This window comes from Lagopus leucura, unplaced genomic scaffold (assembly GCF_019238085.1).
Source record: "Lagopus leucura isolate 7727_CA_CO unplaced genomic scaffold, USGS_WTPT01 Super-Scaffold_100026, whole genome shotgun sequence".
NCBI lineage: Eukaryota > Metazoa > Chordata > Aves > Galliformes > Phasianidae > Lagopus > Lagopus leucura.
The window spans coordinates 2,214,293-2,285,909 of NW_024962277.1; the positions used below are offsets into that span (position 1 = coordinate 2,214,293).

General features: G+C 45.9%; 1 long non-coding RNA gene across 1 annotated transcript; it reads left to right on the forward strand.

Moving 5' to 3' along the window:
- The first annotated feature begins 21,778 nt into the window (after positions 1-21,778).
- On the forward strand, positions 21,779-37,081 carry LOC122184976. The gene is made up of 4 exons (XR_006180684.1): positions 21,779-21,817; positions 30,824-30,897; positions 35,519-35,809; positions 36,903-37,081. It is a non-coding gene; the product is annotated as an uncharacterized LOC122184976 (long non-coding RNA).
- Positions 37,082-71,617: the final 34,536 nt, after the last annotated feature.

Sequence of the window (71,617 nt, forward strand, 5' to 3'; positions counted from 1 at the left end):
GTGGGTCCTGCAGGTAGAAAGGCCCCGGAGCTGAGGAGCCATCCTGTCCCCACGCACCATGGATGGAGCTCGGGGCCATGCAGCATGTGCCAGAGGCATGGCTGGAGCCGGCCCGCCTTGGCCTCAGAGCCCATCTTGTCATACGCAAATAAAGCCCTGGCAATCTCTTGCTGCAAGAGCCTCGCTGCTTCCAGGGGGAAAGAGAGCGAAGTAATTTGATGCCTTCATTATCTTCATAACACGAACCAATTTGTCAGCAAACTACTGTGCGGCCTGATTCCTGATTGCAGGGAATAGCAGGCTGGGGAAGAGCACTATTATTTGCAACTAGTTTAAGCGTTGTTCTTTTCAGAGCAATATAAACATACAGCATAGAGCTGGCTCATTAGACACTTATCCGTTTGTATTTATGGTTTAATTAAATAACTGCACAGAACGACCTTGGTTTCTAATCATAATAACGGTAACAATTTCGCCCTCTTCACGGCAGTTTCTGGGGAAGGCTTTGTAAGCACGAGTGCGTTGAATCTGCCAGCTCCCATCCTGGAGGGAAGGAAGGCAGGAGGTGGAATAGCTCAGCCCCATTGTACAGAAGGGCTCTGAAGGGTGCTGATGGGAGTGCTGGATTCCTGCCTGAATCGTGGGTTAGGGTGTTAGTGTGAATAGCCGATTGCTCTTTGCTGCTGGAAAGATGGGTGCCCACATTGCTTCATTACAGCCTCTTTGCCCTCCCTCCTTGTTTTGTCACAAATTCCAGGCTGAATGTAGCTTTCCAGCCATCCTGAGTCTTGGTTTTGGCTAAATTCTGTCTGAGCTGCAGATATGGAGATGATTTGCTTGTTATGGCTCCAAGCCAGGGTGGAAAGGGTGCCATGTTCTGGGCATGATCCCCCCACAGAGGGGCTTGAGCTGCTGCTCTGTCCTGGAGCAGAAGCCCCAAAGCCCATCACAGCCGAGGCCATGCAGGACAGGAGCAGGAGCTGCCTGCTGCTGGGGGTAACACAGTGTGAGACTGCTTTAGCTCTTCTGGAGGCTTGTAACCCAAGCTAAGCACCCCTCTGCCTGTCCCTGAAAAGATGGTCTGCAGACTGGTATCACTGGTGCTGCCTTTGGACCTACTAAACCCTGTAGGCTTCTTGCCATCCCAAATTTCCCATAAAAACAATTCCATGGGTGATTGACTTGCAGTTTTTGATGTGAGTGAGTCAGTCTCAGATCAGGGCAGAGGGGTGAATGTCAGCTTACTTCTAGGCAAAGGTGGACTTTGTGTCCACCTTCTCCATGTCTTCTTGCTATATCTTTCCTGTGTTGTGTGATCTTGAGCTGGGACAGAGGATGAGAAGGTGGTGAGATCTGGTCAGCCACGTGTCTTCAAGCAGTGCTTTGACTTTAAGGCTGAATTTTCTCTTTGAAAGTCAGGGGAAATCTAAAGGAGCTGCCTGTTGCTTAGGGAATAGAGAGAAGAATGCTTTGACATCATATTTTGTTGTTCCTAATCGTTGCACTAGCTGATGTTTTTATTTTTTTAACTCTTCTGTGTTTAATGTGGTCCCTTAAATTGCCTAAGCTGCTTTTTCTTTTCTTCGGCTCAGTTAAATCAGATTCCCCAGTACCCTGAAATATACATGGAGGTTTTCTCTAAAGCATAGTTTATGCAAATAATTCCCTCTCTGCATTCCTGTGCTAGAGTCAAGCACTGCATATCTGATGGGGCTCTTAATGACTTTTGGGAATCATTTAAATATCTAGCTGACTAGCCCAGTTAATAATCAAAGCTGCAGCTCCTTGACGCAGGAGTGACTCATGGAAGGAGAAGGAAGCTTCTGGTTATTTCTAAGCCCTGCTCCTGCCCCTTCACCGACGTGCAAACTCTGAAGGGCACGGCGTTATCAGATGTTCCCAGGCAACGTGCATCCTTTCTCTCTTGCTCCCAATCACACATTCAGGTGATGCAAACTGCCAGCTCTGTTTCTGAACATCTGTTGCCTGTGCATCCTGTTGCAGGCAGATCACTGGAGCTTGCAGATTAAGCAGTTCGGGGCAAATTTAGTGTTTGAATTGCAGATTTTTCTAAGGGGGAAGTCCATAGATGCTGTAGTGGAGATAATGCTTGGGATGTGCCAGTCTTTACTCCTGCATGCTTAAGTGTGCCCTGGTGCTGCTAGTGCTATCTGTGAATGAACCAACAAACAGGAGTACTGGAATTTGCCTTTGGAATTACTAATCTAGTTCAGGGTGTTCTTTTCTAAATAAAATGTTACTGTATCCTGTTTGTCCCAATTTTATAGTATTTCCAGACCATCTCACCTAATGCTTCCTGAAGTTTCACTGAATTCCTGGAACAATCGCTGTTTTTATCTTCTGCTCTAGAGCATTGTTGTTCTGTGGTGTCACTGCTGGTGGCTTGGCACCCAGACAAAGCTACTCTTTGGTCAAAAATAATAACTGCTGTAAGCTTTCCCCTTCTCCTGCCCCCCAGAGTTTCTCTCCCAGGCTCAAATGTGAATGTTAGAAGTACCTTTTTGGCATCTCTGTGTCTTCATTTGTGTCCTCAGTGGCAGTATGCACTGAGTGCTGCTGCTCTGATTTATGAATCGAGATATATTCCACTAGAGAGAATGAGAGCCTGGGGGAGGAGAGCAAGGCTTTGATCTTGCTATGCTTTTGAAATATGACTGTAAAATCTGAATTAGATTGTAATCTCTTTGGGGCAGGGACATCTTTGTTTGCCCTGTACAGTGCCTAGCATGCTTTGGGTGCCACGTTATCAACAACAGCAGTTGAGTAATGAACGATGCTCACAAACTGTATCTACTGACCCTGCAGAGAGCAAGGAGCTGTTCTTTCCTTGTCCTATAATTAATAGCGTGTTTTGATTTCTTTCCTCTGCTTCCCATCTCCATAGCAGCTGGACTTTTCTGAGCTCTCTAACCGTAAGTGCATTGGGATGCCACTGCCTAGGGTTTGGTGCTCTGCTGTGTAGTTCTGGCCTCACGTGTCAGTGGGGAAGAAGAGGGCAGGGAATGCTGAGTGCTGGGCACTGCCTCTCGCGTGCATCGTCTGGTGTTATATTGCAAAACACTTCTAAGATAGCTGGTGACAGGCACTGTGAAACAGCTGGTGGTGCTGCACCCTGCACTGGGGTGGCCACGCTCAAAAGTTTGGGGACCAGGCACAGAGTTTCCCCTCCAGAAGTGTGAGCACAGAAGTGGCAGTGCAATACATGCAGGGCTGGTAGAAATGTCTTTGTATTGGGTGTTCACCTATTGGCAGCTGCTCTTTGAAGAGGGAGAGCAGGACGGGCTCTGGGATTCTTTGAGCTGACCTGGCTGGGAAATACAACCCTTGTGGAAGCTGTTTCAAAGAGGGCTGTTTCCCAGTCTGCTGTGATAAGATGTAGGAGCACTTCTTAGGTTTTTGCTCATTCCTTAATGAGTAGATTGTGATTCAGAGAGGAGAGAAAAGACGCCTTTCTGGAGACCTACCAAGCTGCCAGAGTTAAAGCTGATACACTTAGGTGATGTCTCCAGTTCAGTTGCCTGCAAGTACTTTGTAATGAAATGGCATGTGTTGTATCTCATTTCACATGGGCTGCCCCGCTGTGTCCTTAAACACTCACCTAGCTGTCTTAGTTCTTCAGCTACAAAGATTCCTTAACAAAGGCTGAAATTCCTTGCATCCCCAGCCAGGAACAAAAAGGCAAAGGACTTGTGAAAGACGAGGGGAGAGCTCCAAAGGAGGCTTTGCTGGCAGATGACTACAGCGCATCTCACGGCCCCATTTAGCCCATCGGTCTCTCCAGACCAGCTGATGGCACATGCAAAATGCAGTGAGTCCTTGGGCTATTGTGTAACTGGGGGGATGCATGCAGCCACTGTTCATAATTAATCATTTAAGCAGCAGTAAAATCAAGTGACTTTACTGACAGTACCCAAACTGCTGACCTCAATGCATTTTAAAAGTTCGCTGGATACTGAACCTTGAATGACCCATGGATGGATCTCGAATAATAATTTTCATAATCCTCAAGTCATTATCTTAAGAGGGAACGTATTGTTCTCCTAATTAAGTTCGTCCACACGCTGTGCATCTTCCCATGCAAATGCACTGTGCATAAACTAATTAAAAGAAATATACAGTCACAAGGACTTAAACTGTCTTTTATGCAATCTCTTTAAATTATACGAAGTCTTCCCACCTCCCCCTCCACACACAATCTAACAAGGGATTCGGCACCATATTCAGCAGGGAAAACCACTGAGCCCTTTTGGATCAGAATGTGGAATTCCCCACAATTTATTAGAAAGCTTTTGTTTTATGACATTTTTGTGAGGGCCCTGAATGTGTAGAAGACCTTAATTAAGAGAGAGTTACGATCGCTTAATGGGATACAGTCCCTGCCCTGAAGAGCTTACAGTCTAAACAGACAAGACAGCCAAAAGCTGGAGGAACCTCATTCTGCAGTTAACAGCCCAGCCATTGAAGAGTTGAATGACTTTTTCAAGGTCATATGTACAGAGCTGGAAGCTGCAGTCAGTTCGGCTTCAGCACTGCAAGTACATTCTTTTACCTTTAGCAGTAGACCTGAAAGGTGCAATGCATAGAAACCTATTTGATGCATCAGCAGCAGAAAGCCCTTTCATGGTGAAACTTGCTTGCAGGTTAATTGAGAAGTGGCTGTTTGTGCTTGGTTGTAGCAGGAGCATGAGTGAAGCAGGTTGAAGGATACTGCCTGGGTGAGCCTTTTTGCTGCAGTCTCCCCGGGGGCTGCCGCTGACATTGCCTTTGGCTGCTGCTTTGCAGCAGGAGCAGTGGAAGCTCTGGATGTATCCTGTATGATATTTTCACTCCTCTCATCGGTGTGTCAGTGGCTGGTGGCCACACATCTGCTGGAGCACTGTGACACCACTACTTGCTCTTCTTCTGTAATAAATCAACAGCAGCTAAGTACTTTGTCCAACATATCATCACAGGCTCCATGAGCATGGGAAGGGTGTCTGTGTACTAACATTGAATTGCAGGTAGCTTGAAACACTGAGTGTCCCAGCAAAATAACCTGGTTTTTTTCTTGCTGAGTTTCTCCTGCAAACTCTTTCCTTAACTTCAGGAGTTATGAGATATCCCAGATCATATCCGGGGCCATTGGGTTGGAGTAGCTATCTTGTGAACTGAGTCTGGGTATAATGTTGGAGCATCAGTGTTTTCGCTGACCTGAATGCTGATGGAAGCTTTGGCATTTGCAAATATCATGTGGATACTTCTGAACCAGCTCTGCACAAAGGCAGCGAGAGCCAGGTCATGGCAAATGGGCAGTCAGCAAAGGAATGGCTTGGCAGTCAGGCTGGCAGAGCCCAAGCTTGGTTGCTAGCTGGGGAGAGATGTGTTCTCCCTTGTAGAGGAAGTCTGTTGTTTGCAGAAATGGGTATGAGCTGGATTTATGTTATCTTCTGAGACGTTCAGCTTTGCGCGCTGTCAGAGAGTGGCTATCAGGCAGACCTTTAACTTGTTTTGGATGGCAATTTGCACGTACATTTTGAGAAAACAGAATTCCTTGGTTTTTTTACTACCTTTAAATTTTTTTTTTTTATTATTATTATTTTTTTTTTTAGCGAGTGTTTGGAACTGCAAAGTGGAAGACGAAGTTTCCTTCGGCTGGTCTCGGTCCCCGTCTGATTCTTTGGAAGCAGCAGGTTTTCTGGCAGCATCCCTAGCAGTGCAGCAGCCATTGAAGCAGCAGCTGAGAAAGGAGGGTGAGGAAGAGCCTGGCTCTGCCAGCGGGAGGTCCCTGCAGAGCAGTTTCAGAACTGGAACGAGCAGTTCTTATCTGATGCAGCCCTCGGAGCAGACAGGACTACAGCAGTCAGTATGATGGGAATGTGGTGGGTGGACTCTACCAAGAGAAAAGAAACCCTCCCCTTTATGGATGAGCCTTCATCCCTCCAAGATGCTTCCCCCCTCTCCAGTCCTCATTCCGGCAAGAGGGAGGAGGATCTTTTTCCCCATCCAGCGATGAGATGAAAGAGTGCCCCCCACTTGACACTTCATGAGTTGGCTGAACCCTACAAAATGATCTTCATAAAATCCTGATTCCAAAGCATCAAAGCCTTTTCCTGACTGGTAAAAACCCTAAAAATTCCTGGAAGAATTGCCAAAGGGCAGTGGGGCTGATTCTGTCAACTGCCTCTGGTTAGAGCTGGGCTTGGTTATTTACGGGGGCCGAGGGAGGCAAGAACTTTCCAGATGGGCTGTTGAACCAAATATAACAATGATAACAATCAATGCAGTTATGTGAAGGGAAAAGAATGCCTGTGGTGAAGGCCTGCGTGAGGCACACTTCTGTGTGCTGGAACATCCCCCAGTGCCGTGCTCTCTGTGGCATCCCAGCCCAAGTCCTGCATATTGCATGGGAATCTCCTGTGTCTGCTGGCATGTGGCTTTTCTGGAGAGAGATCCTCGCTAACACTAATGGTACCTGACAAGGCTGTGCACTGCTTGAAGAGTAAACTCAGCAGATCTGTTCTGAGCTCACATAAGAAGCCCACAACTGATTAGCAGCATCATTTTGGCTTCTTCAGTAATTAGTTTGGCATCCAGATCACACTGGGACATCAAGGAAACTGCATCTTGCTGAAACCCTGTGGCATTCCCTGTAGCAGACGTGTCTCTCGTCAAATTGTATCTCAGACAGAACTGGGGAATGAGGGATTGAGGCTGGTACGTAAGGTATCAAGTGGGTTGCATGGAAACCTTTGGATGAGAGTAGAAGGTGGAAAGGTGAACAGCTCCTGTCTGGAGAAATTTGCTATTGTGATATGACAGTTTGCAAAAACTGAGCAAACGGGGACAGCCTTCAAAGTCATTTGGGTTCTTAAGTCTTCCTGAAGTATTAATTCCAATCACTTGGAGCACTGCTGGTGTGTGAGGCAGTCAGGGCAAAACGCTGTCTCTTCTCCAAATGCTTTGCACAAGGGAAGAGAAAACTTAAGAAAAGGAAAAACATGTGGAACTAAGACTGATCATTAGGTCTTTGTATGCATCCCAAAATAGAGGATGAAGATTTATTAATTCATTCAAGGAGGAGGCTTGCTTGCCATCTACTTGGAGAGGAAACATGCTGAATATCTGGTGTAAATGGGGAGATGGCTTGGAGTCAGGACAGAGTGGGCGAAATTAAATATCTGGCAAGATGGATGTTTGCTGGAGGGAGTGGGAGTTGGTGACTGCAAACTGCCTTGGGCTGAGCATAGCCTCAGGTTTCCTGTATGGGTTTGTGTGCAGAATGGTGGTTAATGGCAACACAAATAGCCAGTCCAGCCTTCCTAGTGTTGGTCTTTATTTTTGGAGGCATCCTTCAGTGGAAAGCCTTTGATGCTCTCATGGAGAAGTATGCAAAGTCTAAATTCTCCCTTGGGTGACTGCATTTTTCTTTTGGCCACATATTTGCCGTTCTTGACCTCATCTGTTGAGCAATGTGTGGACATTGCTGATGGGGTGGTGAGGCTCAGCGTGCTAAGGTTGCTGTGACTCCAGCTCCAGGTAGGTCTAATAAAATTGAGGAACCACTTACCCAACAGGCAGCCTTAGCTAGCTGATTATTTCTCGCTCTTGTTTAGGTCAGGTTCTCCATCTGCATTCGTGCTCCTGCCCTCGGGTCTCCCCAGCCTGCTGCCCTGTGCAGCCACAGCCATCAGTCAGCAAAGTTGCCAGCTCCATTCCTTGCTCCTCACCAATGGGCAATTCAGCAGAGGGGAGGCCAGGATGAGGTGAGTGGTTGTTCACCAGTGAGATGGCAGGACCCTCGGTTCCTGTTCAAGGCACGGAAGATCGGAGATGCTGCTGATGTTCTTGTCGTAGACCTTAGGCTGAGATGACGCTCTTTATCCACGCTTTCTCTCCAGTTTGACAGAAATTTAGCAGTTTCTCCCACTGTCTCCAGGCTCTGGAAAGCCCCTAGACAAAAGAAATTTTTCAAACACATCGTTTCCTTTTGTGAATCAAATTCTAACCCCTTAATGTTCAGCAAATAATTTGTTCCAAAGGGACCTTGTTGTATGTGATCGTAATTACATTTGGTTTTTAATAATCATAAACACTCTTGTTTTCTAAGAACCAGCAAAACTGATTTCCAAATCATTTAATTTGAATGGCATGTTTTGTGTTTGTGTAGCATCTTCTCCCCCCATACACACTTCTAAAGAAAAACAAACAATGTATTAAAAAAAGAAAGGCAAGTGTGTTGGGAGGGAACCTTGGAGAACTTTAAAAGACTAAACCTGAAAAGGGAGGGTGGGATCAGCTAATTTGTCCCTCTTTTGTGTGGTTTATTAAGCCTTTTGTTCTGGAACGCATGGGTTCAGTGGGAAAGCGGTTTTTGATATATAATGTATTTACTTTTGCTAATTAATTAAAGCAGTATTCATATGAAAATGCCGACTGATAATGGCTTTCACAGCAACAACTGTGTTTTTTAAAGTAGCAACTTTTAATTACAAATTGACTGGCAGAAATATATAAACCCAAATATTGTTCCACTGATTTCCTTTTAACTGTGTTACTCTTGCTTGATTTATCGGATTAGGGCTTTTCACACATAGTGCGTACAAGATATTGTTTTTAATGAGAAATTAAAAGATTACCAACAATACCCATAAACCATTAAAAACACAAACTCTAGATGAATGGTAATTAGACAGAATGATTTGAGGCTGATAAATTGAAAGCAATTAATGTATTTGTTTGGGATTCTGGAGATAGCTGTGTGTTCCAGAAAGCACTGAAGGGCTCAGATTTGGTGTCGGATTGTGTGCAGAGATACCTGCACTGCTTCAGTGTCCGGGTCCCAGGAAAACACCAGTGGAGAAGATGCTGAAAGGGCTCCTGGGGCTTTGAGAGAGGGGGAGACGTGAGAGGTGGTGAGGGGCTTTGTGGGGAGGTCACAGCAGGTCGTCCTTGAATCAAGCCTTTCCTGTGGTCTGATGTGAAGGGATATGTGAGGTAAGGAGGGGGGAAAGTGCTGAGACAGGAAAATGTTTCTCATCTGTGCTGTGCTTTATTCGTATTGAGTCTTCTGCTTAACCCGAGCAGTCCTCAGTTGGTGAGCAAGTGTGAGATGCTCCTCTGTGGGACAGGAGGGGGATGTGGCTTGTTACTCCAGCAAGATCATTGCTGCTCATGCTCTTGGCAGGACAACTGTTCCAAGACGCTGTGTCTGGAAAGGGAGCACTGTTGGATGTTCCTTGTGCTTGCTTCCAGACCAATGTAAATTCCTCAGATATCAAAATGAGGACTCACAGCAAACAAAAACCTGAAACCTTTTCCCTGTTTTCCCCCAAGTCATCAGAATCAATCCCTTCTCACACAATGTTTTGTTTGTGATAATTTGGCGTTTCTGGTGGGGAGGGTCTAATAAAAGAAATTCTAGACATGGAATTGTGCAAGTAGAACTCCCTTCTTCTCTACCATCAGCTTATCTCTCTATTCCAATCCCTCCTTTAGATGTATTTCTTCCATGAGGCTTTTCAGTGCTTATCCGCTGTGGAAGGAAATGTGTTATTTAACAAGGCAAGAGCAAGAAAACAGTGCATGCCCTTCACGTTTAACCATCAGCTGCTGGTATCTTGTTCAAGGAATCAGGTTTTCAAAGGAGCACAAGCTCTTGAGAGGCCTTAGAGGAGCAGATGCTGGTGGGAGATCAGCTCTTTTGAGAACCTGGCCACCAGGTTCCCAGTGGGAGCTGTTGAACTGAACCAGACTCTTTTGAAGTTTTGCCCTGAAAAATAAAAATGATGTTCTCTATGGAAACTCCGTGGCTTGTCAAATTTAGGGCACAATTCTTTCAGTTGCTGATTACCTTGTTGCAGGTGCTCTGAAGCTTACACCTGCAGGAGCCCCTGTGTTCAGCTCCACGTGATGCTCACACGGTGATGTTTCTTATGGCTCACCTCCGTCCCACTGGAATCAAAGCAGGTAGGTCAGCAAGGAACATCCTGCTTCTGGGGGTGAGGGAGACAATGCATGGCTTAACCCAGAGGGCTTTACTCTAGGGAACATTTGTTGGGTTGCTGCCACTGCTGTAAAGTAGCATCCTGGGCATTTCATTAACTATTTTTCATTCCTTGTTGCACGAATTCAGTCATCAAATTAACAAATAAGGATCCAGGAGGAGCCACCTGGGGCCTATTGCGAAAGCTGGATGCCAGTAAAATCCAGTTGCATATTGCAAAGGGGAAAAGACCAATAAGGAAACAATAACAGAAAAGCTCTATTAAAAAGGCATATGGATACAATGTTGCTGGCCCAGTTAATGAACCTGTTATATTCAGTAGTGCAATAAAATCCAAAGTAATTGCAAATGAAACTTAATGCCTTGTAAAAGAGTCCAGCTCCTTTTTGAAATGAAGGCCTGATCCAGCAGGAGGTGTATGTGTGCTGCACAGCTTAACTCTTGTTTTAGGAAGCATCTGAATAGCTGTGGATGATGCTGAGGTTGTTTGAAACGTGCCTGCTTTCTTAGGCCAGCCTTCTGCAGGAGGATGTGGAACTGGGCAGCGCATGGAGAATGTGACCTCGACCCCGTGCGTGTGGGATCCTGCATACCCTGCTCTTCCCTGCAGGCTCAGGAGTCACTTCAGACTGGTGCAACCAGAAAGCTGTTGAGGTGATGGTAAACTTTTCTTCCCTTCTCTCAAATTCCTTTGTTTCACCATCGTTCTGACTAGACTGGAGGCCTCAAAGCCCTGCAAAAGCAGGCAGAGGAGTCCTTCCAGCCTTCCCTGTACACATGGCCATTCTTCCTTACTTTTTTACTACCAGTCCGCTTCAAACAAACTCCGTTTGTAGACAGAAGATAGATTAAGAACCCATGATTTTGCTATCTATTGAAGACTTTGGATAGTAACAGTTTCTGTAAGTAGTAGGGATGAATCCTGATAGTCTTCATTCAATTCTCAAGCTTACTTTGTGTGAATAAGAAATAGATGAAAGGGAGAGGATGTACAGCGCCACCATTTTCTGGTGAGGCTGGTGATCGTTTCTTTGGTGATTTAGTACCTGGTCTCTGGGATTTAAAGAGCTGCATGAGAGTTTCAGTTTTGTTTTAAAAGCACATTTATAGTCCTCATGTTTGTGTAAACTCCATCCCCCCACCTAATTCAACTTTGTTATGCCTAAAAGACTTGGGATCCAGAAAGCAGAGAAAAATAACCCAAAGCTGGTTGTTATTAGAAACAAACACTACCACCCATTCCCCAAACTGATGGTATTTGAATTCCTGAGTTTGCATTGCTGATTTTGGGCCAAGGGAGCTGAAGGCAGGTAGAGCCTGACCCGCATCAGATTACAAGGTGGAACCTGGTTGTTTTTCTTGACAACAAACTGAGCCTGGTGAAGAACCCACTGCAAAATAATGGGGTGAGCAAGGGCAGAGGGCAATAGGAGCTCTAAGAAAATCCTTCCCACTTCCACCCGTAAAACTTCATTTTTCAGGAGAGATGTCACAGTCCTGCAAAGGATGCCACCCCCCCTCCTCCTTACTAATCAGGTTTTCATTTAATTTGCAATGCTTCATTTCCCCATGTGAATTGACTATAGCTGGTAGATAAAGCTGTGAATGGCTCTTTTAAGTTCAAATGATGGTTCTAGCTGCACATTCCTCGGTTAAAAATGTGCAGCATCCTTCTTTCCTGGCATGCGCTAGCAGAAGTCATGGGGGGCAGTCAGAGGAATAGCCTGTGCTTGCTTTATTGTTGTTCTTTCCTTCCTCTGATGGCATGAGTCAGGGATACTGCTGGTCTCTGAAATGGCAGTGTCTCCAATCCAGCAGTTACTCTGCCCATTCCATTGTTTTACTGAGCTCTGGCAGGCTATAAAGTTTATCTTGAGCCTGTGTAGTTGACAATAAGGGGACAAATTTCTAAAATTCTAGTGGGAATTCTAGGGAAAGCTCCTTCTCGCTTTCCCTCTTTGAAAGGAAGCAATCTCCTCCAGCCCAGTTCTTTCCTTACGGGGCTGGGACTGGATTCTTTTATTGGTTTCCTCTGTTTAGCTGGGTTTCACTTGGCTTCTGCCAAGGTTCTTGCTGAAACTGTTCCAACGCTTTATCCTCACAGCCGCACACACTCATGAATTCCTCTGTGTCATATGTTGGTTTAAATCCCTGCAAGTCATGGCACCTCTCAGTCTTCACCCCTGTGAAGTTGTGCAGCATCGAAATGGAGGTAAGTGCAAATAGATTCAAGGTGGGGAGCTTTCGTTCTCCAGAAATAAGAGATGGAGGCAGAGGAGTCCTGTGCAAAGTGTTTGGGCTTCTCAGTAGTTAGATACATAACTGTCCCTTAAAGTTGGATACAAAATCTGCTGAAGTCAATGGAGAGAGCTCTGCTGATGTCAGTGAACCCCGGATCAGTCCCTTCCAAAGCTGCAAGGAATATGGTCCTAATCAGATGATGCAATTGTGGCTAATTACTCATATATTGGCAGCTGGATGCTATAGGGGCTAAAAATAGGTCTGAGCATCTATGCAGGACTCTAAATACGACTTCAGGTCTTTTAGAAGAGCTCGTTAGGAGAGGGACAGATCCTGTACTCAGGAGGGTATGGCAGCAGTGGATATCATGTGTTTTGGAAACTCAGCCCCTTTGTTTGGTTAAATGAGAACACGGGGTATTTTTGGATCTGGCTCCAGCTGGAGGTGTTGAAAGCTTGAAAGCCTATTTCTGAACAAATTTTAAAGAATGCCTCCCTTTCCATTTCAGAGCTGAATTTTGCAAGGTGTTATGTTCCTTCAGCTGCTTTTGATAGCACTGAAATGGCATGAAATATTTTAGGGCCATATGTAGAGATAGTCGAAGGCCTGAGGACCACTGTTGGATTTGGTTATTTAGATGAAGGATACGAACATTTGAGATCACTTTAGAAACAGCAGGCCAGCCAGCAATTTCACATCTAGATCTTGATTTGAACTGCGAAACCCCAGCAAAGTTGGGATATATGATCCCAAGACTGGGGTTGTCTAAACATGGAAATCGCTCAGAATTCAAGTCAGAAAAAAACAAATGTGAAAACACTGACTAAATGCAGTGGTCCTGGGTAGCTAATGTTTCCACCCAAGAGCTCTGGTTTGTTCAGGACACAACCATTATCAGCTGAAATGCTACCTGTCCTGTTGCAGCCTGGATTTGGTCTCCTTGCCTGTGGATTAGACGTAAGGAATATAAAACAAAATACATGCACAAAACCCTTGTGTTTCCTTTGCAAAATCAGGCTGTGCACATAGCTAGTTCTTTTCATGTTAATCTACACTTACAACCCGATAGCAAGTTAGAGCTTTCTTCTAACCAGGCTTGATTAAATTTGGAAGATTTCTTCCCAACAGGAGAACCCTTTCTGCTTTCATGCAGTAAACATGATTTTGTGCTTTCTGTATTTCTCCCCCCCCCCCCTTTTTTTTTAATTTTTATTTCAGGAATTCTTTTATTATTATTATTATTATGAATAAGCTAGTTTTAAATCAATTTCAACAGCTGGAATTAATTTTCCTGTTACTGACTCTTCACTTGGGCCTGTCACAGAGCGGGAGGCTTTCTATTAGCATAAACATAACTGAAAGCTCTGGAATTTGCATTAATGTACTTTTAACAAGTTGACAGTCTTTTGGCACGCGCTCCTGAGATCTGAGAAGCAAGGGAAAAAAAAGACTGCATTATACCTTACACTGGCTGGATTGTAAGAAGCTGTCAGGTAAAACCTGAGGTTTTTTTGCCTACTGCAAAAATATGGGACAAAGTATCCACTCGTATCCACTCATAAGCAGGTGCATATATCTGACAATTCTGAAAAGTCCTTGCTGCTGACTCCTGGCCTCTGACAGAGCATGCTCATGGCTCGAGCAAGCAGTTTTGTTGTTATTTAGTGGACGTGGAACTCGCAGAAGGACTGCGGAGGTGCTGAGGTGCGAAATATTTCTACAAAGTTTTTAAAGGGTCTCAGGAAATGTTCAGCTCAGTGAAAAGGGCTGTGGATCCTTTGAAAACTGGTCCAAACCCTGCTAGAGACATTGGAAAGTGTTAAGTGAGCTAGCCCTGCAAGCCCCTTCTTGCCTTGAGGCAGGCAAGGGGCTCAGCATGGCCATTCTGCTCACCTGTGACAATGATTTTATGCATTTGTTTAAAACAAATCATTTCAGTGAATGACTGAATCATAAGGTTGGAAAAGACCTCCAAGATCTAGTCCAACCATCTATGCATCAGCACCATACCCACTAAAGCATGTCCCTAAGTACCACATCTATTTTCTTGTCGTCTTCTACAAGGGAAGGCCTTTCCTCAATGTCTTTTCTTTCCATTTTTCCAGGTGAGGGTCTTTCCATCTATTTCTGTCTCCTAAGTGGCAGTGAATGGTGTTTTGAACCTCTCCCACGTTAGCCACAGGACCAGCACTCAATTTCTACATAAATAGAGGCTGACATATTTGTCATTAGGAAAGAAATACCTTTCAGCTATTGCTTAAGTTGAAGGTGTTACAGTGTTTGTGAAAAATGTACAAGTCTGCATCAAATTTGTGTATGTGTTTCTAGTTATAATAGAAAAGTAGGCAGAAAAAAGTATTTGGACTGAAGATCAGACTTGTATCAGTTGCCATGGGAATAAAAGGAACACAGAAAATTGAGGGAATCCTTTAAACTACAGGGTATTCTAGATTGAGTTCTTATTTGACTGTTTATTTAGGCCCAACATTAAGACAAAAATGTGCGTATAGCCAGCTCCTCCTGCTGGATCCAGAGCAACTATTGGAGCTTTAGAGATATGGCCTCAGAACAAAGGAGAGGAGGCTGGGGAGTGCTTGTGATGGTGCTTGGCTGGCTCCCCCCAGCTCCCCTGGCTTCATGCTCACACGGCAAGGCCAGAGATTTGGAAGGGCTGCGGTATTTGTCTGCTTCAGGCTCTGTTCTTTGGGCTTGCCTCTTGAGTTTGGAATGACCAAAATGGTACCCATTAGGTATGGAAACGATGAACTGATCTGGCTGACACTGGAGCGATGTGACGCTGCTTACAGGCAGCCATATGGTAATGGTTGTGCTGTTGGGAAGAGTCTGCTAAGAGCAAAGTGTTTTGTGAATTCCTCTGTCGGCTCAGAACGGAATCCTTCTGCCACTCCTCTTCCTGCCTCTTCGCTCTTGAACCACAGTTAATTATTCTGGTGAGAATGTCTCCATGCTCACCAAACCGTGTCCCTCAGTGTCACATCTGCATGTCTCCCTTCCCTCTCCCAGGCATTACAAGTTCTTACCTGGCCCCAAGGCCACTTGCTCAGATGCTGTTCTCTGTTGCTTCAACTCACGAAAGGCACTGGAGGTGCACCTGCTCAACTGTGCAGCCACATGCACTTTCCAAAGCTAGCTTGAAATCTAGGTCTATGTGTTCCTCTGGCTCACAGAGCTTAATTGGAGAATCACAAGTTGCAGTCGTTGATTAGCGCACAAGGATTGATCCTTGGAGAAGGGCAATGGGCCACTTCTCTCTATCCTCCAGACCAAAAAGTCTTCTAGGAGGTTTATCTCCAATGAGCTGTTAGAGGAAACCTGTTCTGTTGGTATAAGTCGTTCACAAAGCAGAGAATGGGCTGCAAACGCATGAGAGCTTTACCCACCTGACTGCTTTGTGTCCTCCTTTGATTTAAAAAGCAGGCTTTTCTCTTTCACGAAAAATGAGATTTCTCCCTACCTGCCAACCCAAGCCATGCAGCCTTGAATCCCCAAATGCAAGGGAAGGGACAACTGCCATGTCAGTGACCCAGCAATGAGGGCTGGTACCTCTGCCAGCAGCGACTTCACCAGCGTCAGTGGAAGGTGTTGATGAGTCAATGTCAGACCCCAAGCAGGCGACGTGTGGGAGCCGTGGGCAGGGGAGCTGAGGGCTGGGAGAGCTCTGCAGTGATGGGAAGAGGAGTGTGAGAAAGGGAAAGGGAAGGGTGTTTTGGTTTAGAGATACTGTTTGCAGCGCTGATTCACCAGGCTAATCGGATCTTGGTGGCATTTCTCCTCCGGTATCTGCTTGGAGAGTCTGTCACTGTTTTTGAGAATTTATCTTTCTCATCAGAGCTTGGGTTGTGTTGTTTTTTGTGTTTTTTTTGGCGTTGGTTGGTTTGTTGGTTTTTTTTTTGCTTTGGTTTTTTTTTCTTCATTCAATGCCTGTAAGAAGAAGGCATCTGAAAACAAAATGTCCTTTTCTCATAGCTCTGCTCAGGCCTGAGCTATGATAGTTTCCCCTTGTGCTGAGGAACAGGGAGCGATGACCAGTGCTGAACCTTCAACCTCTGCAGCATGGAAAGAGGATTCAGGGATTAGTTATGCCAGCTAAAACATCTGTTTGTTGTATCTGTTGAGTATCTGTGAGAGGGGGACTGATGGAGGAGCATCTGATTAAAGAATATTGGCTATGCAGGGCTCCTTCAGTGAGACTTCTCCATAAATAGCACTTGTTGCTAACTTAGCCTTGCTTGTTTACAGACAATGGTGTTGACTGAAATATGCAAATGAATTGAGGTATTTGAACGACCAGTGACTATCTATTTCATATTACTGTTGAATGTATGTATTAGGGACCTTACATTACAATAGATGAAGGTTACAGCCATCACAACTTACATCCCAAAGTTGGCTGATGTGGGATCCAGCCCCAGCCTGTTTCTTGTAGACAGATTCCAATGTAGAGATCTGTTATTTCCAGATGCCTGACAACTTGCATTTCTACATTTTTTGAGTGTCCCACTGTCATGGAGTGCCTTGTGACACCTCTGATCTTGCTGAGTTAACACCGTAGCCTAAGAAGACTCATACTGGTCTCTAGCACCTACTCTTTGAGTAAAGCATGGTTCGTTCTCAATGTCTTGTCCTGTCTAAGCTATTGATCTCATCCTCCCTACTCACTGGTAGCTTTGACCTGATCTCTCATGTTCCAGAATTGAGTACGTCTATGCTTTACTCATTTTGTTACTTTAGTGAAGTATTTTCAGCAGCATTCAGGATTAATCAGACTCTCCTGAAACCAAAAGGTGTTTTCCCACTGTTTTCAGGGGGAGCTGTTAGAGCAGGGCTTGGTGCTGTTGGGAGTCCTATGCTGACTGACTGCAGATGGAGGAGGCAGGGGAAGGGCTTAAAGGATCTGGTATGTTTCATGGCAAAAGCAGTTTTGGAGGACTTCAGATAGAGAATCCCAAACTGAGCCTGGAGTGCATGAGGAGAACACAGAGAGGAAGACAAGGTAAACGTGACTTCAAGGAATCCTGTTCACATCCCTGGTGATGGCAATGAATGAATGAAAGATTCAGAACCTCCCTGTGATATTGGGATGGCCGTTTTTTGCCGTTATCGTAATTGCCATGAGTAAAAAAAAAAACAACAACAAAACATCCTGCTGTCCAGAAATATAAGACAACAGCATTGGTGAAGAGGGCCCATCCTCCGCAGCCCTTCCCCTCATGACTCCTCCACACTCAGGAAGTGGCAAGGCTGTTCTGTGTGGCCAAAAACAAGGCAGCAAAACTCTGGTGAAAAAGGGAGTTAGAGCTGATCGGTAAGCCATGGGCGCTGAACATCTCTCAAGAGATAAGTCTCTGATGCTTGATTCTTTTTAGTCCTTTTGGAGACCGTGATAAGGAGGCGGCAGTTGCTTTGTCAGGGTTGCTCACGCTTTTTTGCACACTGTGTTCAGTTGCTGAACTTGTTCAGATAAGACAAACATCTAAACTCCATTTCCGGAGACACATACCAGTCTTTACACTCAGGCGATGGTTGTACCAGGGGTGGGCTTCTGGAGACAAAACTGATGTCAAAAGCCTGTGGAAGGATTCTCTATAGCAGCTGGTGCTTTTGCATCTCTTCTGCTCCAAAACTGGAGTCCAGACTTTCCAAAGGCATTTGGGTGTTTGGGAAAATGGGCTGCCAGCATCTCACTGGGAGCAGTGGGGAGGATTAGTTTAGGCACCAGGGCTCCAGTTACTGCACAGTGCCAAATTGGTGCTGACTTGTCCTAAGCAAGGTGTCCAATTTTGCTGTTTTTCTGCACTGAAAATTGAGGTACTTCAAATGCTGTCTAGAAATCCTGCAAGGAAAAGGGCTGCTGAAAATTAGATTCAGTGCCTTCTTTTCTTGCCTCCAACAGATTTTACCTGAAATACATCAAGAGAGCCCTCAAAATATTTGATCCCTAGGATGTGCAGAAAGCGCTGTCACCTCTGTGTCCCTCAGAGATGTTCCTCCCCATAACCCTGCAGAGTGCTCAGCTTAACCCTGGTGAGCAGCAATTGCATCACTTATGCATCTCATCATCTAATCCCATTTATAGCCCAAGATGCCAGTACATTTTAAAAACCTGCAATGGAAAGGCCTATTACTACGTCATCTAGGCTACAGTTCTGTCAGTGTAGGGTTATTCAATTAGCTGGAATGCAAGTCATTAATGTGGCCTTTTTTTTTTTTTTAATTGCTACTAACAGAACAGTGATTTAAGGCATTTCTGAATTCCATTGACATTTCCTTTCCCTGCCAGTTGCACAGGGTCAAATGCTGGGCCTAAGGCATGTGACAGCGTCCTCCTGCTGTCTGCAGCAACATCAAATCCTGTCCTGAGACCGGCTCTGGGAGGAATGGATGCACAGACCCCTCCTTTCACGTCCTGCATTGAATTCTCTGATACTGGTAGCTCAGAAGTGCTGTCTAATGGTGTGGATTTCCCAGCTTTTCTGCAGTGGTTTTCCCACTGCATGGGGGCTGTTTTGGAAAGCAGTGACCTAATCACGGTGCCAAGGCCTCGGTGTACTTGTGACCTCGTGCTTCACAGTTTCTTCCTGTGTTCTGCTGATGTGCTGTAGAAATTGGAATAATGTGTTTTGCCTGCAGGCAAAACCTCCCAGCCCTGAAGTCTTACAGCAGTGTTTCCCACATGGAAACATTTCTCCTGCTTTATCTGTATACACCTGCCAATGTGTAAGTATTCCCCCCTGTGCCCATCTATTCTGGTGCCTTTATTCCCCCAGGCTTTTGTTTTGCTCTTCCCATTCCAGGCTGGCCGCTTGACCTTTGGAAAAGCTGTGTCTCCCTTCCTATGGAAAGCAGCTCCCAGAGATGCCTGAGCCCTGAGCAGCAAAACTTTGCTGTTTCAAAGTCACATTGACCTGAGTGCTGCAGCAAATGTGTACAGCGTCTGCTGCCGTTGTTTCGCATGAGGGAGCTGCAGTCAAATATTAAAAAGGCAGCAAGAGCATTAAATTATTCGACAACAGAACATTGTCATTCCTCCATAAAACTATTTTGACCTGTAGTTTTCTATGGAGTCCATTGCTCTTAAATGTGCAATGAGAAAGGAAATTAAAAATTAATCTTTATTTCCATCTCAGAAGAAAACCTTAATTCTCTGCATTGAAATTATACTCGTAATCCAGGGTAATAAATTATAGTTTTTAATTGCAGCCAGTCACAGCCAATCAAATGTGGATGTCTCTCTTTCTCTCGCTTGCTTTAACTTTGCTATGCAGAAAAACTCGTGGAGTGCTGGAAAAAATTCATGCACGTTGACCAAGGCTCTTATCATGTAGCATAAGCTCACAACAACTGGGCTCTGCTCTTTTCTGGCATCCTAGAGCTGATGACCTGAGAGTACCTTGTAGGGCAATGATTGCACCATACTCTCAGCCACAGGCAAACGGGTCTATTCAACCATTTCAACGTGGAAAAGGTGGTGCAGCATCTTGTTCAAGGTTACGTGCTGTCAGTCAGTGAGCTAGGAACAAAATCTAGATTTTGTTCAACTGGTTCAACTGCTTTTGACTATCAAACAGTGCGCCCCCAAGCACTGGGAGCCAGGACGTGCTGCTCTGGCCCACTGGCTGACTTGGCTGGCTTTAAGTACCCAAGCTCTGATGTTGTGTCTCTTCTTGCAAAAAATAAAAAAATTTTAAAAAAAGGACAGTTGAGTAATGCAGAGGTTTATGCTCAGGGCCTAATGAAGGGACCTTTGTGTTCATTTAAGTAGCTTTGTTTTGTGTTTTACTTGTGTTGTAGGCGAATGAAACGTCTATTGGTGTTTGACACTGTTGTATTACACATGATGAAAGCTACCTTGGAGTTGGAGTAGCTGACCTTTATGGGTCCCTTCCAAGTCAAACGGTTCTATAAATTGAGTTTGCTAAGATATGGCATGCTTTTAAACCATAAAGGGAGGTGTTTCTGTTCCCAAATAACTGATGTTTGCATTTGTCAGCTTCTTCCAGTGCTGTCTCACAATGTCTGAGTACTTTCACACCTTCTGCTAGATGATCCTGGCTGGCTGTCATCTCACCACTTGCATGGTGGCACTAAGCCAGGGGTTGTTGTCTCTGAGAGCAGCCCATAAAACTCAAATACCTGGGCAGTGCATCTGAGTTCTTTCTTAGCACCTTTGTCCGAGCAGTTCAGCCTTGACATATTTTTTATATCTTTTTTGCTATGGCATGTCCAAACGATATACAAGCTAGACTTGTATAGAACAGGGAGGATTTTAAAGATGTCTTAGCATTTCCAAGCTCAGCTAGGAGAAGGGAGAGCCAATGGATGGATTGGATTCTTTGGCTGGAGGCAGTAATAGTGGGGGTAGAAGTCTATAGTTTTGATAACAGTCCCTAGGTCTGTTTCCTAGCTTTTTCTTAATGTACTGATATGTGGAAGAGTGGGCACGACAGAAAGGGCAACAAAGTGACTAAACATCACAGCAGCTGCTGTGGGAATAGGATATGGTCCACCTGACATTAAAAAGCCTTCTCCAGTTGCACAGTGTTATCAGTATATATTCACAGTGAAGGTTACTAATCAGGATTAACCTGGCACATCTATAGTCTTTGATTTGTAGAAGGCTGTAAGATTTCTGCAGTGTGTGGCCGTTTCTCCTCATGTGCTCAATGTGACTGGTAGCAATGAGGAGAGTGGTGAAATCCGTACTTCAGGACGCATTAAAAAGAACAGACTGTAAATCTAGCAATGTTTTTGACCAAGAGCACTTATGTTCTTGATGAGTAGTCCCCAGATTCCAGATATGAGTTTTATGGAGTCTTATTCTCCACTGGCAATTTAACAGAGAGCTTCAGCTGGGCTAAAAGAAACATTAGCCTTGGCAAAGCATCCCTTGGCCATGGCTGATGTGGAGGCCACTGGGAGTTCTGCTGCCCACCCCTTATCACCGATGGCGAGCTGTCTGTGGGGGAGCTCTGAGTCCTGCCCAGAAACAACAGCAGTGTGCATCAGCCGCGGCTGCTTCTGTCTGCAGTCGTGGGGATGTGGCTGAGCAGCTTGCCCTGGTGTATTTTTATGTTATGCTGCTAACAGTATGCCTAGATTAAAGGTACCTTATGTACACTTACAAATGCTAATCACACCTGATTTGTTTTATCTGAGCTGCTTTTCCATGCGAATTCTAACCCTTTTCTAGGCAGGATTCACCGTGCCATAACGAATTGAATTGCTTGGAGGCTTTTTCTGGTGGTCTAGTTGAATTTTGCAGTTAACTTCCTTTCCCTCTGTTTCTACCAATTAGATTTACTTCTTAATGCTTTGTGTTTTATGTTTTTTAAAAATTTTTAATGAGCATTTAATCATGAGTCAAGTCTGGATAGCGTTTTCTCTCCACAATTTTCCCTCCTGAAGCGGTTCCTGCCAGCTTTTGGTGGTTTTTATTTTGCTTTTATTCCCCACTTTCTCTCTTAGGTATCTTCTGATAATACAGTGTAAAAAAATTTTGGGCCTGTCCTCCTAGCTGCTGAAACTGCAGAACAGCGTGCTTGGCGTGCTGAGGTAAGTGAATATATCCTCTTATTGACCACTGAAGAGATCCTTCAGTTTTGAATGAGGCGACTTTGTGTGCCAGGAACATGCTCAGCCCAAACGTCTGCTTCCCAACACGGAGCAATCAGAGAGCACCCAGCAGACAATAACTCGTGTCTCCATACAAACAAGGCTCCTTCTGGAAATTAAATGGTTTATCTCAAGTTATGAGACTGCTGACTACTCTTTGAGAGGTACTTTGAGAGGCTGGGGAAATAACTGCAGTCCTGTTTGTCATGTCCAAAGGAAGAGTGATCCTGGAATTTATTGTCCTGTGTGCGTAATTTTTGTATCTAGCAAAATACTGAAAGTAGGATTTATGAACTAAACAAACATGTTTCCGGAAGATGCTGGCAGCTGTGTGCCTTAAGCAGTAGTGGCGGCATGGTGAATATATCTCCTCTGAAAATCTTCTTGTTTTATAGGACAATAAAATTAGTGAATGAAAGCAGAGAGGGAGATATAATGGATCTGGGTTTTAACTAGCATATGAATCAATATCTCATGAGATCTTGCCTGAAAAAAAAAACCACGTACTTCAGGAGCAAGGGCATGAAGAGAATAGGGGAAAAGAATGGGAGGGGTGGTCTAGTGACTGCAGCTGGAGGTCTGAGCAGGACAGGGCCTCAGCCAGGGGGTGTAATTCTGTGCTCTGCCAAAGGCTTCCCAAGGGCACATTGCTGCTTTTCTCTGCACCTTGGTTTGCCATTGTTAAGTGAAGACAGTACCATTACAGCAATGGTTGCTTGGCTTGTGGGCAAGGTGGCATTTCAAGGTGAGAGGTTCTCTGATCCGTGGGACTGGAGACCATGCAACATTGTCAGATTTTCCACCCCACTGTATCAGCAATTATAAGGTATTACTGATTTCTCACCATTGCATGCTTCGTGCATGAAGGGGAAGATTTTGGTGCCTATTAGGATAGCAATATTTCATACACATTTTCCATTGGTTGGGCAAAAGTTCTTTATGGTTATGAGCTAACCCCATTCTCACAAACAGCCATAACTCATCTGTTACAAGTTGCTGATTCTTTCCTTTGACTCGGAAGAGGAAAAAGATTTATTTGGCATTTAGAAACTTCCCATAGCAACAACAGGAGAGAATAAACATCTTTGCTTTTCTCCTCTGCCCTGGAGACAGGTCAGAAGAGGTCCTTGATGGGGCTGCAGAGTGGTTCTTCAGGCTTGCAGCCGCATCGCTTGGTGCTGCCTTGGCTGCCTGATGGTGGGGGCAATGGGGATTGCCTGCAGGGAGGATGCTGCTTTCCTGGGCCCAGGAGCATTTGCTCAGCCTCCAAACACGTGTGCTATCCAGAGAGATTGTCTGCAATGAATGCTGAGCGACTCTTCTGTATCAAACACTTCCCACCTTGAAAACTTCCTTGGTTAACTGCTCATTTCTAAATCATTATTAATGTATTTGCACAGGGATTTTAGAATTTAATTAGCCTCTTTTGAACTGCTCTTAGCGTGTTTGTCTAGAGAAACAGAAAATCCCTCCATGACTTGTTTGCTTTCTTCCTTCGCTGGTTTTCACTGGAAGGGGAAGATACCTCTGGGCTTTACAGGGTTGCAGCCTCCTGCGTTGCAGGATCCATGCAGGCACTCAGGTTTCATTTGGAGCCTTCCTTGGAGTGTTTTCCTTTGCAAAGTGAGGCTGGGCAGAGCGGAGCAGGGCTCCTGGTGCTCACACACACACGCACTTTCCCTCTGGCAAACCACAGTGGTTCTGACCGCCGCCTCTGGTACTGTTGTGTTGGTCCCAAATTGAGGAAGGATGACTAACTTAATCACTGGATAGTTTTGATTTCTAAAATTAAACGGCCTGCCACATGTGCAACGCTGTTGCTGTATTTATGCCAGCAGTTAGCAGGCAGCACCAGGGAGCAAGAGGGGCTTCACAGCTGCAGCTTGTGCCTGCACTGATGTGTGCAAGCAGATGTTCCTTCCTACTTCTCCCAGCCTTGTGGATTTGTCTCCCTGTAAAAACAACAGCACTTGTGCTCAGAGAGCTTTCTGGCCAAGCTCTCAGCCATCACTTTGTAAATGTATGCTGATGAGCTGTGGTGCAACTCAGCTGCGGAGGTGGAAAGGCCGAGGGGCTGAGAAAAGCCGGAGTGCAGCAAGCCCCAACCCAGTGCTGAAGCAGCTGTGGGCTGCAGAATGGCTTCCCTGCGAAGCTGGGGGGCTCTGCCCCCCAACATCACCCAGGTGGCTCTGCCCAGAGCTCTTAGGTCAATAGGAATGAGATGCCTTTCTCTCACTGTTTGCTTTATAGCTAGCCCCACACAGTTTTATGTGGGTTATAGGAGAGAGGAAATAAGAGCAATAAGCTGCAGATAAAAGCCAAGGTGAAATGCACAGAGGTGGAAGGGCTTCATTCTTTGGAGGAGGACAGACTGAGGGATGAGCTGTTAGTTACTCTTTTGGTTCATGCAGTAGTCCTCTGGTCTTAGACGTGTTACTGAGCTTCGCTTTCTCGCAAAAGGCCTGGCAGGAGAATGAAGAGATGAAACAAATTTTTAGCACTAACCAATGAGAAGTGTTCGGGTGAAGCTGAAATATTTTGACGTACTGGATTGGATTTTACCGACTCTGTGACTTAGACGTGCTTTTGTTTGGTGTTAAGCAGGTGTTACTCAAAGCATCAGTGAGGCATGTTTTGGTAGAGCTTTGTGTGCGTGTTAAAGAGGTGGCAGGAGAAGGTTTGCTTTTCATTTGCTAAGGCTTCTGATTGAAAACAAGTGGAATCCTTTGGGATTTCTTTGTGAGCTCTATGGATCTGGCAAGTGTATTTGATGGAAGCAGAGAGTGTTCAACATAAGGTTTTGGATGGGGCGCTGGACAGCCTGGTCTAGTACCAGATCTGGAGGTTGGTGGCCCTGCCTGTGGTAGGGTGGGTTGGAACTTGATGATCCTTGGGGTCCCTTTCAGCTCAAGCCATTCTATGATCTGTCCCTTAGAACAATGTTAAATTAAGTAAACCCTAGCAATTATGTCTGGAAGAAAAAAAAGAATTAGGCAAGTTTCACCAGTGCAGTGCTGCATGCTCTCCTGTCAGGTTGCATGAATGCTGCTGGGAACAAGGACACCCTGGAGCACCAAGAGATGACCCAACACTTCACAGCCTTGTGCTCTGACCTGTCACTTGTCAGCTTCCAGGCGTCATCTTCAGCACCTTCAGTGCAGTAAGATAGTTCTTCTTTGAGTGTCAAAGGTGTGGATTTATGCCAGGGGAATTGCTCTTGGGATGCAAGCATGACTTGTAATTATTTTTTGTTTCCATGAGTTAAATAAATTTAAGTCCATATTTGGATTCATATTTTAATGATAGAACTGCAGCACAAAGGAACTGCTGTTTGTGCCAGCAGGGCACTTGGCTCTCTCCTTTTTGCTGCCTCCTGTCTGAAAGGGGACGCAGCATATATTGATCCCAGCTTTTAGAACTCGTTCTATTTATGAACCCAAATTGCAGAATGAAGGTATGAAGAACACTTGAAAAGGGGAAGATCTATACGAGAACGACAAAGGGAATAAATTAAAGCAGCCTCCCCTCTCTAATGGGCTGCCAGCTGCTGTTAGCGAGGGGATGCCCCAGTGCCATCTACCTGAGTGATGCTCCAGCATCAGGGCATTTTCTTGAACACAGTATTGATTTTTGTTGCTACATTAAGCTTTTAACTTTGTCAATGGTATTCTTGGAAATCATTACTGCTGTGATGCGCAGCACGAGAGGTGAAATATCTCTGCTGCTGCTGTGTGGGTGCAGTCTGCGATTGCTTCCCTCTTTCTTCCCTTTGTTGTGGAAGCCCCATTCAGCTGATGCACCTCAAGGAGAGCGAGGAGGAAAGGAAGTAAAACTGCAAGCCAGGATGGCCTTGGAACTGGGTGAGAGAGACTGATTTTTACAACAAATTGGTGACAACTTTTTAAGCTTTCCTAGTGGCTGTGAATGTGGGGTAGGAGGGGTCAGAGCACGGTCCAGGGCTGGTGCTTGGGGTCCACTGCGTGAGTATGTGGATGTGCGCTGTGGGGGCTGAGAGCTGCATTCAGCATGCTTATTCCTGCTTGAATTCCTGCATCTTAAATGAACTCAGCCACTGGGTGAGCTCAAACTCTTCCTAATTGAGACTGAAGATAGACAAATTAGAGAGCAGAGGGACAGAAGTGGAGGGCTGTTGTTACTGAGGTTTAGGCTAGGTCCTAGGCATGTTCCCTTATGCAGAGATTAACATAGAACATAAAGCTGCACGTCCAAATGGCTGTGGTTGTTTCTAATCCATCCAGCTTCCCATCAGAAGGGAACTGCTCGCAGACAGGAGCATTTTACTGCAGACTCAGCTGTGCTGTGCTGTTAGAAGCTGTTAATTCCCCATCCTGTCTCCTCCTCCTATTGCTCCCTTTCCAACAGCTGTTCTTGGATCAGGCTGGCTGCCTGCTCCTTGGGGTCTGTGTGTGAGAGCCCTGAGATATTCCATTTCAGGACAAGGTAAGGCAATTCCTGCCCTTAGAAATCCTTCACTGCTGTGACCTGAGAGATGTGAAGGTCCCAGAGGAGGGAGTACCTCAGCAAGGAGAAAGCTGATGTCATAGAATCAGTGGAGTCATAAAGATCATCAATCATAAGATCATCAAACTCAACCACCAACCCATCATGTGGCCACAGAAATGACAAATGGCCAAGTATTATCTGGCCCCACAGTTATTTTCATGTCAGTTCTTTGCAGGAAAGAGAGGTGTAAGGAGCCAGGAGGAACTGTCCCGTCCCTTCCACTGCCCCAGGATGGAGCCAACTCTCTTCAGGTTTGTTTTGGTGCAGGACAGCAGAGTGAGGGCTCTACTCTTTGCTTGGACCGACTCTGTCTGCCCCACATCCACCAGACCCCTCTGCACAACCCTTTGCAATGAGAGCAAGTGCTCTTGGCTAGGAATATGTTGTTCCCCATAGTGTCTCCATGCTGATAGCTCTGATGAGAGGTGGTCCAGCTCGTTGCTAAAAAGCATTCTGCTGACAGAATGAATGCCTGGGAGAGTGATGAGCCTCCACCTTAGCAAAATGCAGAGAGAATTTTCCTCTTCTGCAGTCTTCCCCCCTCCCCCCATCCACTACTATGTCAAAACCTTGAGTTTTGTGTAAAGTTGTTAAATAAGCTTCTGGGCAAAATAAAAGATCAAAAGAGGTCTAATTAGCTGCAGTCTGCTTAGGAATTGTGGATGTTCACCTAGTTTTATAAATTGACACTTTTAACATTAAAACTCAAAGCAAAAAACGATGTAATTATTCCCTTTATTTTTATTTTTTTTTTTTTTTTTGAAGCTTAGGTTTAATGTCTTTATTGAAAATTGGGTACTTCTATGGCATCTCAAGATGCTTTATTCTATCAAATCTGGAGCAAGTCATTTTTCATTTTGGATTGTAATGTGGTATAAATGATAAGAGCCTGATTCAGAAAGCTTTTTTTTTTTCCTCCCCACTGGCAGCTTGACGAGAAAGCCTCATAGTCACGTCCCAATAACCCTGAAGATAATCTATTGTTTGAGTCTTTGTGAAACTGCTTGCTTTTATAAAGGGGAAAAGTGAGATTTTTTGAGCCCACGGTTAGGGTGCCTGAGCCTCACTTGCTCTCACAGGATTTTTGCTTCTTTTTAAATTTTATATCTTTTACCAGACACAAGATACCAAGGTAGAAGTAGGTACCTGCTATGATGATCTGTGCTGTGATCATCCATTGAAGTCTATGTGCAGTCTAATTGAAGCTCAGAATGTAACAGGTAGTTGAATGGAGAACATCTGGTGGTTAGAGCAAAGAAGGAATGAGAGATGCATAGATGAGCTTTGTTGTAGTTTTTGGGCTTGTTTCCAAACTCCGATCATTTGGATGTACCATGCTTCATGTTCATGTCAAATCTCCCTGAATTTGACCCCAGTATCATAGAGTAGAGTGGACAGATGAGAGGAGGGTAACGAGGAAGTCATGTTAGAGCTGGACTGTTCACAAGTATTATTTGCACTGTGGCAAGACACACAGTCTCCATTTAGAAGCAGAGGTGATGGCGCTGGCTCTTCCCTAGTGCATAGGAAGTCCCGGTGCCTGCCCCAAAGACCTTACCACCCATAAAGAGGAATGGCAAATGCAGGGTTTGTATTTGTGTGAGGGTGACTGCAGAAAAGGGTCAGTCCCCCAGTGAACTTTAAACTTTTTTGGATGTTTATCTAAAAGTTCATGCAAATGGAGGTGGATTTCTTTGATCTGGGGTTCTCATGAGAGCTGTCTTTTGTAATTTCGACTGCTCCCTGGCTTGTGTCAGAAATGCTGTGAGTGGGGTCTGCCCTGGGATTTGGCACAGCCCAGGTTTTAACTGGGCTGGAAGGGAAACGGAGCAAGATTCAGACAGCAGAGAAGAGCTTGCAGAAGAGAATTTTTTATTGGCATCTTTTATATGATTCTAATTCAGAAGTTTCAGTTCTTGATGATCATGCTGGGCAGAGATTCAAGATTTCATTTGCAGTTGGCTCAGCTCAGATGCTGGAGGAAGCTTCTGCGACTGGGAGGAAGATCCTTTTCCTGCAAGAACAGAATTTCTCATCTGACATTAGGAGTGGGATTAGAGCCTCCTTAAAGATTCCAGTGGGGATTTGCTTGAATTTTTCCAACTCTGCTTCTCTGGCCCAATGTGGCAATTAGAGGAGAGTTGTTTGGTTGTTGCTGTGAGTGATCTGGCTGCTTGCTCTTGTGGATTTCTTGATAATCAGAGCTCACTGAATAGAATGCTTGCTACAAATGTGGTTATTGATTCATAGAGATTTTTCTGAGAATGGAAGCTTATCCTTTGTTACTTTTAAGTTGTTTCATTGGCTAGATAGTGAGCAGGCATTACTTTCACACACCAGGACGGCTGCTTTCTGGAAAAGATTCAATTATTATTCTTCGCACGTGCTCTGTATGGGCTGTGCTACCATACAGTGTATGTACAGTCCAAGCCTTTTCCCATTTGCTGCATAGCAAGATATCCACTGACTTCTATGGGAAAGATACTGACAAAAGTATTGGTGCAGGCTGCCCATGGAGGTGGTGCAGTCACCATCCCTGCACGTGTTCAAGAACCATGGAGGTCTGGTACTGAGCGTTGTGGTCGGTGGGCATGGTGGGGGTGGGCTGATAGATTGGATGATCTTAGTGGTCTTTTCCAACCTTAATGATCCTGTGAGACAAAGCCCGGGAGCAGCTCTGGGAGCAAATGCAGTATGATTCCATGAGTTGGCGCTTTGTTAAGGAGTTAATGAGGAGGAGTTTCCATCCCTCCGCCCCACCCAGAGCAAGAGGAGATGGGTGTCTCCTTGGCTGTACGCTGGGTTGAGGATTTGACTTCCAGTGAACAGCCTGGCGTGGTGGAGCTGCTCCGTGTGTTTGCTGTGCTGCTCAGAGGGTGTGCATTGCACGGAGCATCGCTCCTGGGAAGCTGAGCTTGGACAGCACAGAGCAGCTTCCATCTGGCTCTCATATAGCCATAATGGTCATTAAATAACACTTTAATGTTTTACAGCTTAATGTTTTTGTTTTAATATTAAACAAAGATTTTCTTTAAGGGAATTTAGTTTAATCATCTGGTTGCATGGCTGACCTGAGGAGGAGCACTGAAAGCCTGCAAAATTCCCCAGATGCAGCAGAGAATGAAAGTCCTTACGATTTAATAAACTATCCAAGACGAAGTAACTGGACTAATAAGTTTGTGATCTGTACCTGAGGGATGTGAATGCGCGCTTATATTGGAAGAAGGAAAACTCCACTTCCATCAGACACAGCTGGTACTTAAGGCTAAATGCATAAACTGTTTTTTATTTTAATTCTTTCATCTTTCCTATGTTTCTTGTGCCAACCTGCCTATTGGAAGTACTTCAATTGCAAGTTTGTGAAATTGCCATTTTTTCTCCTTAAGAATATGCAAGTCTTGTAAATCCCAATTATCACTTCACCTTTTAGAAAGTTACCTGAGCTGACAGATGAACCATGCAGATGCCCATCAAATCTGCTCCATTGCTTCAAGCTAATGCCTTGTGTTTTAGTGCCCATCCAAAAATTCCAAACGGGTACATCACCACTGAGGTAATGAATGAAATAAATTATTAGCTAAACACAGGGTTGTGACCACACGTTTAAGAGATGGGTTGCTGTAAGTAGTTATAATTTGTAAGTTATAAGCTGTCATGGGTTCTGATGTCTCTCCTCCTCTCAGAGAAGTCCACGAGGTCTTGTTCTTAAAGCTCATTTTCAATGTTTTTGGCTCTGAAGAGTTTGCTAGGTGTTTTCAAGCCTCTTGAGAGCCACACATCAACCTACAGGAAAACATACATTTGTAAAATGATATTAACTTCTATAATTTCTTGTCATTTATAAACTTCATTCAAATGACTCTTGACCATTTTGAGTTCAGAAGCATCCAATGGAGTGCTGAGTTTTCATTTCCCCTTAACAGAGAGATACTGGGAACAAAAAATGTGCTTTTCTGCTTGCTGCTGGACAAGGCTTATGGGTAGCGATAATATCTTAGACAAACTGGGATGGCTGGAGAGCTTAGGTAACCTTGGAAGCATTGAGTCCTTCTTCAAGCCTGAAACAGAAGCTTGTAATGCTGAATTAGCAGCTGCTCAGTGTTCAGTTAGATAGTCGTCTATTAGAGCTTTGGAGGAAAAAACATAGTAAATATTGGTGTATTCTGGTTTACCTGGGACACAGAAAGGATGACAGCTTCTGTATCTTAAGTATAGGACAGCTTTGTTTCTCTTGAGCAGCCCACAAGAGCATGTGATCATGTAAACTCCTACTATATGCTTAGGGGACTGTGTGTCCTCAAGAAATGGCTCGTGTGCTTCACGTTTTCTTCTGTTTTTTAATCTCTGCAGGCTGTCTGGAACCTGGGAATTTGGCTTTTACATTTGCAGCCTTTTTTGCTCTAACACAGAACTATCTTCCAGGTGGAAGCTGAAACCTTGTCCCTGGGGTAGCGAGGCCACGCAGAAGGTCACAAATGGCTGACAGTGCCGAGCTGGTGAGATCTGCTCTTCTGGTTTTGTCAATGATTATCCCGGCCTGACAAAGGTTCTACCATGAGCATTGTGGTAACTTCTTAAAGTTGATTGGGAGCTATTAAGGAGTGATAAAAATCAGGTATTTCTGACCATGGTGATCAAAGGAGGAATTCAGTGATACTACAATAGGTGCTTGGAGTTCTCCGGGCATTGCCATCAGTATTGTTTAATGACCCAAATGCTATGGCTGCAGTTGGGCAAATAGCAGCATTGGCAGCCGTGCAGAAGTTCTCAGGAGACAGGGATTTCAGAGCGACAACATAACTCATTGCAAGCTGTCTGCTTTCCCTGAATGCTGGCAGTTGTCATATTGTGACTGTCAGCCCAGAGGTTGACCCCACTTCCAGAATCCTGATTTATTCAGAAACCTGCAGATTTCCTCTCTCGGGTTTCAAGCATGTTGCCTGTGGTCTAAAGGCAACAGTTCCACCAGCTGAGCTGTTGAAGGTTTCTTTCTGGCTGAGGTTACAGGACACGTGTTAAAAGCTGGTGTCAAGTGAATGCAGCCTAATAGGATTATGAAGTTTTCCTCCCCCTGTAAGAATGAGGGTAACTTGATGCTCCTGGCCTACCTAAAGGAATATGCTGTTTGGGGAACGGATCCTCCACTCTGCCATGCTGAAAGGTTGCTAAGATGTCAGGAGGCTCAGAGCACGGAAAGCATTATGCTGAGAGCTCAGTGAGAGCAGCCGTTGAGTCCCCTGGCAACCCAGAGTGACCTTTCCCCAGACGTCTCCCACAAAAAACTTGTTGCACATCCCCTCCCTGTTGGTGTCTGTGGCAATGGCTGGCGGGAGTTTGGCTGTTTGCAATGTAGGCCATTCATGCACGAGTCCCCAAACTGCTGGAGCCCATTGCCCTGCGGAGCTCTGTGAATCTCCTTGCTCCTACTGACCGACAGCCAGCAGTTTCCCAGGCATCGAGCATGTGTGTGAGTGTAGTAATGAGTCATTTCTTTGGGGCTATTGTTTAAGTCTTCAAACCATGGAAGGAAACCAGGAGCCTGTTGTATGTCACTAAAGGTCACCGGCTATTTTTACAGATTACATTAAAGAACACCAAAACTGCACAAAAAGAATATTCAGGCTACAAAGCCGGAACTTTGAAAAATATTTTCACTGCTAAACTATCACAAATGGCTCTGGTGTGTGTGCAAACTGTCATTTTTCAGGGACTCACAGCCTGGCTAAAGGTGTGTTGCTCCTCACGGGCTATAAGAATACCATTCTCTGGCACCATTGTGGCCTTCCTTGCAAAATGAAAGCAGCGTTGCAAACTATCGTGCTGAGACTGTTTGACCAAATGCTTGAAAGAGATAGCAGTTTATTTCTTTTTAACTTGGGTTAAAAGTTTTCCTCCATTGGATAAACTGAATTAACTGAAACTTTTACCCAAATCCCAGCTGGGGCGGACAAGCAGCATGGAAAGCTTTAATTTGAAAGATTAAAGTGAAATTCTAAGCAACTGGAGCCTTATAATTCAGTACAACGTGGTCAGCCTATCAATGGGAAATCATTTTTTCTGTCTGTTCTGCTTTTGATGTCATTCTATCAAACATTTAATTGGGAGACACAGCTTTAGCTTCAAACTCATTTTGAAGCAATGAGCATTAGTCAGACATAAACAAATAGGCTGGGGGCAAGCTACACAGCTGCCAAGTGGTGGGGGAGATTTAACAAGGGCCTTGTGAGCCGATGCCCCCAAAAGAAGGAAATTAGGATGGATAGAAGGAGAAGGTTTTTGCACTAAGTGTGGTGAGGCACTGGCACAGGCTGCCCAGAGAGGTGGTGGTGTTGCCCCATCCCTGCAGATAGCTAAGGTCAGGCTGGGCAGGTTCTGAACAACTGATGGAGCTGGATCTGATGGAACTGGTGTCCCTGTCCAGTGCAGGGAGGGTTGGACCACATGACCTTTAAGGTCCCTTCTGACTCAAACAATTCTATGAAATTGCCACAGAGCAGAGAACAGAGCTCTGAGGAGAGGAAGCAGGGGTTGTGCAGCAAATAAGAGGTGCTGGAATCTCATAATCCTGAGCAAGGCGTGAGAGTGCTCGGGTTGGGAATGAAGCCCTGATGCTGGAGTGCTCCAGGCAGGGAGTGGGCTTCAGTGATGTGCTGTGATCTGAGAGCCACTGTGCTCCTGGGGACATGGGGTAATCTGCTGGTGGTTCACGGGCAATTTATGAGGTTAAACTGGAGGTTCTGAGGTTGAATTAGTCCCCATGCAAATGTGGGTCAAAATGCTAATGTATACTTAAAGAAAAACTGTGTGCAGGCAGCAAGCTCCTTGAAATATCATCTTTGTGGTGACCGGACCTCAGGGAGCACATAATAGGGAGCAGCCTTTGCTAATTCTCAGCCGTGGCTGCAGCAGAGCACTGTGGATGAGGGGGCCAGGACAGAGGCAGATGTAACTTCTTTGAGGTCATATCTCAAGTCAGAGTGCAGTTCACTCCCGGGTTTGTGGTCGTGCTGCTGGAGCAGGCTGCCCAGAGTTGCTGGGAATACGTTTGCTTTTAATCTCTGAGCCGTTCTCTTTGCTGAAGTGCCTGGAATTTGCCTCAAAAATATTTTGGAGGGGAAATGCAATCATAAAGCTGGATCTTTGGGCTATGCATGCTTCACTTCAGAGCCATAACATCTTTGATGGGGGTGAGTGTTGTTAACCTGCCTCCTTTGTTTTCTGACAAGGAGAGTAATTTTAAAAATAACATTTTAATCCCTTACACTGCATCCATGTCAGTGTTAGCTTAACTCAGCCCACATTTCGGGATCTCTGGGAGGTGTTTCACTTTCATTCAAGTAGATTTGGTTTTTTAATACTTTCATGACACTATTGCTAACTGGGACCAGAGCCTGGCATGTGCAGCAGGCAGCAAAGTCCTACTCCCAGCAAAGTTCCTGTTAGTTCCTTGAGCAAAGCACTGTGCTTCCTCTCCAGCATCTCTGGAGCCTCATAAGAGCTTTCCTCTTCCCAGCACAACTCAGGCTGGTCCCATCCCTGCTCCCGGAGCTAGTCATGTTTTTCCTGAGCGAAAGGAAGAGGTTCCCAATCTCTGCAGATGCCATCCAACCATCCCGGCCAGCTCATTTCTGCCCTGCTGAGAGATGCCCACGGGGGTAGTGCAGGCATCGTGCCGGCCTTCCACAGCCAATAGGAAGGGGCAGGGACAAAGGTAAGGCTGGCAGCATGAAAAGGCTGCTTGTTGCAGCGTTTCATGGCCAGTGAGCATGACCAGCCTTCAGGGCTAATTACCAGAGGAGAGAGAAGTATGTTCTTGTCAGCAGGCCTACAGGGTTACTAGTTAATGAAGCAGATATGCAGGTAGCTTGTTTGGTGGCAAGAGCGAGTGACTGCCTTGTGTCCTCAGGGATGTGGGCAAACCTTGGTGTTGTGCTGGCAGGCTTACAGTGTGAGTGTGTCTCCATGCTGCAGGAATCCCTTTGTACTGCTGGGTCGTCATGTGCCCAAAAGCTAGTTGTCTGCTGTCCCAGTGCTGTGCTGGTCTCCATGCAAAAGAAGTGAAAGAACACAGGGGAGTAACAAAGTGTGAAGCCTTTGCCCAGCCTGGTGTGTGTGGACAAACCTAGCGGCTATTTCTGGCTCTTGATTTCATGCTTTCAGTTCACGAAACTTATTCCATCTCATATCCCTCTTCGGCTTGTTCCAGACTAGGTACTGCTAATGAGGAGCAGTGATATGAGACTCCTCCAAGTCTGTTGTGGTAACTGCTACTTGCTAGCATCACTGCTACCTGCCTTTTAACCCATTAATGAGGTGATATTTGACAAGGGATCTCTGTAATACAAAAAAGCTGACTTATGTATCAGACCATGTTATGCATCTCCTCTGCTAGTGTTCCTTGTGTATGTACCAGAAACGATCCTTTCACTGTCAAAATGTCACCTATTTGAGCTGATGGTTGGCCCATGGAACTGGATGAATATCCCAATGCAAGACTTGTGAACCAGTATCACAGCAGAAAGGCCTGGCTGCACATGGGGAGCACAGAATGCAGCCCCAAGGATGCGGCAGGTCAGAACTGAGATATGTTGGTGCAGAAATCTGGAAGAAGGTGCACTGTGCCTGGCTAGAGCCTGCTGTTGCCCCTGCTGTTGCTGTTTGTGTTTCTCCACTTCTGGTAGGGAAAAAATATATATATATATATATATTTTTTATAATATATATTTTTTTATAATATATATATTATATATATATATATATTATTTTTTTTTTCTGGGATTTTAAGCAAACATATATTGGGAAAGGGCCAGCCTCACTTTAGTCTCTGATTGCTACACAATCCACCTGATAAGAGGCGATGAAGATGTTTTGGGGTACAGTTGTGTCTTTGGCCTCCATTCAGGCTACAGAAATGTCTGCCACCCCCAGGAGAGCACGGAGCAGGGATGTGAGAGCCACAGCTGTGCTGCTGCACAGTGCTCTGCATCCCAGCATCTGCACAGAGCAAACAGCTGCAGAGAGGCAGCTCCTGCAGCTCCAGGTCTTGACACCAGTCTCTTTTAGTGGCTCTGGGCTTGTTTATAGTCATGCTACTTCACTCTGCATTTCTACCAACAGGTTCCAGGCTCTGTGCACCCCCTGGGATGGATCTCGTTGCTGCCCTTTCTGCTGGGGACTGTGCAGGGAACACAGAAATGCTGCTGCCGAGAAATGCAGAGAAGGATGTGACAGCATCACCAGCCTTAGAAGAAACAGCAGCAGCACCAGAGATGGAAAGTCAACCCTGATGGAGCAGTGGTGGAAGCATCAGAAAACCCAGAGGCAGAAGGACTTGCTGAAATTATCCAAGCAGCAGAACAAATAGCAAAATCTGAAGTGGCCAAGGTGCTGCAGTCAGCAATAGCTGAGGTAGAGGCCCTGCAGCATTGGTGCCCACTTGGTGCCCCTTGGGTTAGGCTCATGCAGCCAGGGCAAAACCTGGCCTTGCAACCCTGCGCTCTGAATGCCTCAGATTTCTCCTGGAGCTATGGGAGAGTGTGTTATTTTGGGAAAATTGAGAATGAGTTTTAAAAAAAAGAAAAAAAAAGGGAAAAAGAAAAAAAAAATCCTTAAAAATCCCCACGGAGCGTTTGTGCTCTTTTCCCATCTGGTTTCCCTCTGTCTTTCAGATGAGCTTTTTTTCCACGATAGCGGGCACTTTATCAGGCCTGGTAGAGCTAAGGATACAGAGCCCCCCCCATTACAGCCCCGCTGGCCACGTGCTCATCCTGTTCTGAAGCATTCATATTTGGGGATCAAAAAGGGTCCACGCACAGTGTTTACTCAGCCGAGAATTTTTATTTGACATTTGAGCAATTATGCCTTGTGCTGTCCATGAGTTTGCCGAGTGTGATAAACGTGCTTTTCCCATTTGAAAAAACCTGTCTTTTAACATTGATGATGTGGCGACAGATTTTCAGCAGGGCTGGGAGCAGGATTTGCCAGGGCTCGGTGCCCGCTCTCAGAGCCAGATTGTCAGATGTTCGGCAACCAGCAGCTCCCTGTTGGGTGTGAGGCCTTTGGACATGTTTGTTTCCATGTGCAGAGCTCGTTTGTTGCCTGTGCACCATTGAGCATCCACCTTCAGCTCTGAGGACTGCGCACAGGAAAATCTGGATCTCATCTTCCCAGGCTCTGATTTCATTTTGAGTTTGCAAGGTCAGCTTGCTGCCGTCACCATTTCCTGGGCCCCAGCGCTGCCCTGAGTGCATGTCTTTGCTGGAGGACATCTTCCTTCAATTTATCCCTGGTTCTGGAAGTAGCTTCGCTCGGGATGGGCACTTTGGCGTGTGTTTCAGTGTGCTTTTATGTCTCATGGAGATCAGCTGGACTCAGGCACATGCTGAAACAATTCCTTAAATCAGAATGTGCAGAGGAGCCTTTATTTATAATTTATAAATATCTGTGGTGTATTTTCCTATGGTGTTTCCAATGTTTCATGCATTTACTCTTGACTTTTCAGCTCAAGGAGATGAGGAGGAGCGCGTGGTTAAAGCTAAAGAACATCACCCAACAGGAGGAGGAGGACTGGGAGAAGAAGAGAGAGATGATGTGAGGTGAAGGTTGGTTCATACCCAAAGTGAGGCTCATACCCTGGGCATTTCCCCTTTGTAAGTGCCCACGCTCTTAAAAATAAAGATATGCCACATTCCACATGCAGTATCATTCATGGGTTTGAAGGCCCTTGTCTTCTGGCTTTGTGAAATGACAGCTCCACACCAGCTCCTCCATGATGAGGGAGAGCAAGGAGCTGATTGTGATGGAAAATGTGTTGCTGGCATGAAATGGTATAAAAAAAGATGTAATTTTAAATGTCAGGTCAAGTTGCCATGCCCTGTAGACCAAGGCATGATCTGCAGGAGGACTGCTAATGTGAATTAGTTTCACATCCCAGCAGAGCAGGTGCAGTTGCTAGCAGCCTATCCAGCATGCTCCAGCTCTGAAGCATTTCTCGTCTGGGTAGTACTGGTAAGTTCACTTTTCTGTTTTTTTCTAATTTTGGTTACTTATCTGTTGAAAGTAATGGGAAAGACCTCTCCATCCAGACTGATAATAGTGAAAAGAAAGGAAAAGTCCACAAGGAAGTCAGGACATTGGAATCAATTGGTAAATTGGAAATCAAAATGGTATTGTCACCATGAATGGCGTGCTCCCCAGGCAGGGCAGATTGTCGTTAGAACTGGCGTCGCAATTTTGAGAGGGGAATATGGTTTCTTCTAAGGTTATTTTCTCAGCCTGTAAGGTGAGGGTAAGTTTGGGTGATGAAGCAGTCACCACGGGAAGCAAACTGGCAACAAGATGGTGCCGAGTGTGGGATCAGAACCAAGAAAGGCTTGGTGCACCTCTCCCAGATTCTCCTATGAAGGATGATCACAGTGTGATGCCTGCAATGAAGAAGGAAATGCACCCTTCTCCTGCAGTGACGTCAAAGGGGTTTCAGTGCCCTTCCCAGTGCACACAGCACCGGTGCTGCCTTTGCTCTGGGGCAGTGACAGCCAGGGAGGGGAGAACAGCAACCTCTGATCAGAGCTCAGCCCCCTGGCCCTAGATCTGAGGAGACAGAGCCCGCCCTCCCTTCCCTTACAATAATTTTATTTTATTACAAAAAGAGCCCATATTAAAAAAGCTCATGATTATGTTTTCTGTTCACCAAGACTTTTCCTGTATTCGACCTTTGGATAACCTCCAAGGCTTGCAAACATTTGAAAGGAGTAAAGGAGCTCATTTTATTGCAGGGCCTCAGCATACATTCTTTCCAGCCTATCTTTAACATCAGTTGACAAGAATTATATAATTGCAGTCTGTGATCCCTTTAAGGCTAAAACGTATTCGTTTTCCCTCAAAGAACACTTCAGGTTTCAGAGTTAAATGTATACATTTTTTTCCATCTGGGCTATTCTGTAAAAAGCTGCTTTCTCTTCAGCTGGCAAGTCCCATTCTAACAAGTTGCATGGGTTTATTTTTTACTGCGGTTTTCAGCTCACATGTTAACAAGTAGAAGAAAGAGCCTCCAAATCCCGACCGGTGTTTCCCATTGCATTGGAAAATTAGTGGGTTCCAAAGACCATGCAGGGGGAATTATCCTCCTTAGGTGGAACCAAATAAAATTTCATCTTGCTGATTTAATCAAATTACTGTCTAATGCTAATTGATAGGCAGCCTGGAGACGGGCAGGTAGCTGGGCTGGATCTGATCTTGCATTTCAGAGGTATGATGTAACCCTCTGGGTCAGGAAGGAATTGCTGTTCTCCTATCAGAATGGCACCTGCCACCACGTTGTAGGAAGCCGTGGACATCAGATACTCGGGTAGGAGCTGGGGAACGATGCCAGAGAGAAATCTGAAGACATTGCCTAGAATTTAAAAAAAATGAATTGGCTGCAGCCACGATGACATTGTTTGCATATGTTCCCTATAGTTCAGGTTTTCACCGCTTTGAGAACAGCAGCACTCTGTCTGTCCACTCTGAGATGAAGCGATGCCCCTGCGCTGAGCGCGGCGAGCAACAAACTGAAAGTCTGCAGAAAGGAAAAAAAAAAAACAACAGAAAAAACCCTCCCTGCTCTTAGTGCTTCCCAACAATGAGAAATGGAGGGAGCCGCAGCCTGGTCATGGGTATCTGCATGCAGGAAGGGAAGTTGCATTTATCTGGTAAATGAGCTATTAGGAGCGATTAAGCTGTTTGAAGCTGGGGCTCAATGGGCCGATTGTCCGCCCTGGTGCAGCTGAGGGGCTGGCGGTCCAAGTGGGGGCTGACGGGTCCAAGTGAAGAGGTTTAAGTGGTGGATCCCCAATTTGCTTACCCCAAACCTCCGCGTCCTTACCTGTTGGATGGTGGCAGCCAGTGTGCTTTTGTCTGAGTGCTTTAGGAAGTGCAATCTTTTATTCTAAGTGGTGTTTGCCTGTAAAAATGGTTCCTTACTTCAAATATTTAGTTACTGTAATGGTGATTGCCCCCGTGCCCCTTAGGGGTGGGGACAGGGGCAGCATTCCAGGTTTTATGGAGGGGCAGGTTTGGAAGGGCTGTAAATGCAATAATCTGCGAGAGAGGGAGCGTAACAGAATCCCTCTAATGAACTACAAGCCCACAGTTTGTAAACTTGGACGTAGATTAGGATCCTGCCTACTGTATAAAAATAACTGTGTTTGGATTTCTTTGTGGCCAAAGGATCTCATAACCTGTTAAGTTCTCAGCACCCATTTTTCTAATGGAGATGGGGCTGTGTAATGCCCCATGTCGCACTGAAAAGAAAATCTCGGCTCCGTTAAGCTGTTTCCTGCTTTTGGTAGCCTCTCTGTATCAGGATTCCCATTCTTGTTTCTGTTTCAAGCAGGAGACTAGTTTACAAGGCAAGTTTCTCCTTGGAGATCACAAGAGGCTTTCTTTCCCCTTTCTTTTTCTAAGAGGAAGGATTAGGTCACCAGTAATACCATTTGCTTTTTATTTTTTTCTGCTTTGGCTAATCTGCTCTCCAAGATGTCCATGTTACAAGAGAAATAAAAGGCTTTAAGCGGCCGTGGGATATTCCCCCCTCACCTCAGCTCTCCAGCTGAGGAGAACGACTTACAGAAATCACCTCGTGCAAAAGCCTTAAACCAGAATTTCAGATGCTTGTAAGACAAAGCAGAGATAGCAGAGCGTCAGGTGCTGGCGATTACCAGCATGTCCAGCTCTACTGGCAGTACAGCTTTGTATGGAGAGCTCCTGCAGCCGCTCACCTGCAACCAGCAGGCTTATCGCTATGCTGAGACCTTCCTGTTCCATTGTCTCTGTGCATTTTTACCTGGGAATGGTAGGGCAGCAGTGCTGAGCCGTGCTGGCAGAGCCTGGCACGCTGCGTGCGATGCGCCTGGCTTCACCCAGGGAAGGACGTGCGCTGTGTGCGGAAAGTTTCGGGGCTCTGAGCAAAATGGGTTCGGTCAGAGAATAGCGAGCACCAGCAGATGATTGCTTTTGTCTCGTCTGAATACCGAGTGCTGGTTTGTGCTGGAGCCATAAACGTCGTGCTGCAATAAATAAGAGTCTGCATTGGTAGTTTGTGCCTAGCACAGTACAGTGTGTTCGTGCTGGTTACGTTACTTTTGGCAACCTCAGTTAAAGGGCCAGGTAGGACTGGATCTACATCAGCGCAGCTCTGTTGAGATCCGTGCCAGCCCCCGGCAGCCAGAGCTCTGCCTCTCACATGTTTTCAGCTGGCTTTTTTCAGTCCTTTCTTTCCAAAGAGTTTTAAAAACACAATTAAATGGACAGGACCACTCAGCAGCTGAGCATAAAAAGCCGTTTATCTGAGGATATCAAAGTGCTTGACAAAGGTGGGTAATTCTCTCCGTGCCCTTCTCGCAGGGCGGGATGCTGGCATGCAGAGACAGCGAGTGGTTATCTGAGTAACAGAGCCGGTAGCAGAGGCAGTAATTAAAACTCCGGTCTCATGACACCCAACTCTGTACTGTAACCACTAGACAAACTGCCTCCCGGAACCGTATCTCATCTCTATCTCCCTCCATATGCACAATAAAGCCTTTGTAGTATACGCTGTACGCTTGCTATTGATAGTTGTATCAGCTGAAAGATAATGCTTGCTCTTCTAACTGGCTGCAAGTGTACTCCGTACAACCTCAATTATCTGAGCATAATGGGGGAGCGGTGGAGAATTTTGGGTAATCGAGGTTTCGGTGTAATGAACGGACATGGTGGGACACGGCACCGTTTGGAGAGCAGGTTGGGAGAGCTGGGGCTGTGCGGTCAGTTCACAAGCAATGAGCTGCAGCTCATATGGTGTTCTTAGATTCACAGATTCATTTGAGTTGGAAGGAACCCTTAAAGGCCATCTGGTCCAACCCCCTTGCAATGAACAAGGACACCCACAGCTCCATCAGGTGTTCAGAGCCCATCCAGCCTGACCTTGGCTGTCTCCAGGGGCGAGGCATCACCTCCTTTGCTGCTGCAGGTACCCCTCTCAAATCAGTGAAGGCCAACAGCAGTTTTTAATGGAAAACATCTATGTGGCAGCTCAGCACACCGCTCCATAGGAGCACAGGGGCTACGTGGGTGGCTTCCACTGTTTGCAGAGAAGCAGGGCCAGAGAGCGTCCGAAAAATAATTTCCCCTGCACATGCTGTAAATTCTAGGTTTTGAGTACGACCCAGCTGTTAATGAGCTCCATACGGGCGGAGCAGTGCAGTGTCTGTAGAGATGTATTTGTTTACAAAGTTAAAGGCAGGAGCTGGGAGCTATGTATCCTGGCTGTTACCTGCAAGCTGGGACACATTGATATGTGTGAGCTGATGTCTGACGTTGCTGAAGCAGCCCACTCTTTAAATTGCTTTAAATTCCAGTCTGTGCTGCTCCTCTGGAAGTTGCAGTGGCTGCTAGTTGTGTTCTCAGCAGTCACTTCAAATGCCTGGAAAAATAAAATGGGTTTTCTTGTGTGCTGCAGCACTTACCCCGATCTGCATGTTCGTGCAAGGAGAACGTGCGTATTTGTTATCTTTAATACAGTCTGGATACACACACATATGCATGTAATTCCCTTTCTTTTTAGACACCAATCTGTGTATGTGTATTTATGAGGGCTTGACACAGACTTCAGTAGAAGCAGGACTGACCTCAACATTTTGTACATTATTAAGGGGAACAACAGTTCACCCTTTAAAATGCCTATATTTGGAAATCTGATTCTAAACTCGCGCTGGTTTAACTTAATTTTGTGGCGTTTCTCCAGATTTTCATCACCAGAGGAGATGAGGACAGGACCGAGAGCAATCCTCATGCTCTGCAGAGGTGAGCGCCCATTTCAGAAGCCTTAAAGGTATGGGACGAGTCCTACTGCAAGGAAGTAGCTGCAGCGGTGCTGTGATTTGATGCCTTTCCTCCTGCCCCACTCTTTTCCTTCCAAACTTTTTGATTTGGGTTGCAAGCCCAATCTCTTTTATTTTATTGGTTTCCAATACCTGGTCAGCTGCTCGTATGGGATCCCCACGTTCCTTTTGCTTTTCCTTGGGTCCTCCCAATCACTTTGGGGGATCACTTTGGGCACAGAAAGCAGTGCGATAAGGCACAAAGGGCCTTGATGGAGCCCGACTTTTGTTTAACAGTTCAGATAGTGAAAGTTTACAAGAGCCGTACTGGGAAAGCTATGCTGTGAATAGAGCTATTATTGCCATTATCACATTGTTTAGACTGGTGGGCCAAAACACAGGCATTTCGTATTTGTTTAACAGCTTCATCAAGCTGTATATTTGTATTGTCCTTTGGGCTGTGTTGTCAGAGGGTTGCAAGCGACATAAGAAGAAGTATCAGCCGTTCCTTGGGGGATTTGTCGGTCCAAGAAATCATTAATTACAGAGCAGCGGAGCCCAGGCAGAGGCAGGGTTTGGCTTCCCCCAACTCCAAGGAGCGGCGGGGCCGATAGAGGGCAGCAGGCTCCTGCGGCTGCGGGGCGCCCGGTGCGCGGCTGTCCGGTGTCGGGGCGGGGGGTCCTGGTGAACTTCCCCTTCGTGTCGGGAGATCAAAATAAATAAATAAATAAATAAATAAATAAATAAATAAAAATAATTAAAAATAATAATAATAATAAAAAAAACCACTTTGGGAAAAAAAATAGGAAATGCACGCAGAAACCACAACATCTACAAAACAATCCCTATGCTGCAAAACGTCCCCCCTAAAGAATGTCCCGATAAATGCGTGTGTCGTGTCTGTCGGTTCCTGTGAAAGCAGCTTTCTGTCTGTGTTCTGTTTCTGTATGAAACCCAAGATGATCTATCGTGCTGTGCTCGGGTCTCTGTTTCATGATAAAGCTGTGGGTAGGTTGCACGAGTCGTTCTTTCACTTATTTCAGCACTTATTCTCGCGTTTCAGTACAGGCGGTTCAGCACTAAAAGCTAATGGTTATCACTTTTTTCCCCCTTTTGTCGCAAAGCAAAACCAAATCCCTTCCAGATCCGCCGTGGATTTGTTGCTCTGCTGTCGGTCCCGGTGCCGGGCTCCGGGTGTATGGGCAGGGAGAAGGGGAGGAAATCGTTAGGAGTGTTTGTGCTCGGGGGGTGCAGCAGAGAGCACAGAACCACCTCTTACAGACAGACTCTGCTCCTCAGCTTTCTGCTTGTCTTTGATGCACTTTATTGCACCTTTTCTGCGGTTCTTTCCAAGGACGCTCACGCTCATAAGCCCTGTCTAACACAGAGGAATCCCCTTTGGCTCACAGCACGCAGCCATGGCTGCATTCTGCTGCTTGGTTTGTTGTCTTTGATCGTTTCTAATTATTATTTGCATCAGTTCTTGTTCGAGTTGCTGGTGCTGCTCACTTCTGACCGCGATCTGAGACCGAGTGCTGTAACGTTGTCTCGGTGTTTTCTATTGCTGCGTTATCTGGGGGGCTGATGATTCAGCAGATCACGGGTCATCAATGTGTGGGGCTCCCAAACCTCGGGTCAGCCATCAGCTCAGGGTGAAGAGCCCCTGAGAGTCAGGGTGTGTGCGTGCTGGGGCTCCAGATGTGGGCACAACGCGCTGCTGGCGTTGGTTTTGATTGGTGATGCTCTGAAAGCAGTGTGTGCTTTTTTTTTTTTTTCTTTTTTTTCTGATGACAACTCAAACTATCCCTCAAACTGAAAGTAGTGCTTCTCCCATATTTTCGTATACAGAAGCCCTTCCTGGTATTTACAAAATCAGTGCATTGCATTCAGGCTGAGCAGCGAGCAGGATTCTGTTTGAAGTCCTTTTATATACTGAATTAAGATGTTCTATGTGTTAAAAACAGGATCAGCAATTCCTCACAGCCCAGGACTGTTGGGATCAGCACTGCTTTTAAGTTCCCATGAAGCAGTGAAGCCTTTGCTTGGGCATAGAGCAGTACTGGTTGGTTACAGCCAATGCAAGAAGTGTGCTGGAGGCAGGACTGATGGGACTGGTATAGAAGTGGGGAGTGCATGTAAGTATTTGGTGCTTGGTTTTTATTAGCTTCCTTTTTGGGCAAAATATTGTCGCTTGGAACAAGTAATTTGTTATTATTTATTATTATTATAAATTTAAAAGGGGTCTGGCCATGTAAAACTTAGTGCTGAACCCCGATCCTACAACAGACATCAGCCTCAGTGACCCCGTGCAGAGAGCAAAGGCCACAGGAGAAATCCCACACAGGGAAACATCTTTGCCCTATAAACTTTATCTGATCCGATCCCAGGTGTAGGCAGAGGGCTCACTCACTCCTGGAGCACTGAGCTCTGCCTCTCCCCCTCCAGTGGGGTTTTGCCTGGACAGACATGGAGATGCAACCACTGCTGAGCTGTTGTCTGTTTCTCTGCATGATCTGTGGCACTGTGTTGTTCTAGAAACTTTTTTTTTTCTTGCCTGGAATGTTTTGCTTCTGCAAATGAAGAAGGGGGAAAAAAAATAATGAAGAGACCTTCATTTGGTGGCATAGAAAATTTGCATAAAATATCGCTCTAAGCATTGAAGGATCTTATTACATAGGGTTTTGATGATAATCTTTGTTGAAATAATATTTAACACATGCTGCACTTTTAATTAAGTATCTGAATAATCTCAAATTAATACCAGAGGTTTAAAAATAAGTTTTCATTTTAGTGAACTGTAACATAATAGCAAGCTGCACCGCAGCCCCCTCCTTTACCCTTTGATTTAATTAAATGCCCTTCTGCGCTTCTTCTCACTTCAGATACGAGCAGAAAGAAGTCAGCCCTCAATGTTTTACTTAGGACTGCACCACTTTTCCTTTCCGTACATCATCTCCGTGCTCTCAGAGGGGGGCTGTGGGGACGGTGTCTGTATGGGACAGGCTGTGATGCTGGGAAGCGCCGCGCTGTGCACTGGGGGTGGCTCCGCTCCCGGAGTTTGGTTGTAAAGCAATAGAGGTTTAGCAGTGTAATGGTTTCAGAGCGCAATCAACCCACTGCAAATAAATTCACGTTGATTCTATTTATTTTTTCAAATTAAAAAGGCCTGATCCAGCCAATTTGTTTGCCTTGCAGTGAGGCGCGGGTGACAATCACCGCTTCATTATTCCATCTTAAGAAATTCCATTAGCCAAAGGAGGAAGAAAAAAAATCAAAACAAAACAACCCAAGACCTCACTTAGATGCATGATGGCGAAATTGTTTTGCTGCGCCCGGCCGGAGCGGTGCGTGGGGGGGAGGCTGTGTGCTGCCATCGGGAACGCACAGTTTGGAGGGGGTGAGGCAGGCTGAAGGCTTTCTGTTAGATCTCCCCTTTATCCCTCACCATCTATCATTGTAAAGGAGACGTATATGCCCGCCACGCTTTGTGTATTAAGGGAGCTGCCTGCTTTTTTCCCTTTGCGGAGATAATGACGCCCAGGGTTGTTGACTGCTGTTATCTCCGATGACAGCCTTATCTGCATGGCTCTGATTCCTGCTCACGGAGTCGCGGATCTGCAGCCCTCCATGCAATGACCACTGCTCCGATTGTGGCACGGAGCTGCCGGCGGTGAGGTGAACGCTTGGCAGCAGTGTGACACCTGCATTCCCTTCCTACCCCTCAGTGTAAAGCACTGAAGTGAAATGCTGAGGGTAAGGGAGGAAGGGAGCCTTTAAAGAAGGTCACATCCCAAGGAAGTGCCCCTATGGGGGACAGGAGGGGGATGAGCAGTGCTGGATGGTGCCCCAGGTTGGAGCACCCCTCGCTGGTGCACCCAGCAATGCTGTTTGCATAGCACAGGAGGGACCATTGCACCCTCCCAGCTGCACCGAGTAGGAATCCGGGAGTTTATTTTAACTCCTTTAAACATAATAATCTGCAGTTAATTGGAGAACATTCACCGTGCCTCGAAGGTGCGGCGCGCCGCAGTTGTTTGGCAGGCTGGATTCCCATCCCTTGGAGATCTCAGAGCAAATTTCAAATATTTATGAATTTAGCCTCAGCGCTCTCGCGAAGCAGCCGTGCTTTACTGCTGCAGAGAGCGAGATGGGGAGATAGTGCATGTGCTTGGCCAGGCTCGCCCAGAGCCCACGGTGCTGCATCAGACCCAGCCACGTGCCCACAGTAGATCCCATGAGCCTTAAAAATAGCCAACCGAACCCCCTCTCCACAGCGTGGATTTCTGTGAATCCTTCCTGCAGCTGCACAACTGCAACTCGCGCTCAGCCCTCGCTCTGCGCATGCAGCTGGATTTTTCCTTGCACGTTTGTCTGCTCTTTCTCAAATTCAGGCTTTTATTCTCCCTGCCATATCTTGTAATATATATGCTTCAATCTGAACACTCAGAGCGTTTTCTATGGGAGCTGATCCTGCCCGGCTCTCCTGAGTTGCACCTCTGATGTCAGTGCTCAGCTCGGCGACGCTGCGGTTTGAGGCTGCCCTGGTTGGAACTGCACAGCCTTACTGAAAATGAGCATTGCTGAAGTATGCTTTTCTTTTTTTTTTTTTCCATTAAAAAAAATAGAAACTGTAGCCGGGGGAGGCAATAGAGTTTGCCCTAGAAGCTTAAAGAGAAGTTTGTTTTTCCAATGCTCCAGAAGAAGGCGCAGACAGACCCTTTTTTTTGGTGGTGAAGAACCATTTATTGATTAAACTCCTTATTTTGTCCTGAAAAAATTGCTTAAATGAGACGCAGTGATGTATAACAGAAAGGTTTCCGTTTGAAAAGCATTTGGGTCTAAAAAGCCATTTTTATTGGGTAAGAAGTTTACCCACGAGGACTCAGAACTGCTCCGCTGCCTGGCTGTGGGGCTGCTCCATGCAAACCTGCACCAATCTCCCATCAGTGCTAATTTCAGAGTGTAGACAAACTGTTTAGGATGCTGTTTGGGAAATTCAGTTGCAGACCACAGCATGCAATGTTCTCACATGATCTGAGAGCAGTTTGAGTATAGAGAACTTGTCTGTTTTTTCCCCCTCCTGTGCTCACAGCATGTCTAACAGGAGCTGTACATGAAGACAGAGTAGGTTACATGCAGAACTCTTCTTTTCCAGATATATGCTGGGCTGAAAGGGGCTGAGGTGGGCAGTGCTGCCTCATTGTGCAGTGGCCATACCACTCCTATAGCATTCTCCATCCCAAATTCTCAAAGTGTGACACAAGCGTTAGTGCTGGCAGCATCCCCTTGGGCACGGATATCACCCAGTGGAAGACAGGAAAGCCTGGAAAGACAGATTCTGTAGCAAGCTGGGTGCAGAACTGGGGTTACACGCTGATGTGTGACATCTCCTTCCATCTGGGTCTGTCTGTCAGACACAGCTCTGCTGGGCTGTGTGGTCTCAGCACACAGACAGAGTAGAAATTATACCATTGGTGCACCATTATTTTGCCCACCACAAGGATGGGTAAATGTGTGTATCCTTTGCAGGATAGAAACTTCCATTTGAACTTTGGGAGGACTTCATGCTCTGGCCTAGCAGCGTTTATCTGCTCCAAGTGTGAATGGGAATTGGAAAAGAGGAAAGAGAGAATGGCTGCTGTTTAAAAAGCTAATTTAAAAGCAGGCGCAGTCTTCTGTAAAGATGATTCTGATTGTCCAGAGCTCTTTTAAAGGGACAAGGTTAAATGCATTTGTATTGAGAATGTGGGATTAGGTGCGCACGCAAAATGAACAACATCTTCTTTATTTATTTCGTACTTAAATGGCCAAGAGTGTCAGTCAGTCAATTCCCGATGATTCAGGAATGCAAGGGGATTTTCTGTATTGTTTTTTTCTTTTTTTTTTTTTTTCATAAAGCTTTTTATCTCCAGCTTTGTATATTAGCTATTTCTGCAGTGCCACCGAGCTCCTCTTGTGTCCGCTCTTCTCCTGTAACCAAAGGGGTTGAAATAAGCGCCGTCTGTAAATGGCTCAGCAGATTGGAAGCTACAGGTAAGGACTCGAGTCTATTCCCCAGTGCCCCAGCTGAACAGCGCACAGCTGCCTCGTGTGGGAAAAGGAGGCTCAGGTTGGATATTAGGAAAAAATTCTTCTCAGAAATATAATCATCATCATCACATATATAGTGATATATGTATATATCACAGAAATATAATCATCAGAGCATCACATAATAGGTGATGCTCTGGCACTGCTGAGCAGGGAGGTGGGGGAGTCACCATGCCTGGAGGTGTTTGAGAATCGAGGAGACACGGCACTGAGGGACGTGGTTATGGGCATGGTGGGGTGGGTTGGGGTTGGACACGATTATCTTAGAGGTCTTCCCAACCTTAATGATTCTATGATGATCCAGTCCAAAATGACCGAGGGTTTAAAACAACCCCACAAAGCAGGGAATTGCAGAATTATTTACAAAGTGCTGATGCTTTGGCAAACAACAACAACAACGAAAACAACACAAACATAAGCAGACCCAGTTTAAAGTGTTTACAGCCTCTACTCAGTACTGTCTGGTGTGGGACTGCCTTTTTTTTTTGTAGGTTTTTACTCTGTGATTTTTATCTTGGTTGTACGTTCATTGCCGTTATAAAAGGAAGAAATCCTAGCAACTAAAAGAAAAAGGCTGAGAGGAAGTGGGAGTTTCTTTATTGTCAGCTATATAGTTGGGGAAACTGAGGCACGGAGAGCTCTTAGGTGAAGCAAGCTGGCAAAAAGCAGTGCAGGAACCAGGGGTAAACCCAAAACTCCGCACATGGCAGGCGGCATTCCTTGTGCCAAGTGTTCTGGGAGAGAACCAAGGGAGCTCCAGCCAATGGAACTTGCCTGGGGAGCCAAGGGCTGAGGCAGGCTGTGTGCTCCACAACCTGAGGTTTGGTAGGATAGGCTCTGGTGTGGCAGCAATAGGAGATGCTATCTGTTTTCAGAAAATCTGTTTGGAAGCAGCTCAGCTTACAGCTCTTTTTAGGTGAGCGCAGCCAAAGGGTTCCAAGGATCCTTTGTGTGGGTACCAGGGAAGGGAGCTGTGGTCTCGAGCTGTGCAGTGGTGTCCAGATATTTTCCCATCAGTGGAGCCTCTTCCTTAAAAAATAAAGTATATGTATATATTAATTCCAGCTTGTCACACGCTGTCTGCCTTCTCTCAGCCGTCTGGCTTCACCCTCCCACCCGCGCTTTGGTGGGATCTCTCTAGATCCTATCTTACCTTTCTGGAGCCAGCACAGCCTCCTCCTTGTATAGACTGGGCCAGAAAAGCTGTGTGTCATTGCTCAAATGCACTGTGTCGGGTCATGGCAGCTGGAGATATTACTGGTTGGAATTATTGCTGAGAAAAGACCAAGAGTGAATACCCAGCACAAGGACGGGTCTGTCTGATGTGCCCTGTAGGCTTAATTAGCGCTTGGATTTTGTTCACCACTATTTCTTCAAACCAAACCCACTAGCAAACAGATGACGTCAAGGAGAAGGACAGGAATGCTGTGTTCGTGGCTTATTACTGTTTATATAGCACCAAAGTTGAGTAAGGCACTTGAAAAACAGGCAGGATGGCATGAAATACTGCCCTTTATTAAGGCAGAGAGGGTTTGGGTGTTGATCTTTTTTGATTGTGATGGAATCCGGATTGCTCTTTCCCAGGAAGTTCCTGTTTTTGAGAGTAAATTTCAGGACAGGTTTGGATCTGCTGGGTAGGACTGGAGGCTGGGAGAACCCCAAACAGTGAGGGTGAGCCCCCAAAGGCTGCAGAGCTATGCTATGTGGGGACCTCTCCATTCAGTAGAGGGGTGTCCCGATGGACCTCTGACTCTTCAAACATGTTAGTAAATCAGTTCTTACTCATACAGATAGAAATATCATACTACAAATAGTTTCCTGCAACCAGGACCTAAATTTTCTGTACATCCCTACTAATTTCTTTGTTCCAGGTTTATTCTTGGCAGTGAATATCCCTGGATTCCTGTTCAGAGTAGAGTGGACTATGCTTTCTCCTAAACCTTGCTCTGAATCACAAAAAAAAATGTGTTATTTCCTTGCAATGGTGTTGTCCAAGATTTAGAGGTCATGATCCAACACATCAGCCAAAACGATGACCTTGGCTTGGAAATGAGGTCTGTTGAAAGGTTCATTGAATTGTTGGAGGTTTTTGCCTGCTTTCTGTTTCTGAAACCATTTGGACACTTTTATATTACGTTTTCAGGCTTTTCCCAGACCTCTGAAGGTTATATGCTCACTTTTTCAGCTGAGGAATATGGGACAATTTGTGCTGCCTACCTTTAAGGCACCTGTTATTGGTTCTGAAGCGACGAAGCTCCTCCTCCAAACTTCTGTGCTTCCTCTGGAATGAGCTCTCAGGGTCCAACCTCCCAGAACTGGGCAACCAGATCAGCATATGCGAGCACCCTTCACCTCCATCATCTCACCAATAGTATTTGGGAGCTAAAACTGAAGCAGTAGCAAAAAAAATTTGTATACTGTAGGCATCATGATAACAACAGGAGCTGGCAGCACAGTAAGCTTGTGCTGTCAAGCCAGCTGTTAAAATGTAGGTGTGGGAGAGAGGGCCCAGCTGAGCTGTTTCCTGGAATGTGGGAAATAGGGCAGCAAAGTGTTCTAGGATTGGAAATCGGATTTTTTTACACCAGCCCCTTTGGCTGCATTCTTGCTTTTGTCTGGTCGCTGTGCCTGTCTGTGCCAGAAGGTTTCACTGGCATGTGCTGTTCATGCCAAGCAGATTTGGTGTGGGTGCCCGTTGCCTGCATACCTCCGAACTGGGAGAGAGTGCTGCCCATTGGCTGAGGAGCTGCTCCATGCACCTGTGTTGCCCCCAGGCTCAGGTAGGCAGCATAGCAATATCCACAGAGAATAGGAAGAAGCCTTAAATAAATCTGAGGAAGTCACAATTTGCTCGTAGATGCTCCATAGCCATAAAAGGTGGTGAGAGCTGTGGAACCAGTTACTCCTCCCAGGCTGTTCAATCTGCTCCTATACACTACAACCAGAACAAATGCACTGCATGTTTGAGGCTGCAGATCTCACTATCAGCATCTGCATTCTGTGCTCATGTGCTATGGATCAGACCAACTCAAAGCAAGATCCAGCACCCTAAATCCGTGCAGCACAAGAAAACCAGGATACAGCAGCGCCAAGGGGACCAACAGGCTGACAGGGGTATTTTTGGGGTTGGGGAAACCCTAATGAATAAATTTTATGGTGTACAAATCCCCCCCCTTTTTTTTTTAAAGCATTTGTCTAATGTTTCTTTCTGCCTCTCCCTTCCAGAACTCAAATGCCATCTCACGGAGCACAGTGACCTCCCTGGAGGTCTGTCCCCAGGCTGTGGCTTCATGCTTCCCTGTCTCATGGGAGACACGGGATTTCCTTCCTAGCCTGTCTCCCACACAGTGCTTGCTTTGGAGCATTTATGTTCCTGTAGCACAGGACTGAGCCAAGAGGCAGCTCAGAGCACATGTGGGAAGGTGCCCTGTGCAAAGGCTGCCCTTAAGCATCGCTCTCCAGCCCCAGCTTGGCCATTTACGGTGCGTTGTGTTTGCCAAACATAAATTGAAATAGGTCTTGAACAATTGCATTGGCATGTGTGTGTCTTTTTCTCCAGCCAAGCAGTGAAGGCACCGTGGCTCCTGTTGCAGAGCATGCCAATACTTGGAACGTGCTCCTGCCAATATCCCACATAAATCACGCCTTATCCAGCCCTCCTCAGTCCTTCTGGAGATTCCTACTTCATTGCAAGCGATACATGATGGATCTGTGCTTCCTCGGAGCATCACACTGCAGGCAGATCTCAATATGCATATTTATGGTAAGTCTGAAGTTGTAGAACTGTTCTCCTTTCCACTGTCAAGCGTGTGCTTCAGCCCAGCGTGGGATGTTTGGGGGGGATTACCATTTGTTGAGCGCCACAGAACACATTAGCCCTCTAAGCATTTGGGTTTGAAGAGCTGATCTTCCTGCAAGGAATAGCCCTAAGGGACCTAAAGCTATAAAGTGGATGGGGTTTTGGTGAACACCCATACTTCAGTAGGAAAACTTGACCAAGTCTCCTTGCCTGTTTGGGTATAAGAGTCTATAGTTACACGTAAGTTAGTTTGATTGAGGACCTTCGTTATACCATCTAGATTGGGCAAACCTGCCCATGGCAGGAGATTGTAGCTTGATGATCTTTAAGATCCCTTCCAACCTAAGCCATTTTATGATCTTTGCTCAGTTTGACTTTCTCTCATCAGCAAGGTGCTACATACCAGAAAGGACCATTTGGATGACTTGGCAGTGTCAGCATGGAGCCTAGAACATGCTTGGCAGAGCCAAAATACCAAAACCCAGCAGAAAGGGACAGGTTTCCATGTGAATGTTAGGAAAGAAGCTCACGCTCCTCATTGTCTGAGGAGACAGAAGCGGGGTGGTGACAGGGGCCAGGTCCCATTGGGGATGTGAGTACCCAGCCCCACTGCCAGCCCTCTGCCATGCGTCCCAACTTGCTTTGAAGCCCTGTCCTGTGGGAGGGATGCTCGCTGTGCACCTTGCCTGCTGATGATCCCTAAATTAAGAAATGCAAATCTATTCAGGGCCAATTCCTTTTCCAAAGGCAACTTTCCTCTGTTGCTAATTCCCCGCGTGGCTTCTATACAGACCTCTCACAAACACCTGCAGCTCTTTTTTTTTTTCTCTTTCCTCTCCCCCTTTTCCAGGGAGGGGGTGGCGATGGGGAGTTTATTGAAAATCTTTGTTTTCTCTGGTGCGATGAAACTTGCTTTGCTCTTTTGCCTCCTTTTCTTTCCCCTTTTCACAGAATAAATACAGCTGATCCATCCCCAGCCCCTCTGCACGTGCCTGAAGAATAAATCGCCCGCCTCCCCCCCCGCCCCCTCCGTTAATTCTTTCCCCCGCTGCTGTGTTTGCTTTTTCTCACTGCAGCTGTAGCGCTGGTCGCGAGCGTGAGCTGACCTATTGCTGGTTTGTTTGGCACCCCCAGAAAAGACTTTGAAAGCAACGCTAGAGCCTTTAGTAGTCTTCTCCTTTCCCCCTCCTCGCCCCCCCCTTTTTATTATCACAGCACTCTCCTTTTGTTGCAGCGCAATGCAAACACACACGCGTGCAGCCCAGGGAGCAAAGCGTTGGGGACCGGAGCCCCAGAAATATTGCACTGTCCAAAGTCCACGGGTTAAAACAAACATCAACACTGCGTCAAATAGTTTGCCCGTAAGAGTCTTTTGTTATGAAGATAAGCTTGTTATCTCTTTCATTCAGATTTTAATCTGACAGGTCATTTGCATACTGCCAGCCGACTTCAGGGTGTGCATTAGATCCACTTTGCATTTAAATCCTCTGTCACTCAGGCAAATAAAAAAGGGAGGGGAGGTGGGGGGACAGCGAAGGACCTCTTTCAGATCCTCCCAGTTACTGCGGTTACTTTTAGTTGGTCCTACTGATGTCTGAAAAGTTGTCCCGGCTCTCGGTGCTTTGCTTGGTTTTGGGACATCAGACACCCCCAGGCTGTGAGCTGCATGGAGCAGCTCTGCTCCAATGACCCCCGGACCCTTCCTTACTCAGATCCTTCTTCAAACCCCATTTATGTGGACCCCTTCCCCAAAGTGACCCCTGTGGCCAAGTAAACCGCAGAGCTGCTCAGTGGTCCTCAATAAGGTTGAGCTTCTGTGGGGTTGCCTGAGATGGGTTCAAGCTGTGCTAACAGGACAAGGAACATTAAATGGCCTGGGCACAGCGCAGCTAGCAAGTCATCTATTTGTCTGCTTGCATGTCAGCGTGCCTCTTTACTTGGTTATTCCACTTCCTAATCACAGAATCATAGAATGGCTTAGGTTGGAAGGGACCTTGAAGATGTCTTCTCTATATCTTGTGTGTATATATGCCTTCTCTTCTTCTCTGTAGGCAGCCTGAGCCTGACCTCGACTCCTTGGGTTGCATTGCGTATGCGTAGCGATCCCATGGCCAAGACTGCTCACACAGCTATGGAGGTGAGTTGTAAAACAGCACCCGTGGGACACAAATCAACCACGGGTGATGGAAAAGTGTTTCTCCGTGGGCATCGAGAGATGCAATGGTTTCTGGAGTCCATGAGGTAATGTTGGAATTACAAATAATCACAACAAAAGCCTCCCTGGCCGTGCTTCCCACACCTCCCCACCATGTCAGAACAATGACCGGGGACAAGATTAAACCTGGCACCATTCTCCTCCTGCACACGGAGGTGGAACTGCAGCTCTGCTGAAGACCGCAGGAATTACCCCAGGGTGAGTGAAAGGTGAAACGGCTGAGTCTCCTTCCTCAAATACAATGGGGAGCCCTCGAGATAAGGCTGCAGTCCCCCTGCAGAGAGCAGAACTGTGGCCGCAGGGATTGTGTCCCAAACCACCGCACACCGAGCCCCAGGAGAATGCTTTCTTCATCCCCAATGGGGTTAAAGATTGGATCTGGGGCAATTAATGTATCCAAAAGTAGACCAGTGAATAGTGGCAGGGCATTTATTCAGCTCTAATGTGACAAGTTTAATTCTACTGCTGAGAGCCAGTTATTTTCTTACATATATCAATTATTTGAAATAATTCTCTGAATAACATGTAGAAATAATTCAGGCAATATATCTTGATAATGAACCCATTGCTACTGAATGGCTGAAATCTCAGCTGTGCTGGTGACTTTGGCTGGGGCGAACGTTCACACGGCATTGTTTCTTCTCTTGAACAGTAGTACGTGACTTTCAGAACCAGATTCTGGTCTGAATTGCCATGTTCAGGAGGTCTCTATTATTTGCCATTTCTATAAATGTTCCCGGTAGTAAATACCTTTGTTAGAATATTCTTGGTAAAGCAAACATAAAAAGCATATGAATGAAACCAGAGCAAATTGAAAGTGTTTATTTGAGTGGACAATTAGGAGGAAAATAGTTTCCATGATAGGTGGCCACCTCTAAGCCTTTCCTATCCAAATTCCACACCACTTCGCCAAGGCTGGAGTAGAAAGAGATAGCAGAGAGATCTGTATGCAAACAGGGAAGAGTTCCTTTTGCAATCCAGTTTCTCACTCGTGCCCTTAAACTGACAACACTTAAGACCCCCAGACTAAGGGCAATGAATGCAAAATGAGAGCTCTGCAAAATCCTCTGGTTCCAGGCCAGTTCTCTTGCTTTGCTTTGCTGCTCCTTGGCATCAGTCTTTCAGCCAAGTGAGCAAATCAATGGCTAGCTTCATTGCCAAAAAATCTTCCTCGCTGTTTCCCATATAACTAATGAGAATGCAAATGTGCTGCTTTTCCAGGCTGGCTTGCAACCTCCGCTGCATCCTTTCTGTGCATGGTAACGAGGTGCTTTTCTTCTGCCATGAGACCTACACGTGTCACACTGGCTTGTGGAATTGTCCTCATTGCAGGTGAGGACCAGAGAGCTTGGGTGGCAGAGCTGGGAAGGCTGCAGCAAAGGGAGAATTGAAGCCTTCCAGACTGTTTTTTCAAGTGCAGAAGGACATGGAAGATAGTTTAGAATTAGAAAAGCAAGAAAGAAGTGGGTTTGTATTTGAGTTAAGACACTGCATCAGAGCAGAAATCACACAAGAATTCTGTTTGCACCTTTTGCTGTACTTCCATGTGAAAGAGCACAACCTCCCATGCCCAGACCCTTCTGCCTGGGCTCTGCCTGAGGATGGTAACACGTCATTACATAAGCAAGCAGCCCTGGGTGTGTTCCAGCTAGCAGAGCCTGGCCAGAGCCCAGCCAGTGTCCCCAGCCCTGGCTCCCAGGGACACAGCCCTTGCCTGTCTCCCTTTCTGGGGATGTTGGATCGAAGATGAGAGCTCAGTAGCTTATGGGCATTGTCACATCATCTGTCTTGATGGGCACTCTGGGCTCTTTGGGGACCACGGGACAATTCAATAAAGGGATGCAGTGCAGGAATTTTTCCCACAAAGACGCGTGCTCTCCATTCCCAGACAATGAACGAGTGATGCAGAGCGGGATGGAGCCTCCTGAGCAGTGCCCTTTTCTCCACTCACGTCTGCTATATGTCTTGGGGTTTGCCTCGAGTCTTCCAGGGAGCCCAGGTTCCTTGGACTGTGCCTTCCCACCAAAGGGACTGGAGAACTCATTCTTTTCAAAAGCAGTGTGACATCTTTCCTTTGTTCCTGGCTTTCCACTAGGATTTTCCATGATGCAATCCTGTATGGGGTTCCTGGCACGGAGCTGTTAAAAATCAGTAGCTGTGCCTGGAGCAAACCCATTGTTCTGCCAACACAGAGCCCTTCCATGCTGCTGACTCCTGTATGGCACTGCTCCTACTGCTGAGGCTTCCAGTGCCGACACAGCCTTAGCTAGACACAGGCATAGCCACCAAGTTGTCACACCTAGGTGATATCAGACCTGGGCACAGCTGCAAGCTGGGATTCATTTCATTTGCAGCCCTCTGCTCCGGCAAAGAAGGGTTATTTTGGAGTGGGAAATTGAGAGGCTGTAGCTTTTATCCTGTTGGAGGAGCAATTTGCAAGGAAAACAATGCAGGATTCTCTTGGAATAAGAAGCATTAGCTGCATCATCTTTTAAAAATAATTCAGTGAAGGGAATGTTGGCTGGGGATTAGCACCCTTGCAGGCACTTGGGTTGTGGTGAGGGAATGTTGGTGAGATTCATTGATGCTGGGGGTTGTTTCAAATGCATAGGTGACATCTGATGCCAGAGCGGCTCTGGGGCTCACTAATAAGTCGAAGGCTCAAAGTTTTCAGCAGTACAGCCATTAACCCTGAGATTATGATACCCTTTGTGTTTTTCCAGCATGTCTTGCCAAGGTTTTGCTTTAAGCAGAGGAAGGATGAAAAATGCAGGGCCAGAGATTTTCTTACAGCTGAAATCCGCTGTCTGCTGCACTGCTCCTCGGGACAGCACTGAGCAGGGGATCGCCTCTGCCACCCAGCAGTCATTTTCTTCATAGTGGGACAAGTGCAGAATCGTGAAGGGGAAACTCAGATGATGGTCCTGTCCAGGAAGATGCAGTCTTCCCACTCCCCTCTGCTTTGATGCCTGAACTTGAAGGACTGGTAAAACTCAAATTTCAAAAGGGCTTTTTTGATAGTTACACAAATGCATCTATTCCCAGGTAGCATCTTCCAAGCAGATCTTATCTGGAATTATTTTTATGGTAGCAATGAGGTGATCATCATAGAATCATTAAGGTTGGAAAAGACCTCTAAGATTATCCGGTCCAACTGTCCACCTGTGACCAATATTGACCACTAGACCATCATCTCTGCTCTAAGTGGTTAATCTTAACTGAAGCTAGCACACCTGAAAAGAGACAGCTGTAGTATTTCTCCAGCTCTGGAGATGGCAAAAAACTCTCAGCTAAAACATTTGTAGCAAATAAATGAATGCAGTTACAGTGATGTTTCAGCTTAGTGTCTTCATCTGAATGTGGCTGAATTATTGCACTTTGTATTTTCTGGCCCTCTCCCACACAACACGAAACATTCGTTTGCTAGAAATTTCCTTTGGTTTTATTTAAGCCACTAAAAGTAAAACAAATAGTACCTCCCTCAAGAAATAGCTGAGTTGAGCTAAACTTCTTGCTGTGCTCCAAATTTTTGAGAAATACTGATTACATCAAAATGACAACCAATGTGTTTTGGGTGTTTGAAGGAGAATTCTTGTTTCCTTTTATTATCTGTAGTTCCTCAACGAAAAAACTACTTCCAATTGAGCCACCTGGACAGTGATTTGCAGATTAAAAACAAACAGAATCTCAAGGTTAAAGAGGTTCCAGGATTGGGGCAGGTGCTGAGAATTGCTCTAGATTCCACTTGGAGAGCTGAAGGAACCAAAGGCATTGACTCAGGTATAAGTTAGTGAATTACTTCCAACCTTCAAGGGAGAAGACCAAATAGCAGCGATAGCAAGATAATATCCACCGTTATTGCTAGAAGCCATTCTTCAGTCTCATCTACGTACTGAACAAACAGCTTTGGCCTCTTTTGCAATGATGTGAGTAGTATGTATCTTTTATTTCCTTGAGAAAAAAATACTCCTGACTATTTCTAGGCTTTGTCCTTGCAGAGGTGAGGGGGAGTGGAGGTGGAGCCTAAGACAGGAGCAGCTCATCTGCTCTCCCAGCCCCCTGGAAGAAGGAAAGCCCTAAAAAGGACCACAACTGTGTCACAGTGGTCCTCATAAGTGTGCCTGTGCTCAGCTCCAACTTTGGGTTTTGTGAGATGACTGCTCCCAAAGCACACACACTCTGAGGCCAAGGATGAGTCAGAGGGATGCTGTGAGTGGTGTGCTGGGTGGTACAAGTAAGTCCTTGTTTGTGGGAGTCCATTAAAGAAGAAAAATTGTAATTAATGCCAATCAGCATGAGTTCATGGAAAATAGAATGTGATGTCTCTCTTTGGTTTTGTTGATAAAAGTGATAGTAGTGCACAAGGGTTCTGTGAGACGTTTGACTGGGTACCACATGACATTTTGATTAAGGATCTAGAGCAGTATAAAATCAAGAGGGTGTGCGTTAAATGGATTAAAACCTGGCTCCCTGACAGGTCTCCAAATGTAACTGTAAATCATCCGCCAGCTGTGTTTGTAGCGAGGTCCCTCCAGTATTCTTGCAGTTAATATCTTTATCAGTGACATGGAAGAAAATGTAAAATCACCACTGATCTGGTCTACTGATGGTGTAACGAGACAGGAAACGGTAAATAATGAGGAGGAGAGGTCACTGACATGGAGGAATATGGACCGCATGGGGAGCCAGGCTCCAGCAAACAACAAATATGGTGACACAGGTGAATGCAAGAACAAAGGTTAAAGCTGCTTTTCTAGGACAAGTGCTGCAGGATGCTGAAGAAACATCTGGGGTGTGGGCAAAAGTCATCTGCGAGCTTTGGCTAGGCTTGGTAATGTATGATGCTCCTTACAGAGCATCTCAGCAGGACTGATCCAGTTCAGATTGGTGACTGGCATCTACGTGTAGGGAAAAGCTGAAGTCCTGCTCACAGTGGGGTCAGTATCAAAAATCCCAGTGGTTTGGAGGAGGTGGAACTTCCATGAATGTTCTTAGGAACATTTTACCCTGGTCTACGCACAATGGTGAAACAAGCCAGAAGTTATTTTTAAACCAATGTATTACATGTTCCTGGATGAAAGCTTCAAAATTAATTTAAAACTACTGCAGGGTGTGTCGCTTGCAACTCCAGGGCTCCAGAAAGAGGTTCAATCTGCAGCAGCTGTGCTAGCTGACACATTACCTTACCCTATGAGTTTCCAGTGGTATGTGGTTCTTACCCATCTTGACTTGGAAAGGCTTATATCCACCAGAGGGGTGGCGATGTGTATCTTGTGGTCAGAGCATCATCTAGCACAGCAGAATCTAGAGGAGAGAGATGTTCACAACAACCTGTATTTCCAGCATGAATCTGCTCTTAGGACTGAGCTAAGCATGTTTAAGCTGGTGTTTCTGCGTGTTGGTGTTGCTTGATAAATAATATTGAAAGCAGTTCAAGATTTGGTGAGATGAACAGGCTTTTGCCAGAACCTCCCACGGGGCAACTAGAGGTCATTCCCCCCCATCCTGTCATATGTCAAATCCTCTTACACACACAAAAAAAACAGGTTAACAGCATGCTTGTGATGCCCTAATGAGCTGAGCTACTCAGGAAAGCAGTGTGTGTCTGTTAGCCAGGTTACACATGAGCAGAGTTAGGCTAAGCAAAGAAGACAAGCCTAAACTGAAATAGCACCTCACAGTGCTGCATGGGGTGGAAAGTCACTGCTATAGGCATAGCTGCAATTCAGCTATCAGTCTGGCCCACGGTGATGCTGGAAGAGCCATCGTTTGCCTCTTCAATAATCTGTCACCCATCGCTGCTGCCTGCAGCAGGGGAAGTTTAATTTCCTGCGAATCATTTGCAAGATTTAATTTTACATTTTTCCAAGCTTCTGTTGACAAAATAGTTGAGAACAAGCCTGGTGTGGTGGCTGCTGTCGGAAGTTGTCCTCTGGTCAGCACTATCTCCATCATCTCCAGGGTCACCTGTTGGCTGGGCTCCTGCAGCATCCCAGGTTGGTGGACTGGAGATGTTGGGAGAAAAGTTGTTTGAGTTAAACACAAGTGTCTGATGTCAGGGGATTCCTGCCAGTCATTGTTCTGCTGCCTGCTTGGAAACAGGCTGAACTCTGTGGTTTTTCTATGCAGCATTCTTATGTAGCTGGCTGAGTTGACAACATGATAAATGCAATTATTTTTTCCAATTGTTATTTTTGCCCAAAGCATGCAATTGACTCTGAAATCTGCTGGACAGAGAAGGAATGCAGCACCCGCTCACAGCCCCGCAGTGGCACAATGATACTGAACGCAGGAGTAGCAATGGTGGGAAGCAAGTGCTGCTGTATGGCGATGGCAAGGGACAGGCACCAGCCCATGCCCCCTTGGTCTCACCATGGGTTCTGGTGCTTGGGAACAACCTGCTTTCTTGTTGTGAGGAAGGATGAAGCATAGGATCAGGCAACCTTGATTTGGCCCCCCCCCCCCCCCAGAAAATGTCTTGGGGTGACTTGGGCCGCTGGCATCCAGTGCTGCGTGCTGCAACGTGGCATTGAGTGACAGGCACTAGAATGGTCACAGACATGGGCTGATGGTTGAACTAGATGGTCTAAGTGATTTTTTCCAACCTTTATGATTGTATGAGTGAGCGTGGTGGAGATGGGTTGGTGGTTGGTCTAGAAGTTCTTCATGGTCTTTCCAGCTTTAATTGATTCTATGATACCCAGCCAAGCAAAAGGACAGGCTGCCTGAGCTCTCATCGTGGTGGTTAAAGTTTGTTTTAGCCATCTTATCTAATCTCTCTCCTAACTTTTGCTGGGGGAAAACATTTATTGCATATATGGTGTTATTCCACGAGCACTCGCTGGCTGGGGCTCTTTGCGTGTGTGTATGTAGATATGAAGACCGATAACTTCAGGCCCCACAGTTTTATGGGTCAGTCAATCCCAACTGCTTACAGCGACAGATGTGGGGATGTGCTGCCTTCGTTACCTGTGGGCCGTGCACTATCAGGGTGTAAATCAGCAAAACAGGGCTCTGTTTATGCACATAAATTGCCCCAATATGACAGCTTAATACCCTTTTGACTTTTTACCCTCTGCGGGGGAGAGCCTGCAATGTCTTATGGCCCTGCTCGCCCCAGTGATGATGCAGCCCAGCTATAAAGGCATGGAGCACACTCTGCTCCTTAGCCTTCAGGGTTGGCCGCACAGCCACCAGCACCCCGGAGGGGATTGGCCCTTCAGCAGACTAGTCCAGCAGGAAATTATCTACTCTCCCTCTGCTAAATGACCTGCTGTGCGGCCGGTCACAGGGGCCTGAAAATGCCAGCTCCAGCTATTCCCCTGTGGACATGATTCCTAGGCACGCAAAACCAGTAGCTTGGTCACCGGAGGGCAAAGCCACCCATCTGTGTCCCCAGCAGCACCTTGCGCAAGGCTGTGGCTCTGCTCCGCATGGCCCTGCCCAGCTGAAGGTCAGCAAGGGGAATTTTCCCTGAGCAATGTCATGGGAAAACCTGCTGGGCTGCCTTCAAGGTGTTGGGTTGCTCCAGGAGAACTCTGGGTTTTGTTTTGTGTTTTGGTAGGGTGAGAGATGAGATAGCGAGGGGTTGGTGAGAAGGGATGAGGAGATGCCCGGACATTGCAGTGAAATGGATGGTTGAGATGTTTTCTAGAGATTCTCGAATTTAAATGATGTGGGAGTAAGACTTTGAAACAGAGATATTCCTTTTGAAATATACTTTCTAATTCTTAGTCTTCTGCCTGTTTCATTGGCTTGGACAACAGGCACTCATTGCCCATCCAAACCCTCGGTAGCTCCCTTGGATTTTTTTCCTTTATTGATTACATCCAGCATTGAACTCAACCTAAAAAAAAAAAAAAGACTTTTGACTGCAAATTTTTGCTTGTGCTGGCAGTGACCAGCCCTGGGGGGCTGTTAACTCAGCCATTGTGCTTTCTCCCCAGCCAGAAGCATCCCCACACTGTTACATAGGAAAGAGACACTGGCAGCTGACCATTCTCAGCCTGGTTTTAAAGTATAGTTCCGGGCTGAAAATTTGATGTTTCTGGTGCCAGTGCTACCCTATGGCTGCAAATACCTCTTTTTACCCAGCTGGGACAGCTTCTCTTGCTGATCCCATTCTATTTACTGATATTTCTCAGGAAGAGGGGATATCAAATGCTGCTGTTCCTATGGAGCACTGAGCTCAGCTTCCTGCAGAGAAGTGTATGAGACAGCTCAAGGTTGGATGCTCTGATGTTTTGTATCAAGCAAGCACACGCTGCAGCCTTTCTCTCAGCCTGGGTTTGCCTTTCTCTCGTCTGCCTGGCCCTGGGAAGGCTCATAAGCAGTTGGGTTCTTCGAGGACTCTGCCCTTCTGGCAAACTTGGTTGAAATTGGCCAGCGAGTTCACAGGATCTATTAGGGACAGAAAGACACACCCATGGCACAGTCACAAAAGAGTTGTTTCTTTAGGAAACCAGGCTGGGAAAAAAGAGATTGTTTAAGTAAGCAAATATATTTCTTGGAGGCAGTAGGGCAGAGAGTGGTAGGGGGAAGCACTTTGTTTATGCACCTATTGGCCTAATGTCTTTTTAAGCATTGGAGTTTCATGACTGAAATCCCTCTGTCTGTGTTTATGCCCATTTTGTTGCAGTTCTCAGTACTCGCTCTGTGCTTTGCCTCCCAACCTCCTGTTTTGCTACAGGACCCCATGGAGCACAGCCCTGAAATCAGCCTTGCACATACAAACAGTGAACCCATGGAGAGGAAGGTGAGCATGAATGTGAACACACTGGTAGCTAAAAGCTGTGCTCTAAAGCTCCTGTTTTTGGATTTGCAAACTCCCTTTCTCTATCAGCTCCAAAGCACCAGAGCAGCTCATTCCAGAGTGGTAAAAGCCCTTTTGGTCTGAGCCGTCAGCCCAAAATCCACGGGCCTGCAAGGCACTCTGAGTATGCCAGAAACGGGTGCAGCACTCAGGTGTCCCTTTGATGCGCTCCTGTTTATTTACAGAGGGTCCAAAAGGTCCCATTCCCCCTGAAGGTGGCAGGAAACAGGCGAGAACAGAGCCCTGTGCCCTGTCCTTCCTGCCAAGGCTGACCCCATCCCCCTGTGTCCCACCCCTGGGTGCACATGTGGGTTCCCGTGTCTCCATTTCATTTTTCTCCTGGCAAACTCAACGCAGGAAATCAGGCTGATTAAAAACTTTTTTTTTTTTTAAGAAGGGGAAAAAAAAAAGGAAAAATGTATTTCTTTAATTTTTTCCCCCCTCTCTTCTTAACGATCATTTTAATTAGGTTTGAAAAACTTACTGCTGAGCTGACAGCCAGCTGACAGGGCTCCCTTTCACCAGATCACCCAGCTCAGGGCTTTTCATCTTGCGTGCAGAATATTTTGACATTCCTGCTTTCTTGGCTCCGCGCATAGAGCCCAGTGGAACCTGCAGCCTAATTAAATGTAACAATTCCTGAAAATGAGGGTTGTTATTTTTTTTTCCTTGGGATAAGAATAGAGGTTTTATTTTAAAAAGAGCTAATCTATTTACTCTGTGCTGCCTGCTTCCTGACCTGGCCTCTGCACCTGAGGGGACAGGAACAGAACAGATTAGGCAGGGACTTAGTCACTGGAAAAGATGATGGTATTGGTGCATGCATGTGTCCCGTGTGCTCAGAATGTTGAGAGGCAGAAGGTTAGGAGGCCATGATTTTCCCCTGACTTTTTTCCTTACTTAGAATCATAGAATTATGGACCCATAGAATTGTTTGAGTTAGAAGGGACCATTACAGGTCATCTGGTACGACACCTCTGCAAAGAGCAGGGACACCCACAGCTCCATCAGGTGCTCAGAGCCTGTCCAGTCTGACCCTGGTTGTCTCCAAGGATGGGGCACCACCACCTCTCTGGGCAGTTCAGTGCTGGTTTTTCAGCACTGCTGTATCCATATGACTCCAGGGACCCACTTGTCCCTCCTTGACCACGTGCTTGCAGGGATGGGGAGCTGATCATTTGCAAACAGGCCCACACAAGCCAATGAGTGATGATAGAGCCATTGTATCAAGAGCTTCATGACACAAGACAGCAAAAGGTAATCAAGGTTTGGGTCTGCCCAACTGTATGCCAGCAATCTGCAGCTCTGGGTGCCCAGAGCCTTCCTTCCAGAGCATTGACCACATTATTTCATTTTGACTGTGGTACTACTGGACCCTTTAGCAAAACCCTTTATTCACATCACCAACAAACCATGGCTGTGCTCCAGGAAAAAGTGGAGTTGGCACCCAACTTCCTTTCTATGCCCTACCCAAAGGTGCAGATGTAGGGCATGAACAATGCGAGCCACTCAGGCTCTCCCTCTCCCATGTTCTCCTCTCCATCTCAACCCTCTGTCCTCTAGCACCAGAAATCAAAGCCTGCAGGCTGTGTGCCCCATCTGGACACAGCGGGCTCGCCAATGGTGTCCGGAGCCTTTCTCAGACTGCAGCCTGATGGCAGCAATGAATCAACAGCCAGTGGACTTGTCAAAGGCATTCCTCCACTTTAATCCTATTGACAGGGACTACTGCCTGGAACAGGAACTGCGGGGTGAGCCATGTCAACAGCAGATTCTTATTACAGATAATATTGATGGGGCCTTTACTTGAATAATGAAGGGAAGAGCCCTCTGCTTTGACGTTTGTCTCCAAAACCTAGAATTACTAAGAGTTTAACCATCGGAGGGGAGCTTAAGATAGTTGCATCTTAAAGGATCTGCTTTCTTGTCGCATTCAAGGCTGGGGAAAGGAGTTTAGCCCATACACTGAGAGCTCCGCACTGACCTTTTCACTGCTCTTAATAAATGTTACAGTTAAATAAAGTCGGATGGATTTTTCTATCTACTGTAGCATGTTATCCACTTTCTGGGAGGAAAAAAAAGGTAAAAAAACAAAACAAAACAAAAAAACCCACCCAAATCCCTGTTTAATATCACTGTTACTCATTATCTTTGGAAGCTGCAGGGTGAAAGGCAAGTAGGAAGGGCAGGGGCAGGACAATCCAGGCTGAATTATCAGGGTAATTCCTACCATCACGCATGATTATGTATCTCTCTCTCTAAATACGGTTGAATCATGGCTGTGCAAGTTGGTTGTGATCTTATGGTTAAAGCTCAAACCGGAGTCAAGAGCTCTGGACATGTCTGGGAAAAGTTTTTTTTGCCTTTTTTTTAACTATAATTTTTATTATTATTTTATTCTGTTTTCCACTCTTCAAAAAGAGCTGCAGGGTCTGTATTTCTTGGTTCCCTACAGGAGTGGAGACGCCAGAGCTGCAGGGGAGAGGCTGCCTGGGAAGTCAAATGAGGGCAGAAGGCATCAGCCTTTCCAGGAAAGAACCTGTCCTTGCACATTTCCTCGTGTCTGGGCTTCAATATCGTGATTAGGAGCACATGGTGAGAAAAGGGACAGAGGATGGGGCTAAGCGGTGGGATCCCCACTCCTGTATTTTTAAAGGCAAGCAGGAGCTCCAAAGTGTCCTTCTGAAGCCCTGTTCTAGAGCTCTTTATAAGTAGGGGTTGGACCTCTGGCTCCTATTTGGACAGATGAGGAAGACAGCAGGCAAAGTTGGCCTTCGGCCACACTTATACCTCCCAGATCCTAGCGCTGGCCCAGGACTGAACTGGCAGGTGGTTTAAGTTAGAGCAGCCCCGTGGCTGCTCTAACTTAAGCCAGCTGGAATCTCTTCTGGGGCCGGTTCTACCAGCCAAGGTTTGCTGGATTACAGCAGGGCCCCGAAAGGCTCCAGCCCACCCCTATGTGGGTGACACAAGAGGTCCAGGGAGCAGATGACATGAAAATGTCAGGGCAAGGCCCAGCTGGTGCTTTAGGACAGCTTTAATTCCTTCATGCTGCTGCAGAAAATTGGTGTCTGGTCCAAGGGAGTCTGTTCTCATGGTATTTTTAGTCTGATTTTGAGGACCCTAGGAGTTTTGGATTGCCCTTAAGTCTCAATTTTATATTTTCTGACTTGAACTATCAAATATTTTCCATATATAAACAGCAGCCACAACATTTCAGGTTGGATGAGTTGTATTTTAGAAATAATTTTTTTTTTAAAAAGGAGAAAAGTAAAACCACCAACTGGTTCAGAGTTACTGTCCTTAGCTGAGCATACCTTGCTCTGCAAGGTTTTCCACACTGGAAGAGGCTCGCAGCAAGAAGATAGGCATGTCCCCTCAAGGCACTGATTTAACAGCTAGATCTGTCCCAGTTCCCTCATGCTTTCTGTCTCAACCAGGTGTCCATGAGATCCCTCAGCAGACATCCTTCAGAGACAGGGATAAGCCCTGGTCAGGCTGGTGGTGCTTGTGAGCTCAGGACACGAAGGGATCAGCAGCGCCAAGTTGCCTTTGAGAGCTGTGGGCATGGCTAGATTATAGAATGATAGAATTGTTAAGGTTGGAAATGCCTCTAAGATTATCTAGTCCAACCACCAACCCAGCCTCGCCATGTCCACGACCACATCCCTCAGTGCCACATCTCCACAGTTCTTGAACACCTCCAGGCACTGTGACTCCACCACTCCTGGTGCAGCTTGTGCCAATGCATCACCCCTCTTTCTGAGAAGAAATGTTTCCTAACGCCCGACCTGAACCTCTCCTGGCACAACTTGAGGCCATCACCTCTCATTCTATTGCTGTTACTTGTGAGCAAAGCCCAATCTCCACCTCACCACAACCTCCTTTCAGGGTACTGCAGAGAGTGAAAAGGTCTTCCTTGAGCCTTCTCTTCTCCAGACTGAACCATCCCAGCTCCCTCAGCTGTTCCCTGTCAGATGTGTTCCAGACCCTTCACAGATATCTGTGGCCCTGCGCTGATGTATATGAGCAGAACAGTGTGTGGCTCTGGAAGTACTGGGGCAACGCCATTCTCATCTTCATGTGGTTTCATTGGGAGCTGAAATCTGGCCAACGTGGGCCATAGGTGGTACCCATGGAATTATCTGAGACTTCACGTAACTCAATTGGGCCCTTCAGGACATGAAAATAGATCAAAACCATAAGATATGTTTTCCTTTACGAAAAGGAAGAAAATACGAAATCTTTTAAAAAGAAGAAAAAAAAAAAGTTGTTTCCACAGTACTTGATTTCAGAGTTGAGGAGGTGCTTTAAAGGGTACTGGGCTTGCATTTCTCAGCTTTTCTCTAGAACCTGGAGGCTTGTGAATTGCCTGTTCCTTTTTCTTTTCTTTTTAAAATGAAATGTGAGATTTTTGCATAATTCACCAGAGCATGGAGCTGGGGAGGGGGTGAAGAAAAACATTAAGTACTGTGGGACTGAAATTGCAAGAGTTGGCAATGCTGATTTTTTTGTTTTTTCTTTCCTTTTTTCCAGAGAAAAAGAAAACACCCCCCATTTTGCTAGCCCCAGCAGGGTGAACAGAAGGAAAAGGTGCTCCAGGGCAGGAAGAAACTGTGAAGAAATAGGTTTGCAAACTCCATTTATATTGGATTGTTTAAAAATTGTCCTGAGAGCTGCCTTCTGGGGACAGCTGTCCTACTCTGAAGGAGGAAGAGCAGAGATGTGTGTGGGGAGAAGCTGTGTGTGGGACTCTTGGGGCTGGGATGGGACTCAGGTTGCAATTGCCTCTGGTTGCTCTCAGGCCTGGGGAAGGCAGGGAGAGGCTGGGCACATGGAAGAAAGGCTCCAAAAAGCCCTTCATCCTGTAGGAACGACATCTCCCTCTGCAACAGGAGAGGTCTCAGTTGGGCCATAAGCTGCTCTGACAAGTAGAGAGATGAGAAAGGCAGCTGAATCATAGAATCGTTTGAGATAGAAGGGCCCCTTAAAAGACATCTGGTCCAACCCCTCCACAATAATCAGGGACACCTACAGCTTCATCAAGAGCTCACAGCCCGTCCATCCTGACCTTAGGTGTCCCCAGGGACCTATCATCTCCAGGTCCCCTCCCTGCCAGCCGTCTGAAGTCATGGCAATGCTGCAAATGCCTCAGTGCTCAGGCAGGACATGCAGAAAAAGCTGAGCTGCCCTGGAGATGCACATGGGCTGGTGATACCCAACCTGCAGCCGCAGCAGTGGATAAAAGGAGGCTCAGCATTGCATTGCATTAATGTGCTGCATCCCAAGAAGTGTTTCTTCAGGGTGGAAGAATACTGGTAAGGGTCTCTACTAACGCATCCGTAGCCAGTATCTGGTCTGGACTGCTCAACAGCAGAAATGAATGCATCCATCTTGCTTTGGCTGCACATGGCATGCACAGGGGGACTGTTCCTTATTAGCACTCACAGCCATTGGCAAGAGCTGCTGGAACAGAGCTTGAGCTCCAACTGCTATTCCTGCCTCTCCTCCTTCACTTGTGCTTGTGTCTTTCTCAAACTCATTCCTTTTGGAATTTTCCATGCTTCATCCAAGCCCAGTGACAAGTTTTTGCTCTGAAGGTATGGACTGTGCTGGTTGGAGTCCCCTTTGTGGAGCTCCTCACCAATGGTGAAAGTTCATCTTTCATGCCCAAGGAGATGTCAAGCTGAAGAAAATCTTTAGATGATGTATTCTGATTTATTTACTTGTTTATTTGTTTTGAAAATTGACTTAAAAGTTTACATTTCCATCAACTGGAACATAAAAGGAAATCAATTATTTAGATCTCCCCAAGTGGAAAGCTGCAAAGGTCTGGCAAAACTGAAGTTTTTCCATGGAACATTCAGATTTTGTGAAAATCATGCTTTCTGTTGGAAAAAAAAACCCAAAAAACAAAATAACAAAAAAACAAACTGATCATTAGTCTTTGATCTGCTCTACTTTTAAAGAATGATTCAAAAATATAAGGGCAAATATCTCCACTTCTAGCATCAAAGTATATCAAGACTTTTTTAGTGCAACTTCAATTCCATCCCCTTAGTGAAGAGGCTAAAAAATTTCTCAGGTTGAGGAAAAGTATTTTATCAGTTAGGAAGTTGTGGAAATTTAAAATGGATATCTTAATGCGTGTACTGGATTTGCAGCTTGCCTTTCTTCCTATCTGGATTGAGGATGCTGGTCTTAAAAGCCCAGTGTTAACTCAGTTATGAGTATCCCTGGTAGGAGGCTTTTGGTTTGCTAGCATTTTCTTCTTTAATTTTATTTCTTAAAAAAAAAAAAAAGAAAGAAAGAAAGAAAGGGCAAGTCAAACACAGAAAAATCTGTTTAGAACTGAAGAAGCAAAAATTACATCTTGGCACTGAGAAACCTCCATTCATTATGTTTCTGTAGCAGTGATTGTAGGGTTGAATTTATTATTGACAGGAATTTTGTGGTTTAATGCACATTTTTCTTTGGATTTTCAAATTTAAAGATTGTTTTCCTTTGACAGCCTTCTTTTTCTTAGAAAGTCAGGATAACCAAATAGTAAGCCTAACTAATTAAATCTTCAAAAGCCAGCGAGTTCCAGTCCAAGGATTTGTGGCATTACAAAGTTAACACAAGGTCATCGCACAAACGTAGTATTTTCTCCACTCCCTTCTCCACCCCATCATGTCAGGACAACTTCCTGAATGTCTGGAAATTGTCTCCACAAGCGTATGAATGCAAATATTAATTTGGTACTTCCAGACACACACACGTACATATGAAATTGGCGTAGTCCGTGTACTGAGCACGCATGAAGTTGTTCCTTGAATGCACAGTGCATTGGCAAAATGCTCAGAACGTATCATGGTGGATGGCTTGATTTGAAACATAAAGATAGGTGATAAGGAATTCTTGCTCTAAAATCATTTATGTATGTTTCAAACGACTCACTTAAAGGGGGAAATATTTTATAATTAACAGATAAGAGTAACTGTGATACTTTAAATAAATGCAGTGTATTTGATTTTTGAAGTAGCGTTTAAGATTCTGGAGATGTGTTCAAGAGAGAAGGAAGATGCACTCAGAGTTGAAAATGAAGAAGTACTGTATATCATCTTAAGAAATTATGTGACCTCACATGGATCCTTATTCCTAAACGCCTTCGCTTCCTAGGAGATGGCAACGGTGCTAATTAAAACAGAGCTGGCAAGAAGAAGACCCTGCAAGGGAACTTGGGCTTCTTTTCCATGCCGACAGCCATGCAAGGAGAGGGCATTCAAAGATCTAGCCATGGAGGAAGTAACTGGGGAAAAGCTACCTCTACAGTTTCTAAGGGAAAATACAGGGTGTATGGTACTGTGAATGTTAGACACAGCAGGTGTGGTATTGGAGAGCTGGTGACCAGTTCAGTGGACAGTTTTGCTTAGTTTGAGCATGTGTGATCTTAGGCCCTGTGCTGGGCTAAGTTCCTACAACCTTTCTGCAGGTAAATGGGCAGCAGCTAGAGGTGGACAGCTGCATGGCAGAAAGGGAAATGGGTGTTTCCCGACGGCACGTTTATCTGCAGAGTCCATCACCAGAATGAATGAAAAATACTCTGATTTCCATGGCACTTTCTTCTCATTTCCTAACTGCTGCTCAGGCAAAGCTGTTATTAATTCAGGAGGAGTCTGCCTGAGCAAGAAGTCTTCAGAGTCCAAAATATTTTGCAGAGAGTAAATATAAGAATTTTTCACCTACCACAGAACAGCATCAGCCTCTGGGTTGAATGCAGGAGCTGTTTAACAATGCGCAGAAACATTTCCCCACAGGTTTGGACAGGAGTTGAAGGTTTGTATGCCCAACTGAGCCTACAACCGAAAGCAGTGAGCTGGACGGACACTCTTGGTGTGGGATGGGCTTGGAGGGTGAGTGCTACCTGCCTGAGTACCACACCGCTTCCTTTAGGACACCAGGAGACTTGCTGGAGCTCGCCCATCTGACCCAGTCCTCCACATGAGATCTGGCAAGATAATCACTCCAAGCGTCTGGGTAAGTACTGCAAAATGCTTCAAATAAATGAATAGAAATCATCTGCTTCGTAGATGCCAAGGGCTTTCAACATGTCGTTTCTTGGTAAACAAAGAATTTCAGCACGACAATATCTTAGGATGTTATTGGCCATATTTGTTCCCTCGTGCATATTGAAGTGAATGCGAATGAGGTTGCACAGCTTTCCTTTACGTTCTCCTCTGGCTTGGAGGTTTTCTTCCCGCTGCAGTGGAGATGAGGGGGCTGCTCTGGCTGCACCGGCTGCACCTAAACAGATCCATCTGCCCCTACACCCCCAAACTCTTATTTCTGTGATGGCAAAGGGCAGGTGGAAGTTCTGCTTGTGCTTGGTGTTGCATGAAGTGCCATACACTCCAAGTAGAAAACAAAACAAAATACATCTTTTTTTGGTGGACATTAGAATGCAATAAAAACGTGTGTGCTT